This window comes from Acipenser ruthenus, chromosome 11, assembly GCF_902713425.1.
Source record: "Acipenser ruthenus chromosome 11, fAciRut3.2 maternal haplotype, whole genome shotgun sequence".
In the NCBI taxonomy this organism is placed as follows: Eukaryota; Metazoa; Chordata; class Actinopteri; order Acipenseriformes; family Acipenseridae; genus Acipenser; species Acipenser ruthenus.
In genome coordinates, this window is record NC_081199.1 from 28,589,011 (window position 1) to 28,651,515 (window position 62,505).

The window sequence follows — 62,505 nt, forward strand, 5'->3', positions numbered from 1 at the left end:
AAAAACCAAACGCTGCATTCCACAGTAAGAACCTCATACCAACGGTCAAGCATGGTGGTGGTAGTGTCATGGTTTGGGGATGCTTTGCTGCATCAGGACCTGGACGCCTTGCCATCATTGAAAGAACCATGAATTCTCTTCTGTATCAGAGAATTCTAAAGGAGAATGTCAGGCCATCTGTCCGTGAGCTGAAGCTGAAGCGCAGCTGGGTCATGCAGCAAGACAATGATCCGAAACACACAAGCAAGTCTACATCAGAATGGTTGAAATTTAAAGTTTTGGAATGGCCTAGTCAAAGTCCAGACCTAAACCCCATTGAGATGTTGTGGAAGGACCTGAAACGAGCAGTTCATGCTCGAAAACCCACAAATGTGACTGAGTTGAAGCAGTTCTGCATGGAGGAGTGGGCCAAAATTCTAATCAATAACTACAGGAAGCGTTTGGTTGCAGTTATTGCTGCTAAAAGCGTAACCAGTTATTGAGTCTAAGGAGGCGATTACTTTTTTATACAGGGGCATTGGGTGTTGCATAACTTCCTTTAATAAATAAATGAAATATGTATCTTTTTTGTGTTATTTGTTCACTCAGGGTCCCTTTTATCTAATATTAGGTTTTGGTTGAAGATCTGATAACATTCAGTGTCAAAGAAATGCAGAAAATCAGACAGGGGGAAATACTTTTTCATGGCACTGTATATGGATCATTCTCCAGTTCTTTGTACCAAAAGTAGGAACACATGGTTGAAATTTACAGTTTATGTTTTTATGTGTATGCAATGTCCAAAACACATACAATATTTTAGAACAATATATATTTGTTTAATAATACAGATACTCTTGATCAAATGTTACAGTGCCTATTGGTACACAGAACTGGAGAATGACCCGTATATATATGATTTACTTCCAACATCAGAGGCCATTAGGGTTTTGTTAATAACATACCATAAATCTATAGTAAAGGTCAGTCAATACCAGGTTTATGGCATGTTACTACTACTTTATAATATTCCATGTATAAAGCATTTATAAATGTTATTTGCACTCCATAATCTAAAATGTTAAAATAAGATAAGATTCTTCAATCCCAGTTTAAAATTTCCTGTTGATAAAATCTGGTACTATAGAGAGAACATAACAGATATAATTCCTGAACTTTTACCTGCTACATCTTCAGCCAGGCACTTCTGTGTTGTACCTGAAATTTGAGCTAAACATCAATACAAGGCTCAGTGATCTGGAATTATATTGAACATGGGGATAGGAGATCTCACAGTTAGATTTGGTGCTCTCTGTACTGCATTACTTCTGTCTTTAAACAGTGTTGTTTACAGTTAAATTAATGTTTGTTGCTTTGAGGAATAGGGGTTGTTTTCACATAGGTTATAGTGAAATTAATTAGTACTAGACGTTCAAATATTGTATGACAATGGAGAAAAAAACAAGCTATAATAACAGCATAAAAAATAAACATTAAAAGACAAATGTACTCAGACTTTGGTAAATACATTTGTGAATACTGTTCATATACTTTTAAGATTGTATTTACTCCTATTTATCAAGGAAAGATCTTCAATTACACTTCTACCTATTACCATCTATTTGAACTCAAACTCACCTGTTCATGATCTTCTCAGGAGAGTTTGAGTGGATAGTACAGTAATTGGTTAAATGTATAATTAGGTCTCACTGATGAATACGGTGAAAACCTTTAAAGTATTTGAACAGTATTTTCAAATGCGTTTTAACCAAGTCTGAGTACATTTGTTGTTTTATGTGTATTTTATACTGTTATTACAGCTTGTTTTATATCTTGATTGTAATATCACTGAATAATTTGGAGATTTATTAATTACTAAAATAGTCAAATGTATATTGAACTCATTACCGTAATATACCATCTCATCCTCCGTCACATTTATATCATTACCGCAACAGGCTACTATTTTTAAAATAGAAGTAATGTTTTAAAACTAATATGAAATTGGCAAGGAAAATGTATTATACAAATGATTTCCTCTACATCAATATATGTGTATTTTAATATCCATAATTAAACAAGTAAGTAAAACAAAAGAAGACATCTGATAAATGTGTCATATTATGGTAATGAGACAAAAGTGCGGATATTTTTTTATATTTATTTAAAAATACATGAATGATTGTTGATATGTTTAAGAAAATAACTTGTTATTTTATCACAAAATTGCCAAAGAAATATATAACTATGTTTTTAATGTATTGGTTACGGTAATGAGATTTTGTTTTGCTTAATCACATAAAATGTTAAAAAAAATACAAAATTAAAGTATTTGAGACTTTGTTCAAAGCATTTAACAAATTGTTGGTGGAAAAAGTCTTTCATTTTTGCACATGAAAAACACAGACACATTTGAATTTTTATCCTGTTTCAATTAATACATAAAACATACGTCTTTCTTTCTGTCTTTATTTACAACATGCCATAGTCACCTAGAACATTAACATACAACATTAATTGTAAATACAAAGTGCTTTGTTTCTGACAATTTGTTCTGGGACTATACTGTGTGCTATAATATAAACTCTGACAAGAAAAATACTTGCCCCATTTAAGTATTTAAAACCACTAAAACTATGTAGCTGTGGGACGACTTTCAGCTCTGCTCCTGATACCCATTCAGAAACAGAAATAGTTAGGGCTACAGGGCTCTATTTTTAAGTGGTCTAAACCTCAGAAGATGATTAAAGAGGTACTATAAATTCTTGGAAGCTGCTAACTAATTGTAAAATGTTACAAAAAGTTTCTCACAGAATCAAGGACATGCTTATTTCTTATTTCTAATATTTCCTGAACAGCCTAGTCCTCTTTTTCTGGAATCTCTCTCAACAAATGGAAAAATGGGCGCCCATGTGTACAGCTCTGGCTGTCATTTCCAAGCTGCTCTTTCATTCTGGAGATGGTATCTTCAATATCTTCTCTTGAGAAGGTCAGTGGTAACTGGCGTGCCAGACGAACAGCTTCTCCCTATATATGTACAATGAAAATAAAAAAAATAAAAAAATAAGGCATACAGAAATGTGAATCACACAGTATTTTTTTTTATAGAATTCATTACAGTAAATGGAAAGTATTGCATATGGTCCCCGGGACCCAGTATCCATTGAAATTCAAATTAAAAGACTTTCTTGTCAATTTGGAGTTTCACTCTATTGAGAAATTGTTTTTTATAAAAGACAAATTAATTAATTCAAATGTTCATGGTAATATTCTAAACTGTGTTTATACAATACTATATTGTTGTGCACAGGTGCTTTGTCACAACACTACAAAACCACAAATTAATGTGATTTACACATTTTGATAAAACCTGATAGAATTGCAGCAATAAGAAATATACACTTACTAGAAGGATGTTATTGTTGGTATAACAAATATCTTCAATTCCTTACCTGAAGGTAATTTTTTACTTTAAGCGGTCTGCACTGTTGCACGCTTTTTGCGTTTCTGTTCAAAACAGCATTTAAAATTTCCTTTAAATCCGATGTACTGTAGTAAGGCACACAGTCAGACATCCCCGCAACTTCCAAGTGTCTTTCAGCGGTTGAGCCACCTTGCCAAGAAAAACAAAAAAACAAGGATTAATATACACTTGATAATAAGTACAATCTCCAGCAAAGAATAATAAATAAATGTTTTGATTTACACTCCAGTGACTGACCAACACAAACAAACTGGTGCCAAATAGTCCTAAATGACTATTGCAATGCTGTACAGAATGGAAAACGAAGATTCTGCTTAAGAACAAGGTGTACTCCATCAATCTTTTAGTTCCCCTTTAAAATACAGCTGCAACGTTTTAAAGAATATAGCAACTGTTGCCTTGGGCAATGCCTAGCGTTAACAATGTATTCCCTATGGCCTAATTTATGACACTCCATAACCTTGCACGGGTATGAGAAATGTGAATTAAAAAATCGTCACCCAGTGTTATTCCCTCAGATCAGGAATCCGTTGTCAATTGTGTTTAATAACAAGCTGTATCCAGGGTCAGCACGTGTCACTTCGGACAGGGGAGCAAGCCGGACTGGAATGTCTAAGTGATGAACTCTCAAGTTGCACGTGGACATTAAAACTGGTATAGCCACTGAAAAGCGATCATTTAACAAGCACATTTTCACCCCCTTGAAGTTACACCTTTTTCCAAGAAAAATGTCAAAAATGTAACATGAAACACCGTACTACTATGATTGCTTCCGGTAGACTTTTACGATATCATTTTGTAGTTTCTTTGATTACATGATATTAAATAAAAGATCTAAATTATGTTTATATTGTTTTGTTTTTTCTTTTCTTTTTGTTATTAAAATGTCTCGGTCCTAAAATTCTAGGTGATGCAAAACTTTTGGCCATAGCTGTACATTCTCCTTAAAATATAAATCCCGCAGAACCCCCTTTAGCCAAACCCTCTAACCCAAACTGAGTCACCTAACCATTTCCAACAGAAACAGAGCTTTAAAAGTGACATTTCATACAAACGTGTTCCCGTCATGGTAGTTTGTAAAAAAGGGATTCTGTTAAAGAATCCATTCATGTTGTGGGAACCCTACCTAGCATCTGAAATGTGCGCATATCAAACCAGTAATCAATTGTCGTGAAACTCAGCATGCACAATGTTACTTCACACTTCATGAAGGCAACATTTCCAACACATGACTAATCCAGATACACAGTCTGAAATAGGTGAAAATCGTGCTGCTGTGCAATATGTTACACAGATGTGGTCTGTCTGCGCAGCATATCCATAAAACTGTTTTTACAGCTGTATGAAAAAAAACAAAAAAACACACACACATTGGTCTCTTCATTAGGTAAAACTGTCTGAGATTTAATTACTAATGATATTAAACAATAATGTACACATTATTATTTCCCAAACTGTTTTATCTGAGGAAAGTCTTGAAAGCTTGTGTGTTAAAGTTTGAGAAACTGGTCTAATAAGCTCATTTAAAAAAAAAAAAAACACACAACAACATTTTACTGAGAAAGGTTATAATTCTTCATTAAAAAAAAAAAATAAATAAAAAACACACACATTTTCACATGTTGGCATTCTAAATAAGAAAACGGTCAAACAGCTAAATGTTTAACAGCAACCTTTTCACTTACTGGCATATTTGTGCATTTACTGTAACATTCAAAATGGCAAATAAAAGAAGATGGGATTGAAAGGCTTATTTCAGTATTTAGGATTCAGGTGTGCAGTTCAGATTTGATGTACTGTACTATCACTTTCAAAGGTCAAACCCCTCAAATATTTCCATATGAGGGAGAAGAATCTGTTGCTGCTGCAGCGTGCTTTACTTCTATTTTTTTCTAAAGTGAACATGTTACCGACACAATAACTGTCAGAATAATGTATCGGAATCCTCTCCTGCAAACCTTATAGTTTGATACAACATGAAAAAAACAGCCCTTGTGACCCTAAAACAGTATGATTCAAAGGCAACCTTACATTACACACGATGAGAATTTGTTGTAAATTAGTTTTTAACCCTGTTGGAATGAACGCAAAACGCTTTTAAATAGAAACTTCAGGAAAATCTTATAGTAAAGGGAGAGATTCAATCAGAAAACACAACACCCACACTATTTTCCTGTTCTACAGAGACATTCAATCAAAACTTCTGGAGGACAGTCAGCGATCCAGATAAGCTGTAAAGAATATGCATACCAATTTTGATGCACAGCTTGAGGTTGCATGTTATTAAGCTTCTTGTACTTCGTTGGTTCCCTGCATCTTAATGGTCAATTGTGAACATACTGCAAGCAGTGGCTAGGGAGTACCAACTTCCCAGACTGTAATATTATTAATTTTATTTAGACATGACTAAATGGCTGTGAAAAAGACATTGTTGGATTTTTTTGAGGTGGAAAATAAGGAAATCCCAGTGTCTACATGTAGAATGATTGTAAATTAAGCTGTTCAAAGTACGTTACAGTTAAAATTTAGGACTGTAATTGATGCATACCTCATAAGTTGCCATTAAAGTATGGACAGTATTCATTGAAAGTACTCATGACTTGAAGGTAAATAATTAAAAAAAAAAAAAGTCATATTTACTAATTCTGTAGTGTATTCAGAGGCGAGATTGTATCCTCCTGTAACTTAGTTTGATTAAATAGCATCCTAAAGTAGGGAAATAACAAGGGTCTTAAATTGTAATTTCCAATTATACCCCTAAGTGACAACTTCTGTAACAACACAGAAAACAAGATCAATTCCTGGGACGTTGTAGACAAAAAGGGCATTGTATGCACTACGAACACTTGTAACAAAGCTCAGCCTTTAACAACTTTAATATCAATGCCTCTTACATTTTTTAGGCCATTTCTATCTTCCTAAACATGTATAACATTTAAATAAATACAAAATTGTAAGTGAATATACTGCGCATATTCCATACCTGGGATGAGTCTGACTTTAAACCCGTTTGACACAAGCCTTGGGTCTGAAAAGTAGGTCACTCCGTTCAACGTTGGGCCTTCCTTTTCCATGCTGCACAGCGCATCTGTATACTGCGGCCCTCCAAGCACACTGGAAGCAAGCAACAATGAACTGTGTTATGATTTCAATTGAAATACTTAATTAACAGCAGTGACAGTTTCAATATTCAGGATGTATTGTACATGCTGAAAATAAAAGCACAATACTTTGAAATAAGAGTGTCAGATAATCCACTTAAAGGACAAGATGGGGATTTTGCCAGACACTAATTAAATATTTACTATAGAAGTTATTTAATCTTTAATGGAACTACCTTAGAGTATATTGACTGAAATGAACTAATCTATTCTTACTTTATACATCAGAACCCAAATCCTATAATGTAGGCCCACTTGTGCAATTTGTCATACTTTAAGGCAATTTATCATTCTTCATTTTTTGAGTGCCAACTTTAAAAAATGTCCTCTTTTAGTATATCACTAGGGATTTCACCAAAAAAACAGCTGACCTAAACAATCTTTAAAATGTGGTAAAGGTTGTTGGTCTCCTTTCGTTGAACCGTTAATTCAGTATTTGTACCACTTATAAAACATTATCATTTCATATATAATGACACTGAGGTAGAAAACAATATAGCAATGCATTGATACACTACCCATCTGTTAACTTTATAGGTGTGTCCAGGCACTCCGCTGGAAGTATATTGGTCTCCATAAGCCTTTTAAACAACAAGGCTTCTTCTACCCGAGATGGATTTAACAACATGAGTTTTCTTCCAGATAAAACAACCCATGCACTGTGCGAACCCAGCCGGTTGACAAGTTGAAGGCCTTCTGATTTTTGATGGCACTGTTCTGAAAGGAGTCTAAGCCTGAGCTTTAATGAATTCACAGAAAAAGGTACAGCTTTAAACACTTTCTCCGAGTTGGATTTCTTTTCTTTCTGGGACTGAAAAAGCTTGTCGATTATTTGCTGGTTTGAAAGAGGAGCCTTGCGCTTTTGGATTTCAAGCTTACTACGTGCCAAAGCCAGTTTAGGACGTTTTTCTACTCCTTTTGAAAATCTGTCAATGTTTTGCTCTGATGCTTTCTTGGTCTGTAATTTATATCGGTCCATGTCCTTTTCAGCCTTGTCCTCATACCTGCATAAAAAAAAGAACACAACTTACAGATATGGATCATAGGAAAAGAAACCCTGCATTTTAATTTTAGTCATAAATCAATTGTCCTTATATATTTGATCCCCATTCCCCCCAGAAAGTAGTATCCTAGTTTTACACCACTTCTGCCTATCATAGTTCCACTTGTCCAAAAATCAGTCTAGGTTTGTTAGCCCTAAACCTAATAACCTTATGTGGACTTAGTAGCAGTTTTTCTTCCCTGTAGATATCAAATAACTTGATGAATAAACTTTTTTTTTCCCCATTAAACACTGCAATGTTAACTACTCATTGTTGGATAAATAATCTTATATTTGTCAGTTGGTGAAAAAGTAACTATAAGGGATTGCAGGCATTCATCAGTTGCTGCCTTCTTTTAAACTAAAGAAATTATGAGCTATTGCAGCCTCACCTAATTTGTTTTGCAGAAACAACAGCAGCCTTCTATTAAGCTTTTAAAGATAAGCACTTCTTAGGCGAACATTCAGAATCAATTATTTGCAGTCGTGGAGGAAAACGGGTTTGCTATTAAGGTTACCAGTTGTAACTAATTAGAATATGCTCAATCACATATGGAACCTTGATTAAATTTACTCTGGTGAATCTGGTTCCAAGGGACAAGCAATAAATCATACCCAAGAAAATGTGGAGAAACCGTTAAGATAAAAAACATCTGCTACCTGTAAAGCTAGAGGGGGGTGGGGGTGGGGGAAACCTGTATCCCTGAACAAAGTTACAGCTTTGACCTTACCCCATCGAGTTATACGGTGTTACTACTGTAATTACAAAGCTGTTGTTGTCACATTAAGGCTTTTGATAATTACTGAACAAAACTACTGTGTATATTCCTTCTTATTTAACTTAATCCGTTACCATCCTATTTATATTTTTAGAGTATTTTTTTTTTTAAATAAATGTAATCCATATTGTAAACAATGAATCTCTTTGGACCTGTGTTGAATACTCATTTACACTAAGTAACCCTTTTGCACTCTGTATTAACATTGTTCACAGGGCTAAAGCAGCGGGCACACCTTTGAAAAAACACACCTTTGAAATTTAAAGTATTTAAATGTTTCACAGCATCCCAGAAAAAGACTGCAGACAATTCCCTTAGCTGTCTGCTTCAACAGGAAGCCATCTGGTGGAGACTGTTTGCATTGCATTGAAACTGACGTAGAACAGCATCTGCTCAGTATATAACTGTGCAGAAAGTTCTGGATATGTTGTGAATATTTGGAAATAGTCCAAGTTACAGTATCTGGGCAACTGTCATATATATATATATATATATATATATATATATAAACAAACTGATTTTTTAAAAATAATTAGCTACAACATTTGGGCTTTCACCTTCAGATATCATGGTAGAAATAGACTGATGTTAAGTTTGAAAGTTGCAATATACCTCTGTAAAGCGCTTTGTGATGGTGATCCACTATGAAAGGTGCTATATAAAAATAAATATATTATTATTATTATTATTATTATTATTATTATTATTATTATTATTATTATATTATGAATTAAGTTTAAAGGATACAGTATCTTATTAACTGCTGGAATGTGAAATTGTAGGGGTCTAAATAAGGTTATTCTTCTACTGACCTGCTGTACACATAGGCCCCAAATAATCAGTCAAGTTGAACAGTGTTAAACATTCATCATTCGACAAGCCACTTCAAAAAGTACACTCTTAACAAAATGAGTTATAAATATGAATTATTATTACATCAGAAGAACATACGTCAAGTTTACATTTCTTAACTTAAAACGAACTCTGTACATTGCATTTAAAAATGTTTTGCCAGATTTGGTCTAAAGTTATGAAGTTCAATTTGGGGGTTGGCTTGTCTTCATCTGCAGTGAAAAAACAAAACAAAAACAAAATAAACTAAATTACAAAAAAAACACAACAATATTCACAAGACTAATCCTGTGCAAAGGCAACACAAACTTATATTGAGTCAGATCAAATGACCAAGGCAATAACATGGCATGAACATATCTCTACAAAGGTGCAATAAACTAATGGGTAACTCTACTTGAGTACTGATAATCTTATTGGTCACATGGCATGTGGAATTTATATTAACATTGAACAAAACTACTTTTCTACGTCTTCCTTTAGCAAGTGTATTTTTTTTTTTTTAAACAAAAAAATCTAGTCAGACTGCAAAACGGTGATTAAAAAGATATGTGAATTAAAGAGCTTTGACACAATTCAGTAAGATTTACTTGCCGTTGAATCTTTTAGTAGTTTTTGCACAGCACTACTGTCTAGGTATTTACTGTCTGAGTTTGCCTAGTGCAAGTTCTTAAGATGTCCATGTTCTGTACACTTGTACAAGCAACTGTTCATGTAATCCGTGAGACGTTTGGTATTGTTACAAAACCCCAACATATATATTACCAATTAAATAGGGTTTCTTTAAAAAAAAAAAAAAAAAAATGATACAGAAGATTGCACGAACCTACAAACTATTATGATTATTATTTAAACTAATTTTTAAAGTTGTGGTTTAACAAGCCATACACCTTCTTTCCGATGTACAAAAACTGTCCACTCCATAACTGAGCCTTCATACAAAAACGCAACAAATGTGCTGCACTACAGTAAATTTACTATCCAGTGACTATTGTTTGTGGTATGAATTACCAAGTGAAAGGAAAATTCTCTGTTATTAAATCACAGCTGTCAAGATGATCAAGAGCGAGTCAAGAATAACACTGCCGAGGAAAAATACACATACATGTATACATATAGTGTTTATATAGTCATGATGGAAAAAAAGGGTATGATTGAAAGGTTAAAACCTGGACTGGAAAATGTTGAGCATCTAACCTGATAATCAGATGCAGCAGTCTGGAAAAGACAAACATATCAACAATCTGCAGTCAGGATGACAGAAGGGACAAGCCAAAACCAATTTTCCACTCTATATTTTATAAAACCTTGAGGATATGGTTTTTGCACCCTGTGAGTCACAAGGAATGCAAACAACTGGTTCAAAGGTAAAATCTGGAAACTTACTTCTTTTGCTCCTCTTCGCTCAGATTTTTCCACATATCTTCAACACTGCTGATAATCTCCTGCAGACTGGCCTTTGGATTCTCTTCTAGGATCCTTGGTCGTATTTCTTGCTCGAATATTGCACTGGCGGACATCGGCTGCCTTACAGTTCGGTTGCTGATCAAGTCGTAGGCTGTAACCTTTGCCATTTTCTCAGTCACTGCGTTGGACAGCTTTTTGCATGGGCTCTTGTTCTGACTTGAATCTGAACTCTGCAGGTTGATTTCATTCTGGTTTGCAAATGTCTTTTCATGAGGCACAAAGACTTTCACAGGTTCTAGCTTCTCTCCTGTGCTGGAATCTTTCAATGCGTGACCCATGCTCCAGCTTTCGGCAGTCATTTCAGAGGAGTCTTTAGTACCATCAGCCTTTGTGTCCATCACAACTCCTGGGTTCTTCTGCAGGCCGTTTTCACCTGCACTTTTTAACCCATTTCCCTGCTGGGTGTCCATAAGGATCCTCTCATCATCAAGTGTGAAAGTCACACCAAACTCGCAGGCGTTCTTGATGATTTGGCAGTTGCCTTCTGATGATGTGCTCTCCAGTGGCTCGGTTGGCATGGTTTTGTCAAACGATACTGGCGGCTCAGAAAGTAGGACACTGGTGTTTTCGTTCCCAGTATTTAGCGTTAGTAATGAAGTGTCACCTGTGAGGACCCTGCTGTCAGGTGAATCGGTTTCATTCACAGACATAGGAACATCTCTTTTGCTGACATCTTTAGGCACTGAACCAGGCAGTGCACCATACACTGAAATTAAGATGGTCTCAACAGCAGATAAAATGTTTTCCTAAGAAAACAAACAAAAACAAAAATACTGTATAAATGCAGTTATTTAAAAGAATTCAACAACAAATATAAAAATTGTGTAGTTGACTGTAGAAAAGATTAATGATTGTATTATTACCAATACATTATAATGTTTAAATGTATAACAATTACTTTCACATAGCCAACTGGTGTAGGGGAATACAAATGCTAAAGTTACCTTGTTCTGAAGCATTACTTGTGTTTTATCAGGTGTGAGGTTAATGTCAACTGAAGCAGCAGGAACAACAATGTTCATAAACAACACAGGACACCGGGAATGTGCAGATTGTCGGCAGGATTGCGAGCTATAGTACTGTCGGACCAGCTATAAAGAGACAGGCAGAAATACAATGCAGTCACAAAACAAGGTTTGTTTATCAAACATAGTATCAGTTTGGTAATGATAACTTGTATTAATTAGTACATTATTTCAATACATTTAGTATAATAGTTTAAACCCGTAAGTTAGTTTATATTAGCTCCGGATGGTGCTTCATTACAACTAAAGAAAGTCTATTTCTCATATGTAGTTAGAACATATCTCGTGCTGTTTATTTCTAGTTTTTAAATCTTTATAGCATTCTATTCCATTTAGAAAAAGGGGAGAGAACTTTGTACTGTAGCAAAAGCTTTATGCCAGCCCACAGTCCGTTACAGTACCTTCATTACTTCTTTTAGATGAACGGGTCTTTGATTCACAAAAACAAAGGTTTTGTCAGAGCTACTTGAGCTTGTCAAAGTGTTGTCAGAACCTGGTTTTGGAAGAAATCCATTAAGAGTAACCTGTAAATGCAAAAAATATAAAAACATGTTGTATAACAACAAGTAGGTGGCAAATTAAGACTACAGACATATTCCCCGGAGAGAAACAGTAAAGAGAGATCAGGCAACTACTTCTAAAGATTATATTAATTTAGCGTGTAATTCTGTGTGTGGGGAGGGGATGTGAAGGACCTAAAACATACACAGATCTCAATCTGCTCAAATAACAATGCCAGAAAAAAGGTGTACATTTTGCAGAGAAACTCTTTGGAAACAGGCCTTTATGTGACCATGCTAATTGCAACAGATGATAAGAACTACTTTGTTCTACATATTGTGTTTAAGAAGTGCTGTAGCAGCAAACAAACAAAAAAAAAGTTTTTCACTGTAGTTCTATAACTCATTTAAGGTTTACTGTGCAAGAACCAACTTCAGTTCAATTGTTTGGTGTGTACTACTGCAGCAACACACCTCCTCGTCTGGCACACTGAAAACAAAGTATTTTTTCATCAACCCAGAATAAACCTAGTCTCACCCACACTCTATGACATGCATTCACAATGTCATTGTGTATTATTATCCACTGGGATTTTTTCAAAATAAACAAATCATGCACTGTTTACTGTTTATTATTTGAGCAATTAATGAAGTTTTCAATGCACAATCAGAACAAATTTGTCATCTCCGGACAATGTTGATGCCAAGCTGCCAAAATCTGCTATGACAACCTCTTCTACTGGCAGTGTGTTGGAAATCCAAGTTAGCTGTGAAAATGGGAATCGTCTCAAAAATGTTGAGAGCTGCCATATATTGCATGGAGTAGCGTGCAATTTTAAATTAACACGCTCAACAGCTGCTGTGCAACAGTGTATTTTAATTAGAGATTTTAATGAACTTTCTAATTACTCAGAACTGAAACATTTACAGTAGCCATTATCGTACATTATTTATACTGCACCATTACAACATTGTTAATTAATTGTAAGCAGGTGATCACTGACACTGACTGTAAGACACTGAATGAGAACACATCATTGAGGTACAATACAGCCTATCAAAAAGGCTTTGTGGATACTCAGAAACTACAACATTGAGTATACAAGCTTTCTATTTGCATACAATTACTGCTTTATGTTTTACAGCAATTCGTGAGGCAAACCATTGGCCAACCTGCAGCAATTTATATTGCGCAACGGTTACACTGGCAAAAAGCTGATGTAAACCTCCCTCTTCAGAACGGAAAAACTTAACATTTTTTAAGTTTCATCTGTCAAGAGAAATTTATTTATAAAAGTTGCAAGTATCAAACAAGGGAACTGTGGCAGGAACAAGCAAACATATTCACGCTCTTCGGAAATGCAATTATAATTTGAATTAGTTCAACCAGTTCATGTGACACAAATTATTATTAATGCTTTACAAATGCTGAGGAGAAAGTTTGGAGGCCATCCAATGACAATATGTCACGTATGACTGGCTTGAGTTCAGCATATCTTGATTAGAACTTCGAAGTGCTGCATTTACTTTGGGAGCACTCTGGAGTTTTGCACTTCAAATGATAAGAATGCTTATCGATGTTTTTTAATATACTAAGTTCCTCTTACATGGTGTTCTTTCTTTCACCCAGAAATGAAGAAGGATTTGAGAGTTCCCAGCCCCCTCCTGGTTGGAGCCACCAATGCCAAGCCTGCTGGTGGTCTGGCACTATGCCAACTGAGCTCAGCTATGTCCTTATGCTGGTCACACATCTACAAGACTAATGACCCTCCCAACTAACCCAATGTTACATATTTTGCAAGCCTCCGGCCCTAAACTTGGCTGCTGGGTCATAGATCTAGTTTAGTTATGTACAATAGGGAACATCTGCTAAAGATTGCACCATTTATTAAAAAACAAATTGGTTATTTTACTAACCTTAATACAGTAAAGAAACACTTCAAACTGGAATTTACATTGCATAAAATGTTTTTTTTCATAAAGATTTGTATTTTTCTCTTTAAAATTATAAAAAAAAGAAGCACTGTACTTCTTAAGATACCATATAATTTGTGTTATCAAAATTGAATCACTTCTGTTTTAAAGGCCTTTTAACTAAGCAGTAGGGTATTACTAAAACATATACAATTCGATAAACCTATTGAAAAAGTGACATTCAGATTCCTGCATAACTTTAAACACCCAAATATACAGCAAGATCTTCAAAAATAAAAGAAACCATGAAAACACTGGCTTTGCAAAAATGACTGAGTGCCACCCAGAAGCATGATGTAATAGTTGAAGCCACTCAAGCCCCACTAAACAGCAACACAATGGAGATCTGTGTAAGAATATCATGCAGCTCAGTTGACACCCTTGTCTGTCAAACTCTGAACATGAACTGTCTCCAATGTTCCCAAATCCTATCCAAACTTTTGTCATAGACTTCTAGCCTCTTATTTAGGTATAATCGGGAATACTTTATTGATTAATGTAGTCCGAGTACATAAGGCTCCTCTGTATGTGTGTGCACTGGTTTTCAAATCTGACTAACACACTGTATCTCCTGATTGAACAGCATGCAGCATTTATTATTTAAGTATGAAACATCTACTGACTTCCTGTACTTTACATTACAACAGAGTTGCAAATCCCATTCTATCAGCTCAGACACAGTAGTTCAAAACAAAACGAATTTGCTCTGATCAGCACTGTAAATAAAACGAACAAGTCTGTGACCTGAGCTCATTGAATTTAATTTTAAGAGACAAAGTTGATTATATGACTTTGGGATTTATGAAAATGTGAACCCTGACAAGATCTTTCTTTGAAAGAAACTATTGGGGGTGGGGTTATTTTGAGGGACTTTATTACTGTACATTATTAGATTCTCCCCGGCAAAAAATAAACACATTCTTGAGTTTGAAAAGAATAAAACAACTTAACAGTTTTTAAAAACCACAGGCAGTAATGTATAATATTCAATTAAATTGCTGTCATTTTAGGAAAATAATTCCAAAGATGCTGAGCAAGTATTGCTGTCTTGGTATTTCCTTGTACTGGAATGTAGCCTTTCACTGACCTCTGGATCCACCTGATGGTGTTGGAAAGGTAGCATGCTGCTCATCAAGGCAGTTCCTAGCACGGACATGAGGGCCATTTTGTGATCCGACACCCTGGCTTTCTGCCAAACAATTGCCTGAAACAACATGGTAAAGGGTCAAATATTTTTTTTCATGCTAAATTTAGATCTGTTGATCTCTAGTCATCTGCAGGATTACGTGCTTGCGAACAGACATTCAGCAGCATTTCACCACCTCAAAAATGTCAATAAGCATTTTTCATTTAACTTTCCATCAGCCATACAATCCCTTTTGCAGGTTCAGTGGATATCTCCAAATGTGAACAAGTCTAATAACCTTAATTTCGATCACATGAATGATTCTATAAAACAACAAGGTTCTGTATTGGGTGAATAGCAAAGAAAATTGATTGGGATTCTTGCAATTACCAAAGCACTGTTGTTGCACTCTGTTATAGACAAATGCATTCTCAAACAATCAATAAAATGTGGCATATGAAACAGTACCATATTTTTATTTGAACATGACAACCTGGATTTTTGAGGTTGCTTACACATAACATATATTTTAACACCAGCGTGCAAGCCTGTCATGGGCATTTCCAGATGCAAGCATAAATCCAGGCTGTTGATTTCTGCAAGCGTGCTATCACACATCTCCAATGAAATATGCAATTTAAGAAACTGTAAAATGACCACTGTAGTAAACAGCTTTCAAAAACGCTGTGAAACACGAGAAGCCATGAAGTGCAAAGTTTGTGATACAAGATACTCCGCATGTGCTGATGGTGTGAAAAGTGGGCCCACTCCTCCCTTGACAATCTTTAAATGAATTCAATGAAATGGATACGCTACAAACTTTTCCCCCTACAAACATTTTACACAACGTAGGATTTGCAACTGTATCAAGAAGTATTCCAACTACATGCAAAGTATTTTTTTTTTTGTTTGTAGCATTTTATAGTTGGACAAACAATAAATTAAAATATAGAGGAAATAGGATTAAACTAGCTTTCCACAGTTAACCCAAACCGGACACATTTCCCTATTAAATGCACTCAAAATAAAAATAAAAAAATCTTCAGCCACCACCATAGACACTGTGGACAGGAGGCTTACTGTACTGTATAAGGGACTTGTACTTCAATCTCAATTGCAACTAGGTATGCTAAATTTAGAGTGGAGTTCAAATGTCAGTCGATGACATTGCAGAAACCCCACACTGGAGATAAGGTAAAGAGGTCAACAGGGACTGCAAAGCTTCAGCCTGTTTTTAAGATAAGGAAGGCCAACAACATTATTACACGTATGTAATGTCTTTCACAGCATTGCTGTCACAAAGTGCTTTACAAATTAACAGGATTTGCCATTTCTTGCATCCTCTTGGAAACTAATCTATAAAATGTAAAAGGGGATGCATTGATTTGCGGCGGAGGGCAGCCAAAATTAAATCAGCTAAACCTAATTTTAGTGATTCGTTTTTTATAAAAATATCTACAAAATGGCAAATATCAGCATAACTAATATAACAGTAATCTACCATATTTTCTGAACTACAGTTTAGGGACCACTTTTTTTTTTTTTTTTTTTTTTTTTACTATTTCGATTCAGTACAGAGCTTCACGTAGCTTCTCCCTTAAGTAACATTGGCTCTTTGCTCTTTGAAATGACTTCCATATGCCAGATCCAGATTTAAAGTATGCTTTCCAGGAAGCAATGACGAGAGATGGAAAAATACACTTCTCTCACAGAATGCCTGGCATGAATAATAGCATTATCAGTATTCTAACAATTTCTTGGCAGGAAAGCCCAATATTCAGAAGTAGGACATCTGAATTTTCGGGAACCGACATAAATCCAAGAACCAATTATGAAACGTCACGAGCCGTTATATCCATTAACTAACTTACTAACTATATCTAGTTTAAAAAGGAAAACTGCAGTTGTACCAAAAGGTGCAAAATCAAAAAGAAAAAGGTAATGTATATACACAAAAATATGCATAATTGATTAAAAAAAAATCAATTATATCAGTCCTTCTTCATGCATGGAAAAAGCAATATATATATATATATATATATATTATATACACACACACACACACACACACACACACAGTTGACTAATACACACAATTTCAAGAAGCTTATCAAACTGATATTAAATACATAGCATCAGAAACATAACACATTTGGGGGTAAAAGTGTACTAGTAATTTTGCCAATGCCATGAAAAACAATTGAAAATTGCTAAAGATTAAATGTTGTACAGGCTTTTAAACCTGGCTTCTGGTGTGATATATCTTATACTAGGATAAATGTACAGATTTAAGAGAAGTTAAATACAGAAAAGCACCTTTTTGGTTGATTTTATATATATATATATATATATATATATATATATATATATATATATATATATATATATATATATATATATATATATATAAATTTTTATTTATTTATTTAAATATAATTTTGGCGAACAAAATGAAAGATTTTTAAATGGTAATAAAGCAATGGTTGAAATGTATTTTATTCCCAACAGTAATTTAGGTTTTCAGGTACACGCTGAACATTGCATTTCACAGGTATCTGTTCATTGTAAAATGAACTGCATACAGAGAGAGACATCTTGTGGTTAAAGCCATCACTACAAGACTGGAACTCATTAATTGTGTTAGATTGTGTTACATGAAGCACAAAGTCAAAATGCTACTTTAAATATCGACCTGTAACAAAAGTGTGCACATTTTCACATTTCATATTTCACATTTTCAATCTCCACTGTTCTAAATAATTTAAGGGTATTCATAGATATGAATCATGTGCATGGAGATGCTCATTGACACCACACATTTCCAGTTGGCATAATCAATTCCAGGCCTGTACTAGTTTCCATGGAGATCCTCACACACTATATTGCAGTAAGGAGGGTGGATAACTGGGACCCTCTCTTTCTCATTGTGATGCTGGATATTATTTGTTTATTTAGCAGACGCCTTTATCCAAGGCGACTTACAGAGACTAGGGTGTGTGAACTGTGCATCAGCTGCAGAGTCACTTACAACTACGTCTCACCCGAAAGACGGAGCACAAGGAGGTGAAGTGACTTGCTCAGGGTCACACAATGAGTCAGTGGCAGAGGTGGGATTTGAACCGGGGACCTTCTGGTTACAAGCCCTTTTCTTTAACCACTGGACCACACAGCCTCCTATATATTTGCATATTACCATCACAGGACACCTCACCTCATACGTGTTTGCTTTAAATGACAATTTATTTCACAGTAAACAACCTCTGTTGAACCGCCCCACCGTTTATATTCCACATGATACAAATACAGCAAGTGTACCAATTTCAGGTGTGACTCTAAGGAGTTTGAAGCCAAGCTTTCCTTTTTCCCCCCCAAGTTACATTTGCAGCCATGCTTTTATACCAAATACCGGTATATGTTTAATTCATTTTGGGGAAATGGTTGCATTGGAGGAATAATCTGAAAATCCTCAATATGGGGATGGTCCTCCATGAGTCTGTAGACCTGGTTTCAGATGCATTTACCAGGATTGTGTGGGGAAGCCTGAATTTGCACCCAACCTGCATCAGACAAGAACACACAAATGGATAGCATTGAAACCAATCACTCAAAGCAAGACCAGTATTGATTAGTTTCATACCTTGTTGTGTGTAAATATCATTCTCAGCTCCGGTTTTATTATGGCATATGCCATTAGGAGATCCTGAACCTTTTTCAACTCCTCTTTACACTTTTTGGCAGTAGAGTAAAACTGTTTCCTCACAGGCAGATTCTTAAAAAGCTTTAGCACTGTCACAGTTGTTCCTAGATAAAATAAGCATGTACAAATAATAATAATACAACAAATAATAATAATACAAGTCAGTTAATCAGTTACTATTACTTGTTAAATACTCTTTACATCTCTGCAGTATATTACACCCTGTATTTATTCTGAGTCATACTTCAGTTCCTAAAGGCTGGAATAAAGAATAACCTCATTTATTATTTAACATTTTAAACTAAATATGAAAGAACTTTAGTTTCCTACCTTGACCCAGATGAGAAGGCTTTTGAGAGACTACATTTCCAGTAAAGTCTAAGGTGTACTGAGTACTAACGTCATCAGAGGCAGTCTTTGTAATAATTATTACCTGAATAGAAATGAGGACAAATACCAAAGGTTTAGATGTGTGTAAATAACAATGGAATAACAAACCAATTTAATGGCTTCTATGCCAGTGGTTTCTTGTTAATTGTATAAAATAATTATTCTTTCACGAAATATAGTTTTCATACTGTACCTTGTTCATCTAAAACCCATAAATCATATTAATATGAACTATTAGGCTCAGAAACTTTCCCATTCTACATGTTCTGGAGGTCTCTAGCAAAATAATATCTAGTTTTGTAAAGGGTGTTTCTTAAACAACGCACCATATGAAAAAAAAAAATATGATAATACAATTTATTACAAAACAATTCTGAATTACAAACTTAGGACAGAATATGCAAACGTGTTCAAGCTAACTGGAATCAAAGAATCATCTTGTGCTAGGCCAATGGCAGATCTCAATTTGAACATGTTCTGTGATAATGTTTTTGTTATATGGCGTGTTCTTTATCAATCACCATGTATACCCTACTCCCTACACGTCACATCTTTCCTCCACTGCAGCACCCTCTGAGAGGTTAAGCTAGAGTATCAATCCCTGCCGATGGAAACTCTCAAAAGGTACAAGGACACCTCACCTCAGACACAGCGCATAGGGCTCCCAATGCTTCACCGCGGAATCCATAAGTCTCTAAGGATTCCAAGTCATCATGGCTACTGATTTTTGAAGTGTAGTGTTTAACAGCCATAACAGGTGCATCAGCTGCTTCAATTCCAATGCCATTGTCTCTCACCTCAATTCGGTCAAAACCATAATTATCCTTAACAAAAAAAAAAAAAAAAAGGATTAAATTTAATTTGTATTATTTTCTCAAGTTTTTCCACTATCATACATGATCACCAGATAGCTTTATATAAACTGCCCCATACATAAACTGTCAGGAAACAATTATTTATCTGGAACAGTTTAAATTAGCAATTCTTGATCATTTGACTTAAAACAGTGCACACATTTGAGGAACTGTATTGCCTCTTCGTGTGACATGCATGCAAAGCTATATTCATTTTGTTTGTGTTTCAGGTCACTTGCCCCTATGTAATTACAGCACAGGCTGAGGTGTTAAAACTGTTCCGATTCCCCCAAATGGGCAATACTTACACCAACTGTTTTAGAATATAAATCTGTCATTCCAGCCCAATATTTCAGATCTTATTATAGCACAAACAAAGATAAGGAAAATGCTATTATTTAACTTCACACTTCAAGGGTGCATTCATCAGTGTGACAAAACATTTGATCCTGCTGCCATTAATCTTTTTCAAGATCATAAATCAGAATAATTTGTCCTCACTATTTTCAATGCAGGCTATTAAAGCCAGATGTCATCAAATGTCTTCTGCCAAAAGGTCCAACATTAAATATCTGACTAACCTAATAAATATACTGTCTTTAAAGATGTTGTCTAATATTCTGTTAAGAGTAAGTGTCTCGATATATGTTGAGCAGCACTTGCTGTTTGGCAAGATAGGGGTAAGCATATTGGTAATCAGATGTCAATCTGCAAGGAGCAAAACTGTCACATTAAGAGTCTTCGATTTCTTTTTTAATTGTGAAAAAAACAAAAAAAAAAACAAACAAAAAAAAAACACAATGACATTTTAGGACCCTTATGTCACAATCAGAAGTTAATTCTTCTTTGATAACAATTTTTTAAATCTACACCTGGGCAAGGCCACTCTTAATAAATTGTCGGTTCACTGTAACCAAACTTGGGTTTCTAAAGTTGGGGGTGGGGTGGTATGTATGTAAGGGTGGCAATGGAGAGGGGTAGTGGAGAGGGAGGGGGAGAGGGGGGGGGGAGAGGGGGAGGGGAGGGGGTTTGCTAAACTACAAACAACACATAACTTGGCATTAATTCATATCGGAGTACATATAAATATTTGGGCAAGATTACTATGGTCTGACAATACTGTGAAATCCTATGGCAGGACACATTTCTCAATCTTACAAATGACTATTATGAAAGTGAAGGTGGGTTACCACCTAATTTCTACTCGGGAAATAAAAACGGGGGTGAGTGCAGTAGGTGCCTCCTGCCATTTGGACACGTGTGCCATGAGAACTGAAGAAATGAAACTTTGATTAGTTAGTGACTGCATGAAAGTTGTTGCTATTATTTTAGTCAATGTCGGTACAGGAGATATTCCACAAAAACTAAGATTTTGTTTGATTACTGTGCCAGAGGTTTTTTTTTTTACTTTTTTCAAATCATAATTTCAAAATACTCAATCACAAGCAGTACTAACAAGATTTTCTTTAAAAGATGTGCATTTAGACCCCCTTTGAACAATCAATTTGCTTTATTTCTGTGGTCTTGAAATCCTCACAAAAATCCAGATTTGAGAAAACACATCTCTGGAAATGCATGTCCATATTCTATACCCAGCAGTGGTGCAGAATGATTAGTTTTCGAAAAAAAAGCACAAATTTGTCTGCCGGTGGCAATGCTGTAACTGGAAAAGCTGTTGGTAGAATCTATGAAGAGTAGAGGGGCAAAATAATTCTACAGCATACAAGCAACATCAGCAATACAGTTTGAATAGAACATGGAAAGTAAACAAATGGAACAAACTTCCAACTTCTGTTTCCACATGTTTTTAATCTGCACGCTACCCCCAGGGTAAATACCAGCTGTATCTCCTGCTGCATTTGGTAATGAAATAGAAAAAGGTGTTGGATCAAAGAGACTACCAAATCCCACGTAAATATATATATATAAAGGGTTTGTAAACAGCAACAATACAAGTATGCCTGTGGTGACGCAGCAGAACCATTTTCAATACAGAGGGTGAAAGCCCCAGGGAATACAACAATAACCCTTAAATAAAACATGAGCAGTAACATATTTCAACCGAATGCACACTTACTATTACAGATATTTCATTATTCAACAAATGGAAATATTATAACCTTCCCTTATATTTAAGCCTTTCACATCACTTAACAAGTCCTGCTAGAAATCTGCGTTCTAGATTGCAGTTAAATAGAAAATTACAGAGCACTGCCTCTGTCTTGAGTAATAACTGTACTGTACATGTTGAACAGCTTGTGACCTTTTTGTTAAAGGCAGCGTATTAGAAAAGAAGACAGGATTGTAAGTCCTGAAATGTTTGACACATCGTTGTGGAACTCCAAAGCTCCACATTTGGGAATTAAATTACCAGTTTCACTTCAATGCTTGATGCACCGGCATCCAATGAATTCTCCACTAACTCTTTCACTACATTCAGCACAGAGGTGATCACTTGGGAACTTGTAAGTAAACGGACGGTTTCCGGAGGCAGCTGCTTCATGTTCATAAACAACCAACAACTTCATAGGGGAAACCTGAAATAAAGCAGAAATATATGTTAACTACTATATGAATACATATTTTCTTTTTAAATACCAATACCATATTATAAATTTGGCATTGCAGCCTTGCATATAAAGAATGCACACTCATTCATTTGAATGTAATTTTTTCCTACATTGTGAGCAGAATCTTTTAAAAAAAAACCTCAGATTCAAGGTTCATGTCGTTTTGCATTTTGAGAAGTGGTACATATTAAAAGATGATATTGTTAAAGATGGGGTCCACATTAAAAATGATATCCAATTTAGGAAAAATGCACAAGTGGCCCAATACAGGATAGACAAAGTCAATTACTGTAAATCTACCTTTTGACAATTCTATCTAAAAAGCTGTCCAAATGTTTAGCATGGAAAACTGTACAGCATACTACTCCACATACTGTGAATGCTGGTCATGGATTAGTGACCTCAATTTCAGGGCACTGACATGCTATTGGTTGTGATGATAAAGACTTTATCAAAATGCACGCTTTGATAAAACCTTGCACAAAAATTAGCTACTAAACGTTTTTCCACATAATATTGTAAATTGAGGTAGCGTTTTCAAATGAAAGAGGCGATACCTTTTATTGGACTTTCACCCGAATAAGAGACCTTAAGTCTTGAAAGCGTGTGATTAATTGTTGTTTATTTAGTCCAATAAAAATGTTCACATCTCCTTTTCTTTATCTTCATTTCACATACCAACGATAATGAGATTTTATACACACACACAAACACCCACCCGGTACTTTAACTTGGTTACTCACAATTGCAATTTGAGAAAGCTAGTACAAATGTTAATGTGTATGTCTGCTGTCTTATTTACCCGGGAAGGCTCACCACATGTCACCCTCCAGCTACGGACACTAAACACTGGCTACACCATCATTAGCAAATGAACCATTTACCGACACAACTAGAACAGGACGTTGCATACTTTTAAATAATTCGAAACGTAATCAGTTCAACTAACATGCTATTTGTGTCCCTCTTAACTCGTGTGCATCGTGATACACATTGCAAAACTAACATTTCACCTTTACGAGACCCGTCTCAAACCTATTTCTTCATAGTACTACATTTAATTGATTCGTTTAATCCAATCGTTTAAAATGCTGCATGTTATTATAACACAACACGTATTTACCCGTATTCACTAAGATTTTTATAATTACTTTTCACGAGTTCTCCAATGCTTCTCACTCTAGTACTGTATTTTTCCTACACAAGGGCGGAAACCCTGCCTCCAACTACGATCTTCATAGCCAATTTAAAATAGTGGTTGGCTATTACCAGTATCAGTCATTCTGTTATTCGCCCTCCACTTCCGGTCTATGCCAATTCTGTGAGTGAAACATAACTAGTCAACAACGTTGGAGCTGTGCAGCTGAAGGCCTTCCAATTGCTTCGTCAGAGGCGTCTTGTTTTTTTTGTTTTTTTGTTTTAGAAACCAGTCATTTAATTTATAAGACAGTTCTGTAAGTATAAACTGCTCTGCTAAGCTTGTCTATTTTAACAACTTTTGTTATTGAAAAGCCTTCTTCAAAAGCGTTGTTTCTGCTAGGAGTGACCTAGATAACAGATGAAAATGATTATTCAACTGGTGGAGATGAATATGACTAGAAGAAAATAAGATCTAGCTTGATTTCATTATAGAACAACCGTTTTCAACAGCTTTTAAGTATTTTAGAAATTAAAGTAAATTGCAAATAATGTGTAAACAACATTGGACAATAATATTATTGACCATCATTTTTTAACTCGTCTAATTTTAAGATTTGTCTGATAAGATTTTGCTTACAATTGTAAACAGTTCTAAAATATGTTTTGTTTCCATTGAATGTACTTATTGCACATTTGTTACACTAGTCTGTACAAGTGTGAACAGGTTATAATTTTGTGCATGTAGTGGTTACATACTGCAATACACGAGTTTTTGGGAGCACACTGACCTGCAATTTGAAAAACACAATATGTCACGGTTCCCTGGCGCTGTGCCAGTCTGTATTTTTCTACAGTACTTTTTTTTTTTTATTGAATATACTTACTGCAATGCACAGTAGATATACTTTACTGTGAGGTACGGATGTACATTTTGATTTGGAAGAAATCTATACAATGGGCAAACTCGATCTCAATATAATTTTAAACCACAGACGACAATGCCACTTTCACGCGATGGTAATAGTAGCGCATACAGTATCATAGACCTTGGTGACCCAACCTGAGTCTTCCGTAATTCAACTACTACAATTAATATGCAATGCAGTGCAACTGACCAGGCTTTCACAGTTTAGGCTGTATTGTGATTAATAATCACCAGAACATATTGGCTATTTTTAGAGAACTAGACTGTTTGTTTTTTTCTTTGATAGTATCACAGCTGGTTTGAGTCACACCAATCATTTCGCACGCATTAAAGTGACACTGTTTGAGGAAAAGCAGTGTTAGGTTTTTGCTTCGAGGGGTTTTGCATAGGTACATGCTATTAAGGGCTTGATAAATCTTAGTAAATGCCAGTAATACTCCCCTGATCTTTAGTACACAAGGCTAACTTTGCCAATATAATGAAGCAATGCTTTGAGAATATGTACAGCCAAGTAAGTACCAGTGATAAGACTTTTAAAAGTATGTTAAGGGTCAAACAGTTTTTTTAAATTATTTTTTTATTTTGTTTTAACTATTTCTTTACAGTGTCTCTGTTGCATTACGCAGTCAGTAACAGTGTTATCTCTGAAGTAGCTTTACAGAATGATAACCCTAAGGCACTGTACCTAATGCAATAGTTTACAATACTACCTGCTTAAGGTAACATTAGGTAGTCCAAGACAGTGCTTGATAATTGGGAGCTATGAAAGCAGATGTTGCTGTCTTAAACTGGATAATTTATAAAGTGTTAAATACAGCATAGGCTTTAACCAATGCTGTTTACCAGTGTGCCTCGTGGAGTATCCTTTCCAGGACTGCAGTCTGCAGTTTTACCGTTACTTACTTTTTTACTTCTACTGTATACACTCTTGTAACCTGCTGTATTCACTCCTTCACCTTGTGGGTTTAAATATGTTGAAGGCTTCAACTTAGTCCCGGTAAGTGTTAATCATACCAACAGCAACAAAAAAAAGAAACATCTTTGTGTAGGAATGAATGAGCTGGCACAGTGATTTATCCCCAACTCCATAGAGGAGAGGTTGTATGCACAGTGGAGGGAAAAATGGAAATTCAAGCCTTGAGTCTTGAAGTGCTACATTTACACAACAAAAACTCTATTCAGTTTGGCTAAGAGGGGCCAGGAAATTCACAGTTAGACTTCTTTAATTGAAGCTTTAACTTCCACAATGGAAAACAAAATAATTTGACCCCATAGGGATGAATGACCCTGGGAATCTCTGAAGGATGCTTCAGCATATAGGTCTAAATGTAATTGTGACAGTAAAACAAAAAAAAAATTAAAGCTGCAGTATCCCATATTGAAGTTAAATTTTAGACAAAAATCTAATTAATTCCTGTCAGCTTACTGTATTCTTCCATACTTTACTTGCCTTTGTTGCAGTCTTCTTTATCAGTTACCAGGTGTCAGTTGTAGCCTAGGAATCAAAACAGAATTTTTTTTTTTTTTTCTTCAGATTGTGGTTTTATATACAATACAAATTAGCCAAATCATTTGTCTTGACTACCTGTTTTAGGTGTACCTCAGAGTGTCTTAAGTGTTTAAGGATGGCAACAACCTTCTTAAATATGTGAGCTATATGTGTATTTTTTTTTTTTTTTTAAATGTACCCTAAATAATTTTTCTTCCCAGGTCAAAATGAACGTGGGTGTTGCACATAGTGAAGTGAACCCCAATACGAGGATAATGAACAGTCGAGGAATCTGGCTGACATATGCACTTGGTGTTGGCATGCTTCATATTGTGTTACTCAGCATTCCTTTCTTCAGTGTTCCAGTTGTGTGGACATTAACAAACGTTATACACAATTTGGTGAGTAATTTTGGTGGAGCTATCTCTGCATAGGGCCCTATGAAATCTGTGTTATTTATTTTGAAATATTGTTCATGTTCCCCAAAGGTAGTTTTAGCTGCTGTGAGACAAGTTTCCCTTGAAACTTGCATGTCATGTTCTCCTTGAAGAAGACCAATAGTTCCACCTCTGTTTCTATTGCCACAGTATAAGGGTTTGAATGTCATCTACAAGCTCTTTTGTATCTCAGGATGACAGAAAAACTAAAAGTATGACATTTTATCCAGGCGAAGTTTTGTTAAAAAAAAAATAATAATAATAATAATAATTGCACAATTTGTTTCTGCAAAGTAACAATGACATAATTTGTGGCTTATTAGTATGGCAATAGAAAACAGGCTTCATATTGTGGGGTAACATTGGCAATCATCAAGCAAAGCATTTTCCCTTGGTGCTGTGCATGTTTATTTTGCTGCCTGTTTGAAGTTCATACTCTGATGGTTGATGTCCTGCTGGTACATGTAAACCCTGGAGGTACATACAGCACTTGAATTCTATAGCCAGCTGTTACTAAAACAAAGGAAGCTTCCTCACTACTTCAGACCTCATTGTTATGGCATGTTAATGGATTTGAAAATGAAGGGTATATTTGGTGGCATTGTAAGGGGCGGTAGTTTGTCTCTGGTCCAATACGAAGATAGTCTATGTATTACTGGTATATGTACTGGTATAGGGCAGCAGTGTGGAGTAGTGGTTAGGGCTCTGGACTCTTGACTGGAGGGTCCTGGGTTCAATCCCAGCTGGGGGACACTGCTGCTGTACCCTTGAGCAAGGTACGTTACCTAGATTGCTCCAGTAAAAACCCAACTGTATTAATGGGTAAATTGTATGTAAAAAATAATGTAATTGTATATAAAAATAATGTGATATCTTGTAACAATTGTAAGTCACCCTGGATAAGGACGTCTGCTAAGAAAATTAATAATAATAATAATAATAATAATAAAAATAATAATAATATTTTGATGCATTTTTAAGAATTCACATCACTGCTAAAGAACAGAACATTGTAACCTAATGTGCTAAAAAAATCCTAGGATAAGCCAGCATTTTAGGCATTAGTCTTATAAATTTAAATATATAGAATGAAGGACTGTTTGTTTTTTAACAATTGATAAGGGTTTGGTTGGTGTCTTATTTCCGTATTTTCAGAACATCTGACACAGTAGATGGCTTAAAATGTTTGTTGCCTGAGACTAGAAAATTGATTTGGGTAACTTGAGATGGCTTTACCTAATCCGGGGCACCAGTGCATCTATAGAAGCAAGCGTGCAACACAAACCAGCATAGGCTTTTACATATTTTAGAAAGCTAGGATAGAAACTATAATTGACAATTTTCACAAATAGTTTAACATTTAAGATAATTAAAATGTACATCCTTAATACTGTGATGTAGTGCATTAGGCTTGAGGGATTCATAGTCCTCAATGGTGCATGCTTCTCTTTGTAATATGTCTTTTATTTTATTTTTTTTAAATCTACAGGGGATGTATGTATTTTTACATGCAGTAAAAGGGACCCCATTTGAAACACCAGATCAGGGTAAAGCCAGATTACTCACACACTGGGAGCAGTTGGATTACGGAGTACAGTTTACTTCTTCACGGAAGTTCTTCACTATCTCTCCAATAATATTGTAAGAATTGTGTTTTTTTGTCATAACTACACACCAAAAATGCATTTTTTAATGTTTTTTTTATTATGCTGTATTTAATTGCATTCCTGTTTAAAGTGTTCATTTTTTTGGTTCCTCATGTCATTTGCTAAACCCAAACCACTCTCCTATGAGAGGAATGTACTAAAAAAAAACAAAAAAAAACTTTTCTCTTAAAATAATACAGCAACATGTGGAAAGTCCTTTGCAAGACCTTTAACACAGTTGAGTCTCCAATCTGTTTATTTCAAATTCAAGCCATGCTAGTGATTGGTCTTGTTTTTACTGTGGTTTTGGCTGGTTAAGCAATAGCACAATAATTTAAACTCTAGTAACTCCTCATGTGATTAAGTTGTTAATGTATATAGATGTACATTTTGATTATGCTTTATTTTTAAGTTTTATATATTTTTTTAATTATGTAGTTGCTTTTAAATATGTTTTTATATGTATTTTTTCTTTCCCCCTTGCGGTGCATTGGAATATTACCTTCAACTTCTAATACACATTGATTATCTAGAGCACTTGAATGAGTGCTAACCAAGACTGGGGACATATGTATGGATGTGCACCTCATAGATTTTAAAGCATTGGGTATCATTATTTTAAATAAGAATGTGAATAATTATCTTAAGTACAGACCTGCAAGAATAAATTGGCCCTTAACATTTTCTCCATTATTATTTAATTACATGACATTCTTCCTTATTGACAGCACTTTGGAAATTCCCTTTTCAATACCAAGTCTTCTAACGCAATACAATTGTACATGCTGCTGTCATACTGTGACAAAGTTAAAGAATTAATTGCCTTTTCAGATTGATTTGCAGATAGAGGCACGGTACTCATCATATAATGTAAATGAACTGGCTGAGCACTTAAAATTGATTAGCAGAGTCTCCAGTTCCAGTTCTAAGATAGTCAATGCTTTGCACTCCTGTTAGCTGATGGTAGTGTCAGGTTTTTACGTTTTAGTTTCAGTGAAGAGGTATACAGCAATACAAATAACTGAAATGCCAAATACGGTAGTACGCAAATAAGACTTCTAATATATATATATATATTTCTTTCTCTAATGCTGTGCTAACACTTTTGTTCTTTATTTTCACAGGTATTTTCTGGCAAGCTTCTACACAAAGTATGACCCAACACACTTTATCATAAATACTGCCTCGCTTTTGAGTGTGCTGATCCCTAAACTGCCACAACTCCACGGAGTAAGGATCTTTGGCATCAACAAATATTAAACTGGGATACCTGAAAGCTGCAGTCTTGTGACCAGTTCTCCAACAAGCGAATTGCTTTTTACACAGTGAAATGAATTGGTAATCTGCTGTACTTTTGTACCCTGATAGTGTGTACTGATCAGTTTGTACAGTAATTGTCCAATTGCCACTTTCATTGTTTATATACATTTGGGAAAACCATGTCAGGATTGTGTAAGAGGAGAATGCGAAGTGCATTTACTAACATAAATAAACAATTTAACGTTAGTTTTCCTCAAAGAACTGGGCAGGCCCAGTTCCAACACTTGAAGCATTTTCATGAAGTTTAGTGTGTAGTTTTGATGCATGTCGTTCTGTAAAAAGAATGGCACAGCTGCAAGGAGGTGAGTCCATAAAGATCCATCATTTATACCGGCGTTGTGGCAAAAAATAAGTCAAATGTATTTTTACAGATTAGCTGTACCTGTGATTAAGGGCCTATTCAATTTCAGATGATGTATTTTCCTAATTTAATGTGCTTTTATTAGGATGTAACAATGTTTAAACCGTTGCAGAAAAAAAAATATCTTGTTTTGTATGGTGTTTCATTGGCAAACTGAATCAACTTAGTTATGGGACTGACTCGTAATCTAAAAGGATTTTGTTTTTCTATGTAACATTATAAGCATCTTGCTAGATTGTGTAGTTTCATATTGTGTACGATTTAAAGGTTTCAGTTCTAAAAACAAAAGGCGAAAGTATAAAATAAGGATTTGGTGAGTCTTGCAAAAGTATTTAAGTTCATACAGAGGAACTAGTTTACAGAGAGATGTGTACAGTATGGTTTATGTACTGAAATTTCATATAGCTGTACTTGTATAGGACATGATTGTGGATTCCATTTTAAAGTTCTTTTGTTACTGCTGAGACAGCTAGTCCGTCTAGGTCTCTGCTCATCTGTGATATTCTTTTTAGCTTTTAAACAACCCATTTACCTATGACAATAAAATAATTTGTGCCCTACTCTATGTGCACTTTTCCTTGAGTGGTGAAAGCAATTTCTTTATTGTGTTTGTGTGTGTTTTGTTCATTTAATTACGTTTGTGTATAAATATAATACTTTTACGTGTGATAAAATAGAAATGTGGAAAGCCAACACATTTGGGCTACTATTTTGCCGACAGTATTTGAAGAACAGCTAGAGGAGGTAAACTGTTTCCTTTCAGAATTTGTGGTCAGAGGTTCTCCCCTCTACATTACCGGCCTTATTTATAAAAGTTAGTATACATGTTAGCAACTTTTTTGCAATTTGTGGGTGATTCATTAACACGTATTTGTTAAATTTGTTGGAAATTAATATCCTAACATGTTTCTGTTGTGAACTAATTTTATATTTGTTTTCACTATAATTTACTTTATACACTGTTGCCCTGGATCAAGGTTGTTTTTATTGCTATTAAAAGTCATAGAAAATATATTTCTAATTGTTTTATGTGCGTGCATGTGTGTGTGTATTAGTTTATTTAAGTGTTCATGATTTTGAACTGTTTGTTAAAAAAAAAATCTGGGCATTTCCAGAGAATTCACAACGTAACAGATTGCTTGAACTATTTTTCAACATTTTATTAGGTTTATATTTATAAAAAAAAAAAAAAAAAAAAAAGCTACATTGTATTAATGAATTGGGCCCAAAGCGCACCATATTTTAATAATTGCAGGATATATATATATAATTTAAATCAACCAATGTCTTTGTAAAAACAAAACCAACAAACAATTATTTGTAAAACAGCATGGTATTGGTCCATCACATTATGCACCAAACTGAATACTATTAAGTAAAAACTTACAACTAAGATGTACATAAAAAATACATTTTAAAACCTGCTTAAAATATTTTTTGCTAAGAGGTATTGTTTTCAGTTAGGCCACCACAGTGTACAAAACCATTTTACAGTTACAATTGCGAGAGCTTTTGACAATTCTGTTCCATAACTCCTTGAAACACTTCAAAACTTTTTGTAATTATAAGCTCCTCCTTGGCAATGGGCTATGAGGTCAATGCAAACCATAACAGCATGAAGTAAGGGCTGTTGGGCTGTTTCTGCAGTAATGGGCCACAGCAAGGACTGCGTCAGTGTCCGGGTCACTAACCAGTGCACCTACGCTTGCTTTAGCTGCTTCGATTTGCCTGCTCCGTGTACTTCTGCATCTTGTTTTTTTCATCTTTAGAAAACAGTTCTCCGTTCAGGGTCACTAACCTGCTTATCCTCATGGGAGGATGTGGGACAGTTTCTACTGGCTTCCTCAAACTGAGGCCTAGTTCAGTGGTGACTCGTGCCCCCACCCCCCCCAGAAAAAAAAACCAAAAAACAAAAGAAGCGAAACCGTGCTCAAACCTGATGCCCGATTTTAACCATTTTTATGTAAACATTAAGCTAGCTTTCTAACATTACCAGATCTTTCATCACAAACAGTTCTACGGCAGATTGTCACAATCAAGAGAGCTGCAAACAACACATTACAGGCAGGGTCTCTTATCGACAGACAGCTGCACCTGCACTAACCTGACCGTTTGAAATGGAAGTATCGTCACGCTCTTGTGCTGTTAATAACATTCTGAACTACAGAAGAGTCAGATGCGGTTTCTGTTGATGTCTCTGGCGTTGGTGGTTTAGCTTTTTTGTTGTAGAAAAACTCCAAACATAGGTGTCTGCTTGCCATTTTAACAGGTCTACATCAAATTCACTCTGTTTTTAGCACATATTTTCGCTGACTGAAAAAGTGAGTCTCACACGAGAACAAATATAATGGTTAAGGGTCTTAGACACTCTTTGGTTATGTTATTAAGGTTTGAAAGTTTGAAATAAACTGTGCACTTACATATTCTCTACACACTTACGAAAAACATAAAAATATGTATTTTTATTTTTAAATAATAAACCCTGGCTGCAGTGGCGTAGCCAGGATTTTTTTCGGGAGGGGATGTAAATGGTAACTTTTTTAAGGTGAGTAATCACAGTGGTGCAATTGGCAACCTGATTTCTTATTCATGCATTGATATTTTATTTTCAAAAAATAAAGAACTTTTTTTTTTTTTTAACAGAAGATCCAATAACCAAATACACTGTTGTGCAAAATAGTTACAAAAAAAAAAAGATTCAGTTTAGAACACTTCTGATTAAAAACAAAAAAGGAAATACAAAGCAAAGGACTTAAACTTTTAACATGCACATCAGATTTCAATTTCACATTATGATAATAAATAAAAATAACTATATATAATATCATTCATACTTATGGTTGTTCATTTTTGTTAACTAACATTTTGTGTTCAAAGCAAACCATTTTATTTAATCTCGCAAATCCTGACTAATTTAATTACTGTTTGACTGGCGCAGGACTGCCAGTGGTAGCTTCTATCTTGTTGTCTTCATCAACAGTTTTCTGCCGTTTAGACAAATTAGGGCGACCAAAACAAATAGATAATTTTTTTTATTATTTTTTCCTTTCCCCTACCGCTGTCAGGCCATACTTCACGTCTCTCACTCAGTGTTACATCACGTTGCATGTCCGTTTGGACTGTAAAGTGTAAAAGCTGTGTGCATTGTCCAATCAGAAGAGTTCAAGGTTGAACCTCTCACGAATGACAGTAAATAGCCCAATCACAAACAGAAATTCGAAACGCGTGCTTTGGCAGACAGCAAGCATGTCATTGGTCAGTTGTGAGTGGTGGTTCATGTGTATACTAATTGAAAGAGGTACTGATTGAAGCGTATTGAGGCCGCCAAAAAAAAAATCTTTTCAGCAGGTTTGTTTTAGTGTACGTAGTGGCTAAGCCACTGCCTGGCAGAAATCTGGGGGAGGGGCACGTGACCAGGTGTGCCCCCGCTACGCGTCGCCACTGGCCTAGTTAGTGGAGGAAATGCAGGAATCTTCTCCAAGAAAGGTTCACCGAGATCAGTGCAGTCAATTTTGCTATTCTGAAGTAAAGCAGTGATAGATGGAATAGTGCCTCCTTCTTCTTTGCTATTTAAGTCACTTGCTAAACATACTATCATTTCTAAAGGATGTGGACTATGTTTATCCCTGCATGCCTGCACCCTCTTGATGTGTTGAAGTCCTTCTAATGGATAAATAGCTACCAGCTTCTTAACAAGGTGAGATGTTTCCTTCTTATTGATAATAGGGGCTGCATAGGCTTGTAGAAACTCAATACCTTGAGACAGCTCTTCTGAAAGCACTGGTAAAACTTCCCAAAGAAATGTGTCACTTTCTTCTCTTTTTCTGCATTTCAGCTGTACTTCCATTACTATTATCTCTGAAAATAGGTCAAATATGTATTTATAAAGGGATAGTAATACATCAGTAAATTATAGCAGCCTGGTCAAAGACGAAGCCGGAAGAGTGAGGGCTCTGGAAGGAAGCAGACCGATATCGCCTTTCCTCACACCCGTAAGTATACTGAGTTTACCCCGCTGCGAGACGTGCCGCCCCCGGAACCCCACGCTGCTTCCCCAGAAGCTCGACCTGGAACTCACTGCGGCTGCAGAGCCAGAACAGACCCCCGCCAATGCAACAGCCTCCAGGCCCTCAAAACTACCGCAGTCAGCGGTTGGAGCCGACCAACCAAGACCCTCGCCTCTGGCTGCCCAAGTTCATCTCGAGACCCTGCTGAAACAGTTCGAGCAGCAATTAATTTAACATAGTAAGAGCCCGCTGCCTACTACTGCTGCCCCATCGCCGACTCCTGCTACTACACTGCCGCTTCGGGCACACGCCCTCTCTGGCCCTAAAACTAAGCTTCCCCGCTTCTCCGGGCAGACATCGCTGGAAGCCTCCTGGCCCAGTTCGAGCTTGCAGCCACTGAGCATGGGTGGAGCTCGGTCATCAAGGCAAACGAGAGCGGGTCCGCTTACCAACTTTCCCAACCCTGAAAGCGCCACTTTGACACCTGTTCCTGCTGCTGTGGGGCGCATCGGAGAAGGAGCCTTACTATACACCTCAGTCAAGATCGAGGACATACTGTGCACAACTCTTATCGATACAGGCTCTTCCCAAAGTTTCCCAAAGACTGTGAACTAGCCCCCATAGAAGCGCAAGGCTTGTTGAGGATTGAACATGGAGGCTACGAATACCACCATGAAGTATGGATAGCCACCGTTCAAGACCCCTGCATCCTAGGCCTGGACTTTCTACAGTGTGCAGGCTCGCTCCTGGACTTGAACCACGGCCACATCGGACAACATGTGCCAACACATGGTGACCCCCTTCTTCCAAAGCAAGCTACCATCACCACTTCGACCTTCATCTGCCAAACAGCACCCGAAACCAGCATCTGCATGCCATCTCATCCACCAACACCTCCCACACTGCCAACCCCGACAACACTGCCCCCGGCAGGAAGCCAGACCGCTATAGAGAGCGTCCTGGAACAGAACTGTGAAGAGCTGGAATGCAATCAACGTGACCGGCTGTGACAGTTGCTTTCCGAGTTCCCTGACCTCTTCGCTGCACAGCCGAGAGAGACGGGGCGCACCTACTTAGTGCAGCACTCCATTGACATGGGGGACACCCACCCCATTCGCCAACCCCCACGGTGTCTCGCCATAGCCCGACAAGAGGCAGCCAACCAGAGGCTAAAAGAGATGCAGGCCACCGACGTCATCGAACCATCAAGCAGCCCCTGGGCATCCCCTGTTGTCCTGGTGCCCAAGAAGGATGAATGGAGATTCTGCGCCGATTACCGCCACCTCAGTGATGTCACCAAGAAGGATTCTTACCTGTTGCCTCGCATAGATGAGTCCCTCGACCTGGTTGCGGGCTCTGCCTGGTTCAGCTCCCTGGATCTGAGAAGTGGGTACTGGCAGGTGGAGCTTGACGCCAACGCCAGCCCCAAGACAGCCTTCTCCACCGGAAGCAGCCTCTGGCAATTCAAGGTTCTCCCTTTCGGATTCTGCAACGCGCCTGCCACATTTGAGCTCCTGATGGAGCATGTGCTCACCGGCATCCTCCCCCAACAGTGGCTGGTGTACCTTGATGATCTGCTGGTCCAAGCCACTACCTTTGAGGAAGCTCTGACCCACCTATGCACTGTCTTACAATGCCTGCAATCTGCTGGACTCAAGCTCCACCCCGGCAAATGCCACCTGATGCGATGCAAGGTCACATTCCTGGGTCAATGTGTGGGGAAGGACAGGATCAGAACTGACCCAACAAAAGTAGAAGCGGTACAGCGCTGGCCACCCTCGGCAAATGTAAGACAGCTGCGAGGGTTTCTGGGTCTGGCTTCTTATTACCGGTGCTTCATCCCCCGGTTTGCCACCATCGCCACACCACTCCATCAACTGCTCCACAAGCACCAAGTCTTCAGCTGGACTCCCGAGTGTGACGCCGTCTTCCTCACACTCAAAGAAGCCCTCATCAGCGCCCCTGTCTTGGTGCCCCCTATTCTCAATGCCCCCTTCATCCTCGACACTGACTCCAGCGATCAGGGACTGGGTGCCATCCTCTCATAGCCGCTACTGGGAGGAGGCGGGCCATTGCCTATTACAGCCGTGCCTTCAGCAAGTGCAGGTACTGTGCCACCAAGAGAGAGCTGTTAGCTTTTGTCGCCGCCCTGAGACAGTTCCATGCATACCTCACCTGCAGACACTTCACCTTGCGCACAGACTTCCCTCCAGTGGCTGGTCAGCTTTAAGGAGCCCGAGGGGCAACTGGCATGCTGGCTGGAACAATTACATGCGTTTGACTTCCAAACCAAGCACAGAGTGGGCAAGCTTGTCTCATCGCCCCTGTGCACCTGAAGGCTGTTACTACTGTTTAAAGAGAGAGCAACGCATTGGTGTAGTGGTAAATTAAAAAGTGTCTAAACCGCTGTTTGGTCGAGTTATAGATCAGATATAGTGAACAGATAAACATGAACAGGTGCATTGTTCTTAGCCCTTAGCCAACCAGAGCCCCCCATTGTAGATGGCATTTAAAAATGACACATAATCCATCCACCCACCCAATATTTTTTTTGTATGCATACCAGCATCTTTTTAAACCACTTTAACACTGCAGTGCAGAACACTCACACACACTCAAATGGACACGCAGTCCAGTGGTCATGGCCCCCTGCTCGCGCCACAGTTCTGACTGAGAGGACTCTCAGCTGTCAGCAACACAACACAACACACACTCACCGTTAAAATATCTTGTCTTTAACCCAGGATTTGCACATCACAGTATAGTAGAAGTGAGTAAACTCTGTATCCCTTATATGAGAAGTGGGTAAATGCTATATTGCACAAATTCAAAGTGGGTAAACGCCATTTACCTGCGTATACCCTCGACTACACCACTGGAGCAACAGGATCAACAGGAAAGCAACTGCAGTGAGTGCCTCATCCACCTGCCTGCCTGCAAGCAGATCTAAATCTAAAATAAAGAATTAAACTGTGTTCTTACCCGTCTCTTTTTGTAAAGCCCATGCATGACAATGATGGACTGAGAGTAGTCTAATGTCCCTCGCTGCTACTGTAAAACGATTTAAAAAAATTATGCTGTACCGCTATTTGTTTAATGTAGCAGTATTATGTAACTGTGAAATGTTTACTTAACTGAGATATCGAAAGCTGGCAACAGACCAATTCGGTTAGCGTTAAAGTCTTTATCCACTATATAAACACAACAGTTTCAGTGACAACGACGACCGTAACGTTATACCTTTATTACTATAAAATGAGATTTAGTGGAACTACATTTTCGAGTTTGTTATAAACCAGTGGAGAGCTTTAGAAATAATTGCATTGCACATTAATTTAGATAAGAATAAGAACGTGATCTCCTTGTAAACTGGTCCAATTATTGCTTGTTTTTTTTCCTCATGATGCTATTTGGGATAGAGAATGTTCAATGTTGACACAAGTCTGTGTGGCACAAAGTTTCAATACCCTGGCTGTCAAATGTTACAAAGAAATGGCATATAGAAAAAATATATATATATATATAAAAACATGTCGATTATGCCACTCTTAAACATGAAAGTGGGCGCATAATTAAAAATAAATATTTTATATATATATATATATATATATATATATATATATATATATGTATTTTTTAATTTTTTTTTTCAAAAACATACCTAGGCCACGGCTGCCTCAATGATTCTGATGTTTGTTTTTTGTCCAAAAGTTTTAATCATTAATACCCAAGTCTTGTACACAAGGCAATGAAAGTAGAACTAAAGCAAATATACAATATTACATCTGAGCTCTCATCTCATGTTCATTATTTTCAAAAGATATAAAATAAATGTATTTAACTTTGTAGATCATTTTTTTTTAAAGTTTTTTTTGTAGTAAAAGCAGGGAATGTGGTACAATATTTATTTTGATCAAAAAAAGAGACTATCTATAGTGTTAATTCAATAATATTCTACTTCTGCTCTGGGTATTGTATAAACTTATTTATAATTACCCTATAAAAGGTAATTGAATTGGGCCCTTAATCTAATATTTTGCTCTTGGCAGGATGTATGGACTCCGAGTTATTCCTGGAAGATGCTGCAATTCTCCTTCTTGAGTCTGCAGTTTTACATCTTTGAGCCATTAAGACTGGAGCAAACTTTCATCGAAGGTGCTGGTCTGTTTGAAGTTCATCCTGATCCCTCATGGTGCTAGTAGTTCTTGGCCTGTCTGTTGACAAACAAGATAACAGTCTCCCAATATACTTGAAGTAAATATGAATTCAATTTGAAACTGGTAATTGTGACTGGGGATTGAGGTATATTCTGCACTTATTATAAATTAACTTTTTTATTATGGGCCATCACATGTGGACCACCATTTATCACCAAGCTGTAATAGAGAAAAGAAAGACTAGTTGATTTCATTCACATGAGAACATTGTAATAATTACAGTATAAACACTGCATGCCTGTGAATCAGTTATGCCATGTACCTTTGGGAAGGCAGGCCCACCAACTTTTGCCTTTTGAATTCAGCTGTGAAGATCTTGGATATCTTGACATAGTTTCTTAGATTTTGTGTTAACAGGTTGTATAGTCCAGGTCTGTTCTGCCATTGTACCAGCAGGAGGTGATGAGCAGGCCGGTTGAATGTAAGATAGCCCAGAGCAACAGCAGTGGCTACTCGAACCTAAACGCACACACAACTGAATCAGTATAGAAGCTGTATTGTTCTTGATCAGATATTTAACATAGTGTGTTTTCATTAATTGTTTTAGAATACATTCAATGAGTTAAATAGTCAATTACTTTACATATACACATCATGAAAGCACTATAATACTTTGACCTCTTCTGACTTGGAGTATAAATGAGCACAAAGGTGCTCCACAGCTCCCATTGTTACAATAGCATCAGGGATACTGCTCTTGTGTGAGACAAACTGGCTAGCAGCCGCCCTGTATTAAAATGAAAAATTATATATTTTAAAGCTTTAATGGTGATTAAGTCATATTTTAGCTATTGTAGTTTTTGCTAATAAACATCAGAGATTGACTATAATTATGAAGTTACACACATGCACTATATATATATATATATATATATATATATATATATATATATATATAAGAAAAAAGAGAAAAGGATATTTTGGTACTTAAAAAGGTAGAATAATTGATTACAAATCATATATATTATATATAAATTATATATCTATATATGCACACACACACACTGTAATTATTATATCAATCAATCAGATTTACCCTTATTTAATTGTACAGTGTGTTGCTGTTTTTTGAGCACTATCTAAAGATTCAATAATGCCATGTATAATAACTTCTTTACTATTGGCTTACAAAGAAATATATATGCAGGTAATGGGAATAAATGTAACTGTGAATGTCTATCTGTTCTGTATAGGGTGTTACATGGTTATACACATATCAATGTTATTTAATGTTTGGAAACTAAAGATTTGTTTCTGTTACCTGTAAGAATGACTGTTTTGGAGCTCTGTGATTTAAGGAGTTGAATTAAAATGGTGACCCCTCTTGCAGACAAAGTAACTTGGTCTACATCCACTATTACTTTTGCTAGTATGACGATCTGGAAAAAAAATGGGTCCCATTTATGGGTCAATTAAATTACCTTTTAGTTGAAAGAAAAAACATTTTAGGAATAAAAAGAGCAAATGTAGATCATTTGATCAGCAATTAATATATACAGTGTGTATATATATATATATATATATATATATATATATATATATATATATTAATAATGCAATTTGAAATAGTGTATTAATGCACACAAACAAACATCATCTTGATTACCTCAATGCAGCCTTTGCCATATTAATCTCATTTCCAGATTGAAAAAATGGCTCATAGATGGATATTCACTATCACCTGCAGCTAAATTCATTGCTTCATTTGAATCCTAACTTATCATGGTCTTTGTTTCCTTTTTCCAGTAAGTCATAGAGTAGTACATAAGAAAGTAACACAGGTGAAGTTGAAAGGATACAGGTTGAAAGGTGAAATTAGGAAATCAAAGACCATGGGATTCCATAGCGACTTATTATTCAAGCAATGGAAAACAAACACCATAACAAATTAATGGTGTATAGCCAGCCCTTTTTATAGTCCATCCTTATTCATACAAATTGTCACCTACTGTAAAGTGTAACCAATAAAAGGGCTACTATTAAGTCACCAACTTTTTTATTGAGTTTTTTTAAGTAATACCAGGCTGAGCACACACCTATACACATGGTCCCCAGGGCCTTGATGACACTCAAAAGGGTGCGCTCTGTCATCCTGGAGTTCCACAGCAGCCCGATCAATGGACCAACTCCAATATTCTGACAGATCTGATCCTGGTGAGCTTTACTGTCCCGACTCAGGGCAGTCACTGCCTGGCAGGCTAAGAACAAACAAGTTTATCATAGGTACATTAACCAGGATTCAAACTTTTTTTTTTTTTTAGCATATCTTGTCCTAAAAGAAGTCCCTGTCAGGGACTGTTGATTCGAGAGACAGCTGTTGACTGGTCTAAATTGATCTCAGCTGTGCTCCAAGATAGTTGTTCGAGACACCGAGCAACAGACCAAGCTGGCATTTGTTAGGATTTTATGACCCAACATAACAAGAGTGCATTTGTTGCCAGATCGTATGTCTTGTAAAGAAGGAAGGTATTTTGGTTGGTCCCGTTGGAGACCAGCATTCCAGACTGCATGGCTTCAGACATAATGAGTCTGCCAGATCACTGCTGCCCAACACATTTTGCTCCTCAGAGGGTGCCCTTTTCCACTGTGCTATAAATTACATCTTAATGAAACAACCAATGAGTTACAACATAACTTTTGGCATAGTGGTCAGGCAGCCCATGTATGAGGCATTATGCAGACTGTGGCCCATAATCTCCTAGTGCCAGATAGAGAAGGCCAGAAAAGGTTTGTGGGATGCAGTTCAACTTTGTCATAGGTTACTCAGTGAAAAAACAAATTAAAAGCATGATTAATATAATGATCTGTGAATCATGAAGAATTCTGCCCTTATACAAAGTGATTAATAAAGACACCCTATAGCTTAGCCCCAATACCCTTTTATATACAGCATGGTCTCTTAACTATGGCTCCCAACTACAACGTTACAAAAGGGGAGCACTGTATATATGATTAGAATTGGCATAGGGATGATTTCATGTTTTACAATACAGAATCAAGTAATATAAATGAGAAGGCATAACTTACCAACATACTGCATTTTGTCTGTTGATGACAGGATAAAGTCTATGATAAAGTTGTGACCAATCTCATCAGCCATCATTTTCTGCTGCTTTAGTGTCCAGCAAGTGCCCACAAAGTCACTGCGCCTTGTTCTCTCACTTCCAACTGAAGCACCTAAACAGCCAAGCAAAGAAGTACAAACTAAAAGGATTAATTTATTTCCACAGGTGGTCACCTCGTTACTGGAAAATGGGAGCACATAACAGGTAAGAATACGCCTGTATGTTCGGTTTTAAAACTATACTGTACCTTTAAAAGTCGAAGAAGGTGCTTTGTGACTGACTTCTAAAAATGCAGTCTGTATAGCTGCACTATGGTCAGCTAGAGCTTCCAGTGCCATAGCTGCCTTCTCCTGTACATTGATTTTTCTCCTACCAATAATTTTAACTAATGGGGCAATAGCATCCTGGTTCTGCCGATGGCCCCGTGCCAGCTCTGGCAGAGCAGTTGAAGCTGCTTCCTGCAGAACTTCTATAATTTCAAAGAGAGAAGAAAATAAAATGGCTGGATTGTTGATACACATGACCCAGATAGTACATCTTCAATGTCTGAATGCAAAAGCTTCACCACAGGGGGTATTAGACCCTAAAAGAAGAAACAAAGTTAGGTTTTGTCAAAAGTTTTTTTTTTTCTTTTCAATAAAATTTGCACAGTTTTTGTGAAAGGAAAATAAAACAAATTCAAATGTCAAATAGAGTGGAACGGCCCATAAGGTTAATGCAGAAGTACTCTGGTGTCTACCTAAGTTTGTTTCTTACTAGTTTTGTAAATGCTATGCAAAGTTTAAAAACACAGATTAGAATATTTTTTTTCGCAGTGGGACTGAACACTTTAAATTTAAGGCTGTATAATGCATTTATCCAAGAAGAATAAAATAGCTTACAATGTCCACACTGATTTATCTTTTGTACCAAGTAATAAAAGTGTTCTTTGTTGTTTATAAACATTTAACCAGACATTATTAAGGTGTATTACAGAGTCCCAACCAGAATTAAAAGAATATAAAAAATCACATTATCATTATTACTTGTGGTGGCAGTAGCAGTACAGGTAATAGTATTTTCTGGTTGTCATTGATGTGTGCGAGATCAGCCAGGATGACAGAGCAGCAGGACTGAAGTTCAGGACACTGTGTCTGGAGCAGCTGGATAAGCACAGGAATAGCTCCGCATTCCACCACAGCAAGGGAAACGGGCACCTGATTTGAAAGATTACAAAGCACAGCAGCAGCAACACACTGCAGGTTCTCCCGCTGGCTATGTAGTAAATCAACCAGGGATGGGATTCCACCTGCAACACAGAATGGAAAGAATCTGATAGATGAGACAGGTAAGTCATAAATTGTGTACAGTGATAAATGGATGTATTCATTGTGTTGTCTTAAGCTTATACTGTATTTTATTTATTTATTTATTTCTTAGCAGACGCTCTTATCCAGGGCGACTTACAATTGTTAGAAGATATCACATTATACATTATACAGATATCACATTATTTTTACATACAATTACCCGTTTATACAGTTGGGTTTTTACTGGAGCAATCTAGGTAAAGTACCTTGCTCAAGGGTACAACAGCAGTGTCCCCCACTGGGGATTGAACCCACGACCCTCCGGTCAAGAGTCCAGAGCCCTAACCACTACTCCATACTGCTGCCCATGCATGCATGCAGTTTAGATTAGATATTTGGAACAGACATTTAACATTTACATTATTTGACATCACTAATAATGTACATGGCTACTGTACATGCTTTTTCCAAATAATCCCTAGATCTAAGAATTTAAATAAAATCACACTTTCGTATAGACCTCAGGTCAACTGAGACAACCAAACCAAACCAATAAGTACTGTTAAATGAAAGACTTGTGAGGATTTATAATCGTACTGTAAAAAAGCGATTCTATACTACTATGAATTGTTATTAGTCTCTAAAAGTAAACGGCTAGTTCATTAACCCCCTTGAGCCACATATAACTTTCCAATCAATCACCTGCAGCAATAATGTCTTTCCAGTGGGTTTCTGCAGCCACACAGAGAACTTCTAAGCACCTCACTGACATAACTTTCTTATCTTCACACCAGAGCATCTCTAATAATAATCAGAAAAAAATCACCATTAGGGTTATACATGTAACTAGTAAGTTAGTAACATAGATTCCATGCCTTGGTTGTAAATACAAAACAGGTATGTCAATAGCAGCTATCAGTAAACGAAAAATGTGTGGACGAGGATATATTGAAAGCATCTGTATGTATGAAAGTAAACAAGTATGTCATTATGTAATGTAGATTTAAAAATGTAAGTGTGACATACAGACAGACAAACAGTCTCAATATAAAAGTATATACTATAAGTTTTATCTCAATTGTATTGGTCTATATGTAAAAATTGTGACATATGTATGTAAGTAAAAAATAGATGACAAGCACTCCTGATAGCCCCATATTCTGAAAACTCTCAATATCATGTAATAGTAAATTTGACCACATTGGGATAAGCAGTTCTCTTATGTATGAACATTTTTAAGTATAGGCATTTACCCCTGTCATCCCCAGGAAGGAATAACAACGAGTATAATATGTTTTAGCATTCCAACTGGGCTATACAAATCATAAAAAATCAGAGAGAGAGAGTAAACAGACAGCTCTGTAACAAGGAAAGTGCACCTACATCTTTAACTTTATCATTTCTACCACTAGAGGATGCTAAAATCTAATAAAAGCAGATCATTGGAAAAACCTTCCCTGATTTATTCACTTTTACATGGCATTGCTAGGTATTAATTAAATAGAACAAAACCTCTTCAAAGCATTTTAATTACACAACGCAAAACAACGTGTTGTCTCATTTACCATATCTTATCTGCGATTATCGACCTTTCTTTTATTCTGTTTGATATAAAACATTTTGTTTTCACTTTGATTCACTTTCCTGATTTTCTCATAGAAATTCTCCGCTCTGCAGTGAATTATTATTTATTTATTTCTTAGAATTATGGAATTGTGGTTTCCCTTACTGTCGGTTTTCTTGGTCAGCACCAGTTGACAATAGATACCGGAGAGCATCAAGAGACCCAGACATGGCAGCCAGTAATAGCGGTGTACAGCGAGACCTAACAAAGCAGAAAGAAAGAAATTGAATTTATACACCAGCTGTATACAACTTCACAATATCATTTGTATCGCTATAACACGTTTTCTTGCATTTTGGTTGGGAATATTTACTATTTCACTTCATTATGCTAAATTAAAAAAATCTGCTCAAGTTAAATAACTTTGTTGCATCAATGCTCGTGCAAAATCAATGTCCGAACCAAGATTCACAACAACTGGATAATCAGTTCTCTACATGTACTGCATGTAATGTACAAACAGACAATGTACTCCACTACAGTATATTGATACAATTCTAATAAAATATTCTCATCTTATTCATCACAGTTAGATGAACAGCTCTTTAGCTATTAAAACAAATATATTACACTTACAGTACACAAATGTATATACTGTATTTATATTCACACAAGTTGTTTGGTCATAGTTGTTCTTGTATTCGATTTAGAATGTCACCACAGATTGTATTTTAATAAGTGCCTCAATATGCTATCATAAAATATTTTATTCTAATAATTTATTGAATTTGAATTCTGTGTCTGAGACAGCAGTATGGCTGGCAAATGTTCTTTGGCTTTATATAGCCATGTGGTTCTAGGGTAAGCCATGTAAACACTGTGCGCGTTAAATTATTATTATTATTATTATTATTATTATTATTATTATTATTATTATTATTATTATTATTATTATTATTATTATTATTATTATTAACAGTGCTGGATCTAAAGATCTCCACAAACACTATTATAAACCTCCTGTGGTTTTAAAAGCTTGGAGTTAGAACATGTTTATAGGCACTAAAAAAGACAACTGTTACTTTGATCATTAAAAGTGAGTCATGACTGGTGTGGAGGAACATTAATATTATTTTTGTGTATGAATACATGTTTTTGTACTGGATCAGATTAGGAGCTTGAAACAAAGCCACTTTTACAGCGTTCAAAGGTAGTAAGGATGGACAATAAAGAAAATAAACAAAATAACATTTATTTGGATTTTTCAAAATGATTTGTGTAATGCATGTTTTCTATACAATTTTCACAGTTGCCATTCTTTATAATTAGTTTTCATACCTTTGTTTCTTCAGAAACATCCTCCAGTAGCTGTGTTTATATCAAACTCAATGCCACCGTGAAGGTGGAAGTACTTATTTTGCTCGTATTGGAAATGTTTTCATGTAAAATCTGGACCATGATAAAGTGGAGGCAGTTGTCGTTCAGTCTTCAGTTTATCATCTGTCAAAAATGAAAAAGGAAACAGGGCATATGGGGTTTAGCAGCGTTAGCTTCACCCTATTGTTCAGTCAAGATTAGTTTAATCTCCATGTCCCTACAATTCCATTTTTTTTTTACTAAAAGCCCTTTGCTGTTTAGTACACTGTACTGGTACTTTGTGATTTGAACCTAAATGCAAGAAGAACTAGGAAATTGTGAAAATTTGTATTTGAATGAGAAGTATGCTATTTCTTTGGGCATTTTATTTGTTTCATAGTGACTGTTGTATGCAATTGTGAGTTTTGGTATGTTTATTGTATTAGTATTTGGGTTATTTTCTTATTAAAAGCTAGCAGTTACAGAAATGCAGCTAAGACTGGAAAAGCACAGCCAGTGAATGCACTTCCAAGTGTAGACACCATAGGGTTTGTTTGGTGTAAGGATGATGTAATGTAAGTACACAGTTAGGCAGGCTCTGACAGTCAAGCTGCATCAATGTATACGCTTTCAGTTCTGTGTTGCTAGGATACTGTATGTGAGTACATTCTTTACTGGCTGGGGGCCCATAACAAGCCTACACTGGCATTTGCTTTCCAGCAGGGAATAGTTCACCTCATTGTGATTCTGTGACCCTTACTGATCAGGCGCCCCACAGGTCCAGGCAGAGACTTCCCAGGCTGGGCAGTTGCCTCCAGGGTCCAGTAGATTTGTGATATCTGTTGGTAAGTTCTGGTGGGTGATAGAAGGCGATAGGCTGGACAGTAAGACATAGGTTACTGTTGATCTTCAGTCTGATCAGTAAGTGGGTTGCAGCACTGAGGCTACATTCAAATTGGGTGGAAACATAAGGGTTACTAATCAGTAACTCAGCATATGAGGCAATTTGTTTTGTTAGTACTGGGGTTGAAAAAAACCTGGGAACTATAACCTTGTTTTGTTTTTGTTTAAAGAGAAAAGTATGTGGTTTTACTGTTAAAAACTGTGAAAGCTTCAACTCATCAGTATAATAAGTGAGAAACAAATGTTGGTGTACATTTTGTGAATACAGTCCATATTTTCTTATTTACTCCAGTCTTTAATTATGTCAATTTTACAAAATTAGAAACAAACAAACAAGATTAATGTAGTAATATAAGCGTAAAGCAGAAGAGTAAAGGTTTTGAAAATGCCTGGAGTGTTGGTCAAACTAGCATTACTTACAAGAAAATTCAGGGAGGAGTCTGGATAGATCTGGAATCTTCATCTTTTTTTTTTAGTCCAATAAGAAAAGGTACGAGAAAGCTTATTAACTGCACATAAGCCATGTTTTTGTGGATTTCTGGCTTCTTCTGCAGGTACTTTGTCACAAGTTTTTTCTTGAAGTTTTAGTCTCTTCTGTAATCTCTGATAGATCACAGGGTTCATTTTGTCTTCTATGAGCCTCACCATGTTAGCAATGTTGTAAGTTCCCTCATACATAAACATATTATGCTGTTTCACAGACGTGAGTTGCAGTAAGAAATGGTCACAATATTGCATAAAAATCTTCACTTCTTCAGGGCTGTTGGGCTCATAGGTTAGATTTGTGTTGATGTCTTCACTGTACATATGATGAAAGGCAGGGTCATCTGAAATATCAACTAAACCTGCCAGAGATAAATCAAACACAAATCAAAGGAATTCCAGGTGATGTGTTGTTTTATTTGCCTGTTGTTTCCCAATAACCCCAATTGCAATACAAACTTCTTTGTTATCAGGAAAACAACAATGAATCAAAGAACATGCCCAAAACACTTTATATTTAAAAATATGGAAAGCTTGAAACCATCAGTGCAGGTACTTGATAGGTCCCATATAGTCTACTCTAGTATTCTACCATTAAAAATAGTGGGATAGGTGACCAACAAGCATTAATTGTGCATGAGTGCTACTATGGGGATCCCAAGTGTATATGCACTATAAATATGCAGTATTGTTCATATAAATAGAGTTTATTCTCTCACCTGCAGCAAGGAATTCTGAATATAAGTTTTTCCTTGTCTGTGGAATTCCACTGGCATTGACATCCATGCTAGAACGCCACAGTTCAGAAAACCTGACCTTTTTCTCTTTTGGAATATAGGCTCCATGCCAAAGGCCTTTCATCAAGTAATCCATGCTGATCAAAATCTGCCCAACTTTTGTGTCATAGTACGCTGGTGGCATTTGACAAGTGGTGCTTTGATCAAAATTGGATTATTATTAGTTTATTTAGCAGACGCCTTTATCCAAGGCGACTTACAGATACTAGGGTGTGTGAACTATGCATCAGCTGCAGAGTCACTTACAACTACGTCTCACCCGAAAGACGGAGCACAAGGAGGTTAAGTGACTTGCTCAGGGTCACACAATGAGTCAGTGGCTGAGGTGGGATTTGAACCGGGGACCTCCTGGTTACAAGCCCTTTTCTTTAACCACCAGACCACACAGCCAGTCTTAATGATGGCATCCACTGTCACAAGGATGACTGTGTTTGAGTAGCTGAAGTATTTCACCTGGTTTGTGATTCCAGAAGGTGTTTCTACTGGCAGGTGAAAGTCTTCACTGGAAAGCAACCAGTTGCATGACGTAAGGCTGAGCCTTACATCAAAAAGCATTTGCATTTCTCTGGGCAGCTAAGGAGGCAACATAAGCTTCATCTTCATCTTCATCTTCATCTTCACCAGCTCCAGGGTTAAGGGGTTTGGAGGAGGTACTAGAAGTTGTAGATTTTGCCATGTTAGTCCTAACATGTATATATATACACACAGTGTAACCATCATTTAGGTCTCCTTTACTGTAAAATAATAAAAATTAATAATGATAATAATAATACATTATTAATATCTCACAGTATTGGAGAAATAAATGATTTGATTCCCTAAAGGTGGATGATTTCATAAAAACACATTAAGCACCCAAACTCTGAAAACGGTAAATCTCAACAAAGGGCGCACAGAACCCAGTTTTTGTATTAATTTAAATTAGTAACATGAAATCTAAAAAACAGTTAAAATATATTTTCATACATACCCACTTTCCAATGAGCTGTCTTCTATTTGAGATCTGGATAGCCGCTCGTCCGTGGACCCTGCCATGATTGATTAGCATTGTGGGATACACGATACTGTTTAGCATGTCATTTGTATATCATTTGTGTACATTAGCATTAAGTGCAGCTTAGTTCAGTTTGCCACTGGAGCTCCTTATGAAACCAAGGTGCACCAGAGCCGCTCGGAGTGGCAGAGAAAGGCGTGGTAGCGTCAAAAGAACGCCGAGGTGAACTTAATTGTTTAAGGCGGAGTTCTACTCATGTGCTTAATTGGGACTTAGTAAAAATGTTGTGCTTGAATTGAGTTCGGCACTCCTGAAACTGGCCTTAGTCACATTAAAACTAGCCAATTTCTCAAAGAATTCTGTCCCTCTTGTAAAGATGTTTCTTGAAGAAAAGGAGGTAACATTATCTTTTATATCTTGTTTTCCCAGTAGAAAAGTGCATAAAGCTAAAAAGTATGTGTTTTTGTTTTAACAGAATGCACCAATTGAAGTGAAGGATGCTCCAGGAAACGTCATATCTTGGCTTATATCTAGGTACATTACTTAATTTGCAGTGTAATAGCTATTACAAGTTAGTCCATACAAGTATTTTAATTTGAAAGTCAGTGAGCAATGTACTGGATGTTTTGAACACAGTCAGTTTAGTCTCAGTATTTAATAACAGAATACCAATATAGGATGAGAATCTGTTAATACCTTAACAAAGCCTTTTTAAAATCTATTTCAGGACAACAGTTGACATCCACCAGATTTCTGGCCGCTTCGATGTTGGAAATTTGTCATCATATATATTGACTGTGACAGCTTTTTCCATGGAAAGCTGAAGGATGTGAACAATTATCTTAAGTAATATTGCCAAGTGATAATAAAACTATTACATTGTGGAGAACTCTGAAAATGTGCCCCCACAACCGAACAATTGTAGTGCTCCATTTAAGAAAGCTGTACTCTTAAAAGACAGTGTCTTCGTATCAGTTCTAGAACCATGCTTACCGTAAAATATTACTGGTTTAAAAATAATCACTTGGAAAGCCTAGCAAAGGTATGTATTTTTATTTTCTTAAACTTAGTAACATTTATCATCCTTAAAGGTATAATTACTATCCTTTTACTGTATTCTGTACTACTTGTTAAACGCATCTTTTTAAATATATACTTACGTTTTTAACCATTGTATTATATTATAAACCTCATTCTTAGCTATTGATTTGTTATAGAATAACAGCATGTACTAGCCTACAGGTGCCTTGACCAGACTGCACCCAGCTACCTCCAGACCCTCATCTCTCCCTACACCCCAACTCGACCTCTCCGCTCCGCCTGCACTAGAAGACTGGCTCTACCTCCTCTACGCTCCCCTGCCTCCAGAGCCCGCTCCTTTTCCACCCTCGCCCCGCAGTGGTGGAATGACCTTCCTACAGATATCAGGACTGCCCAGTCCCTGACCACATTCCGGCGCCTCCTTAAGACTCACCTCTTCAGAAAGCACCTGTAGAACTCCTCTGTTCTTCGCCTGGGACACTTATCACCCTTCCTTAAATGCGCTTTACTTGCTCTTATCTGCCCCCTATTTTATTGCATTTAATCCTGTACGTCAGAGTACTGTAATCTGCCAAGTGTTTAATCTGTAGTATTTTGTATTTAATCATATCCTGATGGGCAGCAGTGTGGAGTAGTGGTTAGGGCTCTGGACTGTTGACCGGAGGGTCGTGGGTTCATTCCTTGGTTGGGGACACTGCTGCTGTACCCTTGAGCAAGGTACTTTACCTAGATTGCTCCAGTAAAAAACCCAACTGTATAAATGGGTAATTGTATGTAAAAATAATGTGTAAAAAATAATGTAATTGTATGTAAAAATAATGTGATATCTTGTAACAATTGTAAGTCGCCCTGGATAAGGGTGTCTGCTAAGAAATAAATAATAATAAATAATAACTATCACTGACACTTATCTGCTGTATCATTGAATTGTATTTTGTCACACTTGTACTTGCTTGAACCAAAGTCATTGTATTTATCTTCCTCTTAATTGTATTATTACTTGTACTGTGATACTTGAAATGTATTTGCTTTCGATTGTAAGTCGCCCTGGATAAGGGCGTCTGCTAAGAAATAAATAATGTAAGATGCCCAATTATGCTGCTGGACAAAGAAGGAAACATGAATATTCTAGTGGGGCCAAAGAAAAATGAGAAAGGCATTTTACTTTTAATAACATGTATTTTTAATATCAGGTTGCTACATCAAAAAAAAAAAAAAAAAATCCAAGTAAATAAAATATTTTGATTTAAACCCTTTGAAGTCTGTTGCATTTGTCTGAGGCCTTTTCGTTGCCGTTTTCCATTTTGGCGATCCTGGAGCCAAACTGCATGGCTCTCTTTGGCAGGACAGCTGAGGCTGTGAGTCCCAGCTCCCGGGCTGCTAGACGTAACAGCAGCTTCTCCCCCAGCCCGCGAGGCAACGTCAGGTCAGCCTTCTCCCACACCGGGAGGGAACTCAGAAAAGAGACGACCTCTTCATCTAGAAAGGGAAACCTAAAAGAAAATGCAGTGTCTTAAAACAATCTTTAATTATACTTACTAGATAGCTATCAAAAGTAATTTTAAGGTAAGGTTAAATAAAAATAATGCTACTGAACAGAGCACCGTAAAATAAGGAAATACCTTCAAATGTATCGGTAAACAGTTATTGTTTTGTTATTTTAATAGATTTTTTGTTTGTACATTACAGAAAACTAAAATATATTATAATAGAATAGCATCCTGAAAGCAATTGCACCACTTGCCTGGCTTCTTTGCCATGATCCCCAATAATCCTATCATCCCTGCCGAGGTTTCTTGAAGAGATTCGCCCCAGCTCCATTCCCAACTCATTGACCAGGCCCTCCAGTCCTGACATTTTATAGCGAACGCGGTGCCGGGAATACCCAGCCAGCTGCTCATCTGCACCAATCCCGGTGAGCACCACCTAGAACATTTTACAAACCGAGGAATATATGATGATAAGAATAAGGTTACAAGAACAGGGGCTGGACATTGTATAAGAGCGATTAATAAACATAGTGTAACAGTAGGTCATCAACACAGGATACATTCATATTTCTTAAGAGGGAAAATGCATACATACCTTTGCAGTTGAGGTGTATTCTTTCATTTCATTGTTAAGAAGAGCTGCACCTGCTCCCCTTGAAGCAAACCAAACAGCACAGCCAATACTGTCATCCAGCACTGTTTCTAGGGGATACACCAAATGGCTTATTGTCTTTTGTCTCATTTCTTGAAGTTCATCTCGTGTGACATTAATTTCTACAAAGTTCCATGTTCTTGTTGGATTAATGTCCTGCAGCTCCTGAAGGCCTGCTCTGCCAGTAACTCTGTCAGGAACATTAAAGCACTTGAAATCTCCTGCTTCAGTAGAACCAAGCTTAGCCTCTTCCTGACACTGATGAGCATTCAAAACTGTCTTGCATTTTTTTGTGGCTTTTGGTTTCTTCAGTTGGAAAGCCACATTCAAAAGATCTATTGGTTGTTCAACAGGAATGTGACGATCAGCCAAAGCAGCCAGAATCATAGAGTCAATCCCACCTGAAAACAGTATAGCAACATTAGCTTTGTTAAGTGAGGGACACGTGGCTACAGTTTTGCTTGGAGGGTATTGGATTCGGCGTCTCACTGCCTCACTTAAAACATCTAGGAGCTGAAGGACTATTTTCTTCCTTTTGTCACACTGGAGAAATGGCTGAAGATCTTCAAAGCTCGGTTGAGTGCCTAAGGTGTGTTTGGATTCAGGCAGGCAGGCTGGGATTGTTATGTTTAGGGGAACAACTGGAGCTGTAAGAAAAAGTCCCGATTCATTCATCGCTAATGAAACAGAGCTAGAAAACTGTTCCAATCTCAATTCATGAGTTAGATCACTATTTTGTAATTTACTAGATGGATATTTCCATGGATACAGCATCAAAACTAATGAGTCCAAAACAGAACACGCCTTTAAATCAATTTTGTAAACTGCAGAGGCTGGTACTTCCTGCCATTGACCATGCTCAGTTCCAACGACCAAAGCTCCCACAGAGGTAAGCATGATTGATTTCTCTTCATCATCAAACTGCCAGAGAAGACTTCGTCGACCAAAGAAGTCTCTACCGAACCAGAGACAATGACTGTCTGCCTGGAAGTAAATGAAAGCCCAAGGTCCTTGGATAGCTGAGAAGATAGACAGAATTTCAGACTCGCTAGTGCACTTAGAAAGATGATCAAAGATGACTTGAGTATCATTTTCTTCACTCCCTACTTTCAAGCCACCAAAGACCTCCCCATTCCACAGAAAGACATTTCCCTTCTCATCTTCCAAAGGCTGGGGTGTTAGAAGACCCCTCATGTGAAGCACATGACCAGAGAAAAAACAGTGGTAGTTAAAACCAGCAACAGCTTTAGTAACTTCTCGACTACAGTTAGGCCCTCTTTTTTTTAGATTTCCATGCACAGCCTTGTCCAATGCAGACTGCAAACTGGATACATTTACAACACAACAAATGCCACACATTTTTAGCCCGATGTTTACTTTTTATTGTATTTCAGATTTAATACTGTTTTTTTTTTCTTCTGGTCTTTAGAATTTTACAAATCCTGGTACTCCTTCTTCATGTTGTCCAACATTTCTGCAAAATTTGACAAAGGGTAAAATATCAGTAAAAGGCATGTCAAAAATGAAGTCAATACATTTCTTATTCAACGTCTTCCCAGTACTGTAAGAGTAACAAACCAACAGCCTTGCTTGGTATAGGGCCTTCTGAATTGAAATTTATCACAATCTGATAAGATATAAAATATTCTTCTCATGTGAAACAACTGTGTCTGATTTTGTTTTGTGCAACAACTTTTCAGGAATAGAAGATGACAAATGATCTGTTCTGTCTGTAACAGTAATGGGTTTTAAAGGAAGATTTAAAAACTATTATTATTATTATTATTATTTAATTATTTAGCAGATATCTTTATACAAAGCAAAATTATAAATCCATGAAAAAAAACCATAAAATGATACTGTACTTAAAAACAAAACTATGAGTCAACACACTTAATAAATGTTAGAGAAAGAAAAAAAAAACTTGCCTTTGGATTCACTCAAAGTTTCACTTTTGTCTCCCAGAAAGAATATATTACTATTGGGCTGCTGTATGTAGACTTTCTGTAGGCAAATAAAAAAAATGTATGTTACTAATGTTAATGTTGAAAATATCAATGAATGATACATTTGCTGTGTAGCACAACCTTAGTAAATCAAGTCCAGAATTGATATGTGAAAGAAAGTGTTTTAAAAAAGGACAAAAACGAGAGACACACTAATAACCTTACCCGAATGTTCTTCAAGTTAGAGAGTTCATCAACCAAAACTTTGTGTTCTTTTATCTGTAAAACAAGTATTTCTGTAAATATAGATGTCTTCATGTAATTCCACCCTAGTAAGATGCTGGTAAGAGGATACTGAAACAGTGTAATAATAAGTGCATATATGGGACATAGTATTTAAGCTGACCAAAGTAAAAAATGTTTTTTTTGTTTTTTTTTAAATGCCCGAATACTGTAGTACTGCTTGTGTTGTGTGCATTGGAAAGCAGCGCAGGTTTAAAATGTTTACAACAATAATAATATTTTTTTTGCACTTAACTTATATACACACCGAGTACACACTGTGTTCGAGATACTTATACAAGCCTTTACGATTACATGTACATTACATTATTTTCCATTATAAAACATGTAACAAAAACAATGACACTGATTTGTAGAATTTTCTAACATGTTTCACTTGTTTCATAATTAATAATCCATGCGAGTCAAAGATATTTTGCAGTTCTGTAACTTTACCATCTCGGTCTCGTGAACTCAATATCAATGCTACTGTCCTTAATATTAACGTCACCTTTTCATTTAATTCTTCTTTCTGCTTCGTGTTGACCTCAGATGTATTATCTTGTCCGCTCTTAATTGACATCTTCGGTTCAAAAACGTATTTAAAATATTCTCTAAACCAATTTCACATTCTACCGGAACAACAACAGCTCCGAAACGTACAATCATCAACATGTGGTGAAAGTGTAACAAGAGGTACCGAACTCACTGTGATCATACGAGAGTGCTGACCTCTAGTGGGTGGAAAGATTAGTGTTCTTAATAAAAACATGACACGCTTGACAATTCTCATACACAAGCTTTATCTTGAATTATCTATATACAAAAACATCGTCACTGCTTACGGTACCTGCTTCTGTGCAATGTTTGTACTTTTGCAGTCAGTTAACATCTGCAGAAAATAAATGCCCCAAACATACCTTCTTCTCGCCATAGGGATTTCAAAACAACCACCACCACCATATATATATATATATATATATATATATATATATATATATATATATATATATATATATATATATATATATATATTATTGAAAATTGTAATTTACGAGGGACTTCATCATTCTGTATCAATTATTATGAATGTATTTATTTTAAACTCATAAAACATAGTAGCTGAGTTCATTACTGAACCACTGAAATATATATATACCAGCTCTGCAGTGCACCGTTTCTCATGTGGTGTTCTTGGAAGCTTGTATAATTGCAACCGATATTTTTGTCCAGAAAAAGTTATCAACTTCAACATTGTTTCACTCTTTTCATGTTTGGATGCTAACACATAATGTATCTGGAGAACCATTTGTCCAATTGTGATGAAACATGCTAAGCTTTATTTTAGCTCCTTTAATTAGCATAAAGTGAATGTAGGTCAAGGTGATATGACTGATCGCTCTACGTTTGGATGTATAGAGGTGGAGTGGGGATGAGTGTCACAGGCATTATTTATTTATTCACCTGGCTGCTGAGTCATTCACCCTGTCTTTGTTCTCAAGATTTCCAGGATCATAATAATTAATTCAAAACAGCCAATAAAATACACTGAAAAAAAAGTACAGGCAGAAACTTACATAAATATCCTTATCGAGTACAAACAACACAAGTCTGGGCACAAGCCAGCTCATCATCATCATTGAACCTTACAGTCAATTTCATGTAATTTCATTACCTTGTAATATTGTGACTAGCCATCTTGACAAGCAATGATTAAACCCGATTGAAGAAAAAGAAAATTAGACAAAGCTCTAAAGAACTGTGACCCTTTATCTAACACTGCAAACTAGTTTCTCTCAGAAACATGCTCTCAAGCCAGTCTTACAATATAGAAAAGGTCTGGATGTGTTAATGATTACTGGATCTACAACATAAACCTGGCAATTAATGCACAGACAAGCAACCTAGTATCTGGTTCATGCTTCTTTTTTAACATCAAGATTTGAGTTTCAGGCGCTTGCTTCCTACTCCAGATATAACCGAACATTTTATTGTGGCCAGGCAGGACATAGTCCTTAGGGTTGGTGAAGTGATTTCTAGCGTTCACATTTACCTTGGAATTACAGTTCATCGATTAACTGTTTACTACCTTTCTGCAGATCATAATGTACAATATTAAGATTAAAATGATTTATATTTTGAAAGAAATAGTAAAATTACACTTTGATTAACAGCTGTAATCCACAGAATGCCAATAGAACAGCTGTTTCTAATCTCCTGCTGGGGCTGCATATCCCTGTTAACTGACTGAGCCACATGAGTGGCATCACCACAGTCTGTAATGAAACTTGTTAAAGATATCTCATTGAATGTATCAGCATATGTATATGGCTGGTTGTCTGTCCAACTGCCAGTCTGTATGTCTCACTTATAATTTTGACCTGTAGAGTATCCAGGGAACCAATTGTGATGAAACATGCTAAGGACCAACTTTAGCACAAGTTATCAAGTGTATCATAATTTGGGGACGTGTGAAGTCTGTTTCACCAACTTTCCATCACATTTTCCATATTTTCATGTTCTGTTCATCAGGAGTGGCAGAGCTAGTTGTTTTCCAGCTTGTTTACATTCCTTAAAGGTAGCTGCAAGGAGACAAGCTTCCTCACCTTTTGTTATTCAACAAGCGAAACAGTTACACTTGCAGCAATGGACAGTTATAAATTATGTTTCCCACTTCTGTTGATAAACCTGCACAGGACTCTACACCTTTAAAAGTGAAACAACACATCAAATAAGTTCATTACAAGAGTATATGCGCCAAGCAGTGCAACCTGGAACGCGCTTTGTTAAGAAAATGTGTTTAATATTAATATTAATACAGTATACAGTATATGAAAACCAAAAAATAAATACATTCTTTTCAGATTTTTTCCATAATTTTCTTAACTGTCCAAAAACAAGGAAGCATGTGATTGAACAAGTTACAGCAAGGACAGGTCACAGTCCTCTGCTCTCCTAGGTGTGATTACATTTAGCAACTTGTAAGCCTAGAGGACTTTGCCTCCACTTCATTTCACTGTTCACTTAACTCTTTCTTTGTTTGCAACTATATACAGCATCTGGTCCAAGTGCTGTATATACCATTATTAAACTGATGATTTTAGAGAAAAGCAAAAAAGAACTAGTGTCTTGAGGGAAAAAAAAGTACAGAATTTATAATCCATTTAAGGTTGTTTTTTGTTAGCCTGTCTTGATTTAACAAAAAATGTTTCACCAAATGTCTTTGATTGGATGTGGAAAAATAGCCAGACAGATTTTAATAAGCATGTGGCTTTATATTGAATGCCAACATCTGCACTGGTGAACGTGTAATGGGGGGGGGGGGGGTCTCGGTCCAAAGTAATTTGTCTTGTAATTGCACACCTCCAGATAACCTCTAGATAAAGGGAAGACAGATCATGATCAATTCATAATTCATTATCAGTGGCTTCTGTTCAAGAGAATATGTTTTAATGTGTAGGATGGTGTGGAATACTTTTTTTTTTACATACAGTATCGAAGGTTTCTATCTTGTAAACACATGCTGGATCAGTCTCTGCGCTGTCCTATTTTTAAGTTGTCCTCTATAACCTTTTACAGCTTCCAATAGAAAGAGGATCTGTTTGTCTCTTATAGTGATACAATTACAAGCCTGTTTCAAGAGTAACAAAGCTTATGTCCCTACAGCTCAAACTACATTTGGGAATGTACACAAAAATAGTATAGCACATGAAAACAAAACTATGAAGTAACGTACTTAACAATCATCATTTGTAATTTTGTTGTTTTAAAGATTGTTTTTCCATTCAGTAATTATGCATTGGACTAGGCTGTTTACAAATAGTGATGGACAAAGATAGACAAAATGGCTACCAAGGTTAGAAATACATTTTTTTTTTTTTTGTTTTCACCCAATTTGAAATATCCAATTGTATTTTAGGCTCAGCTCACTGCTACCACCCCTGCGCTGACTCGGGAGCGGCGAAGACAAACACACGCTGTCCTCCGAAGCGCGTGCCGTCAGCCGACCACTTCTTTTCACTCTTCAGGCCCGCAATGCAGCCAACCCAGAGCTACATCGTCGGAGGACAACACAGCTCTGGGCAGCTTACAGACAAGCCTGCAGGCACCCGGCCAGTCTACAGGGGTCGCTGGTGCGCGGTGTGCCGAGGACACCCTGGCAGACCTAAGCCCTCGCCCCCTGGTCGGCACTCGGACAATTGTGCGCCGCCCCCTGGGAACTCCCGTCCATGGTCGGCAATGAAATAGCCTGGACTCGAACCGGCGACCTCCAGGCTATAGGACGCATCCTGCACTCCACGCGGAGCGCCTTTACCGGATGCGCCACTTGGGAGCAGAAATAATTTTTTTTTTATGCGGCACAGAGCACTTGTCTGCCATTCCAGGACAAATTATGTAAAAAAACAACCCAACAGATGTTGAGGGTCAGACATGTCATCAGAAAATAAAGTCTAAAGGTTACTGTATTGATTTAAACACCTGTTAGGTGTTTGTCACGTTTTCCTAAAAACACAACAGCCTGCCAAGTATTGAGTAATAGGACAAGCAGAAAGCACTACCAAGAATGCTTCGTGTCATAACGGCTAGCTTAATAAATGCACGTGCACATTCTTCAGGATGACCAAATACAACATGAAGTCATTCACTGTGGTGTGGTATGCGCTGTGACAGTATGCGGCCGACTGTACTGTTGTTAAGGTTGTTCCAGCTGCATTTACAGCTCAAACAAATATATTTGAATTTCATAATAATAATCACTTTTAGTCTGTATAAAAATATTTCCACAACAAAAACCAACAACAACAAAAATCTTGAAATCCATCCAAGTGTTATCAGTTTTTTCACCAAAAACATTTTTATGCCTACAGCATCAGGGGGTTAAAAGTGACATAAAAAAAACTGTTTTGTTTAACAAATTGTGCTTTTTGTTTTTTACTCTTAACTTTTTATAGTACCATGGAAGCTTAAGTAAAAACAAAAAAACAATTTTTTTTTTTTTTTATTAAACCTAAACATGGGGAAAGTAAACCAGTATATAAATATGTTTTGTGCAGATTCTTTTTTTTTCTATTTCAGTCTTTGACCATGTCTTTAGAATTCCAGTCACAAGATTAACTTCCCTTTGGACCATGTGACTCAAGGCATGATACAGCATGTAGCAGTGTGGCAAAGTGCCCCGCCCCTGTGTGCATTTGTGTGATCTGTGTTGTATGTTGCGTGCGTGTGTGTGTTAATGTTGGTGTATAGTCATTGGTACACGGGATATAAACGGGTCTGTGTTTCACGTGTATTTAAAAAGTGTATATTTGTATTTAGGCACGGGATTGCACATCACGCACGTGCATTTAAAATATAATATGTGAACACGGGGTTTCACGTAATTAATTCACGTGCTGGGATTCAAGTGAATAATTAATTAGTAATTGAATCCCAGCACAACAGTATATATAGATGCACATTTTCACTCAGTGGTAGTTAGGTGTTCGGAAGAGGAGAACGGGAGAGAGAGAGAGAGGAGAGTTAAGTTAAGTTAAGTTAAGTTAAAGATCGTAAAAGTGAAGATAAGTGTGTGTACTCACCGTGTTTGTTTGTCTCCGAGCACCGTTTGTGTTTAGTGCGTTTTGTTTGTCTTTTTACTTTGGCGTATAGTGCCGTGTCCCGTGTTTTGTGCTGTTTTCAACCCTTTTATTTGTTAATAAACGCTGAGTGCAGCCATTGCACTCAGCTCATCATCAACCACTGTCTTTGTTTTGAATTCCTGTCTGGTCTGACGCCACCCACTCTGGCCGTCTTTGTGACAAGCAGGTAGCACTTAGTGTAATGACATTACATCACACATTACCCCAAGCATGTTTTTTTTTTTTTTTTTTGTCGAGAGAAATCTGTTTGTAACTATCAAATAAAGCCCAGGATTAGGCTAAGGCAGATCCAGAGGATCTGTAGACCACAATATTTTGAAGTTGGTTTTGTATGCTAAAGCAGCTAGATGAGAACAGCTTATCTGTGACTACATTAACAACAATAATTTTTCACAAATAGAATATCACATAAATGTTTGTCTGTTCTTAAGGGCGAGAAGAAAGGTCAAATGAACCTTTCATCTGCTTTAGAGCAGATGGAATTCCCTGATAGAATTTGTTGTTGTTAACAGATTAACTGTCCTTACAAAATGATCCATATTCTAAAAAAATGTACATTTTTAACAACCTAATTGCTAGTTGTCTGCTCAAAATAGATATATTGTCATACCTGTTGAAATGTCTCATAGTTTAAATACAAAAACAGTTACTTGCAAACAAGAATTATTTTGATTTTGAAAATCATGCAACAACATTTTCAGAAAATGAGGTCAGAAATGTTGTTATGAGATTATCTGCTCCAAGTTGTGCAAATGTTATATTCTGATTTAATTTGAGGGAAAACAGTATTGAAGCCATTGAACACTAGTACTGAGGCCAGGAAGAACCGTTAAAAAAAAAAAAAAGTTGTTGTGTCTGTGATCTCAATAAGAAACAAACTTGAAATATAGTTCAAGGGCTGATTCTTTGACCTAACATTTTCACCAAAGCACTAGTTTTGTATGACAAGGTCTCACACCAGATAATGAGCTCTGGGTTGTAGGAGGTATTCTCCATTGACCCATTTCCTTGTAACTATTTGCAGCAATAAGGATATCTAGAGACACAGTTGCTAGCTTATCAGAGCAAACTTTGGTCTTGTCCTTTTTGAAAAACGTTGTTGTCTTTAGAAGCCAACACTGAGTACATTTTTTGTGAGTGAAAATAAGTCAAAAGTGAATAAATAAAAAGGCGATTTTCAGAAATCTGAGGATCCAGGACATATCACACAGACAAGTCACAGCTGCACGTAAAGTTAGGCATTACAGTGTAAGACACGTTCCTTATGAGTACAATTAATGGGAGGATTTCAGATCTTACTGTAAGCTCCTGAACATCTACAAGACATTGCATGACATCAGAGCTGTCGTGGTTAAATAGGTGGGTGTGATAGCAGATGTCTGTTGGTCAGAAGTTTAAGTAGTATTTATCAGAATTTGAAACCAATATAGCTATAAGTGTGTTGACCAGTAGGTTGGCAACGGACAGTCAACTGAAATAACTATCTATAACTCATTACAAAGCTAACTTTTTTAAATACAGTATTGTACATGTCTCATGTTGACGCACACACACACACAGAAACACACACTCACGCACACACACACACACACACACACACACACACACACACACTATTGATAGAATGTATTTAATAAAAAAAAAATGTCTGTGACAGCAGTAACTGGTAAACTACTCACACATTCCGTGCTAAATATATGATCTATATTAGTGGTTTGTTTGGTCAGAATGGTTACATTTCAATCAAACCAAAACATCTGCCTTAAAAAGCTTGCTCATCTGTAAAGGAAATGATCTTGTGGTTTGCAGATTATCTGGGATGATTTTTTTTTTCACAATTTGGAATGATAAATATTTTTTTCGTCCAAGTACAGAAAACAAGATGTAGTTATTTCACTGTTATTTTACAAATAAGTTTGTCATTGGGAACCTGGTTTTACTTCATAATTAATCTCACTATGACACAGCCAAGTGACACAGATTTGTGTTATTTACAACAAAAAATAATTATTTCATAAAAGCAACCCAAGAAAATAAAGCATATCCAAACCATCACATGTCTGTTTAAGTATTAAAATTGATACTTGGTTATATGGAAAAAAGTTATTTTAATATTTTTGTTTTTACTGCTGCCTTAAAAATGATGGCGATAAAGGTGGCATATATATATATATATATATATATATATATATATATATATATATATATATATATATATATATATATATATATATATATTCCATAGCTAGTGTAAGATCTGGGTATAAATATAAAAATACATTGTAGAATACTATACATTTTGTACAAAACAATATGTAGTATGTCTATGTCTATATATATATCATCCACCTTTACAAAAGGAAAGGCAATCGTCAAGCATGTGATAATTATAGGGGCATTTCACTGCTGTCAATTGCTGGCAAGATCCTTGCAAGAATTCTCCTGAATCACCTAGAACATCTAGACCAAGATCTGCTGCTGGAGAGTCAGTGTGGCTTCAGAAAAAAACACAGAACCACCGACATAGTGTTTGCAGTCCGCCAACTCCAAGAAAATGTCAAG

General features: G+C 36.6%; 3 protein-coding genes and 2 pseudogenes across 7 annotated transcripts; 1 reads left to right on the top strand and 4 right to left on the bottom strand.

The window, feature by feature from the left end:
• Positions 1–2,432: 2,432 nt before the first annotated feature.
• LOC117426646 (PMS1 protein homolog 1-like) lies at positions 2,433–24,132 on the bottom strand. 5 transcript variants are annotated; one of them, XM_034044482.3, is made up of 13 exons: positions 24,052–24,132; positions 22,702–22,867; positions 20,118–20,300; positions 19,417–19,519; positions 19,027–19,190; positions 15,351–15,467; positions 12,191–12,313; positions 11,709–11,855; positions 10,684–11,510; positions 7,143–7,628; positions 6,447–6,577; positions 3,432–3,592; positions 2,433–3,006 (listed from the first exon to the last, which is right to left on the bottom strand). In XM_034044482.3, exons 2-13 carry the CDS (start codon positions 22,837–22,839, stop codon positions 2,839–2,841), a joined length of 2,748 nt encoding a protein of 915 aa, XP_033900373.3. In that variant the 5' UTR covers positions 22,840–22,867; positions 24,052–24,132; the 3' UTR covers positions 2,433–2,838. The 5 variants fall into 5 exon arrangements, with proteins under 5 accessions (XP_033900373.3, XP_033900372.3, XP_058889580.1 ...); XM_034044481.3 differs by having other exon boundaries at positions 24,024–24,132; XM_059033597.1 differs by lacking the exon at positions 24,052–24,132 and adding an exon at positions 23,703–24,015.
• Positions 24,133–24,187: 55 nt separating this feature from the next.
• LOC117426648 (ORM1-like protein 1) lies at positions 24,188–30,778 on the top strand. Its single transcript, XM_034044486.3, has 4 exons — positions 24,188–24,354; positions 26,676–26,855; positions 28,381–28,532; positions 29,662–30,778. Exons 2-4 carry the CDS (start codon positions 26,682–26,684, stop codon positions 29,795–29,797), a joined length of 462 nt encoding a protein of 153 aa, XP_033900377.1. The 5' UTR covers positions 24,188–24,354; positions 26,676–26,681; the 3' UTR covers positions 29,798–30,778.
• Positions 30,779–31,764: 986 nt separating this feature from the next.
• LOC117426701 (probable inactive tRNA-specific adenosine deaminase-like protein 3) lies at positions 31,765–34,065 on the bottom strand (annotated as a pseudogene).
• A 4,306-nt stretch (positions 34,066–38,371) lies between these two features.
• On the bottom strand, positions 38,372–48,575 carry LOC117426700 (ankyrin and armadillo repeat-containing protein-like; annotated as a pseudogene).
• A 2,510-nt stretch (positions 48,576–51,085) lies between these two features.
• LOC117426497 (asparagine synthetase domain-containing protein 1-like) lies at positions 51,086–55,050 on the bottom strand. Its single transcript, XM_034044135.3, has 6 exons — positions 54,816–55,050; positions 54,248–54,301; positions 54,005–54,080; positions 52,020–53,550; positions 51,679–51,860; positions 51,086–51,427 (listed from the first exon to the last, which is right to left on the bottom strand). Exons 4-6 carry the CDS (start codon positions 53,433–53,435, stop codon positions 51,181–51,183), a joined length of 1,845 nt encoding a protein of 614 aa, XP_033900026.2. The 5' UTR covers positions 53,436–53,550; positions 54,005–54,080; positions 54,248–54,301; positions 54,816–55,050; the 3' UTR covers positions 51,086–51,180.
• Positions 55,051–62,505: the final 7,455 nt, after the last annotated feature.

Coding starts and splice junctions, on each gene's coding strand:
- LOC117426646 (XM_034044482.3), bottom strand. CDS start 22,839: ATGAACATGAAGCAGCTGCCTCCGGAAACCGTCCGTTTACTTACAAGT. Junction 11,856..12,190: donor ATCTAAAAGAAGTAATGAAG/GTACTGTAACGG, acceptor GTCTCTTTATAG/CTGGTCCGACAGTACTATAG. Junction 7,629..10,683: donor AGCGAAGAGGAGCAAAAGAA/GTAAGTTTCCAG, acceptor TTTTTTATGCAG/GTATGAGGACAAGGCTGAAA.
- LOC117426648 (XM_034044486.3), top strand. CDS start 26,682: ATGAACGTGGGTGTTGCACATAGTGAAGTGAACCCCAATACGAGGATA. Junction 26,856..28,380: donor CAAACGTTATACACAATTTG/GTGAGTAATTTT, acceptor TTAAATCTACAG/GGGATGTATGTATTTTTACA. Junction 28,533..29,661: donor ACTATCTCTCCAATAATATT/GTAAGAATTGTG, acceptor TTATTTTCACAG/GTATTTTCTGGCAAGCTTCT.
- LOC117426497 (XM_034044135.3), bottom strand. CDS start 53,435: ATGTGTGGCATTTGTTGTGTTGTAAATGTATCCAGTTTGCAGTCTGCA. Junction 51,861..52,019: donor AATACACCTCAACTGCAAAG/GTATGTATGCAT, acceptor AAAATGTTCTAG/GTGGTGCTCACCGGGATTGG. Junction 51,428..51,678: donor GATCATGGCAAAGAAGCCAG/GCAAGTGGTGCA, acceptor ATTTTCTTTTAG/GTTTCCCTTTCTAGATGAAG.